The sequence below is a fragment of the Andrographis paniculata genome, unplaced genomic scaffold (genome assembly GCF_009805555.1).
Source record: "Andrographis paniculata isolate CXL003 unplaced genomic scaffold, ASM980555v1 Contig80END, whole genome shotgun sequence".
Taxonomy (NCBI): domain Eukaryota; kingdom Viridiplantae; phylum Streptophyta; class Magnoliopsida; order Lamiales; family Acanthaceae; genus Andrographis; species Andrographis paniculata.
The window spans coordinates 1,170,977-1,231,924 of NW_026137618.1; the positions used below are offsets into that span (position 1 = coordinate 1,170,977).

The 60,948-nt window shown below is 34.7% G+C and overlaps 2 protein-coding genes and 1 long non-coding RNA gene across 3 annotated transcripts; 2 read left to right on the plus strand and 1 right to left on the minus strand.

Annotated features, from left to right (window-relative positions):
• Window positions 1-3,434: 3,434 nt before the first annotated feature.
• LOC127240901 (uncharacterized protein At5g39865-like) lies at window positions 3,435-4,226 on the minus strand. The gene has a single exon (XM_051259751.1). It carries the CDS (start codon window positions 4,224-4,226, stop codon window positions 3,435-3,437), a length of 792 nt encoding a protein of 263 aa, XP_051115708.1.
• A 40,770-nt stretch (window positions 4,227-44,996) lies between these two features.
• Window positions 44,997-45,832, plus strand: LOC127241123 (uncharacterized). The gene is made up of 4 exons (XR_007836460.1): window positions 44,997-45,101; window positions 45,172-45,283; window positions 45,373-45,494; window positions 45,626-45,832. It is a non-coding gene; the product is annotated as an uncharacterized LOC127241123 (long non-coding RNA).
• Window positions 45,833-58,733: 12,901 nt separating this feature from the next.
• On the plus strand, window positions 58,734-59,120 carry LOC127240902 (uncharacterized). The gene has a single exon (XM_051259753.1). The coding sequence runs from the start codon at window positions 58,734-58,736 to the stop codon at window positions 59,118-59,120; it is 387 nt and encodes a 128-aa protein (XP_051115710.1).
• The last annotated feature ends 1,828 nt before the right edge of the window (window positions 59,121-60,948 follow it).

Consider the following 60,948-nt stretch of genomic DNA (forward strand, 5'->3'; position numbering starts at 1 on the left):
TGCTTCCCTTTTACACAAGCCTCACATAATTGAATTTTACCTATCACATCCCCACCAAATAAACCCTGCTTGCGCAACACAGACAACCCTAACTCACTTATGTGACCTAATTGACGGTGCCACAAATTTGTCCTGTCATCATGTTTATCCAAGGACTGGGATACCGCCTCTGTTCCCATCACTAAACTACCCTGTAGAAAATAAACTCCATGCTGCAGTTTTCCCTTCATCATTACCAGAGCACCTTTCAAGACTTTCACCCACTCACCTTCACCATGATATTTTAAACCATTCTTGGCTAAGGTGTCAAGAGAAATCAAATTCTTTCTGAGTTCAAGAATATACCAACAGTCAAATTTTCTAACAGTACCGTCATGCAATTTTATCTGCACTATCCCGCTCCCCTTTATGGCTAGAATCCCATCATCACCTAACTTCACCGTTCCATTCCACTCCTTAAAAGAAGTGAGTAGATCATGAGAGAACGTCATATGGTGAGAAGCACCGGTATCCATAATCCAGGAATCAGCAGTACTAGCACTATACGCTATCAGAACTTCACCAAAGTCCCCATCATCATCAGAACTGTCTTGTACCACAGCATCACTGCTGCCACTGTTACTAGAATCAACTTTTGCAGTTCCCTTCTTCTGTGGACAATCCCTTTTAACGTGCCACTGCAAGTAATAGGGCTCTGGAAAACTCCGCCCAAGTGGCGGTTGGGTGGCGAAAGTGTTGCCATCGAGACCAGTGCAGAGTTGTACCCTCCATGGTGATGCGCGCTAATGCTATATTGAGTTTTGTTCGCACCTGGTGGAGTTCAAACTGTTGCTCAGCGCGAGCAACCCAACCAATAGGCTCCGTCCCGTCAAACGGTGGTAGTTTGACTTCTGAGAGGAGCGGGGTAGCGACGCTACCATGGGGGGAAGTCAACCCCCCTAACGGTTGAGAATCGGGCGCGAGTGGATGCTGCGCCATGGCGGCGACTCCGAGGGTGCCAGGAATTGAGTCGGTGGCTGACGCATTGACGCAGTTGCATCAGCGGCGGCACTGACGCCACCGAGCGCTACGAGCAACTCCTGCCGCAGCGAAACCATCTGATTCGTGTTTTGTTCTCCCAAAGTCTTGAACTTGGCAGAAAGATCCTGGCGGATCTGGTTTACCTCCTCCTGTATTTCTCCAACGGTTGTTTCCAATAGCTCGAATCGTTGTTGATTGGAGATGGGCATGATTCCGTCAGCAAAGGATCCGGCAGGTCGGACCAATTGTTATGACTTAGGGTTATCGAAGAGAAAACTTATTCAAATCAATGGAAATAGAGTACCACAGAGGAAAATCAATTCGCTCTAAAACCAAAACCAAAATAATGACGGGCAACCTAACATGACCTAGATGTGCGGACTTATGGGCCAAGCCCAAGACTCATAATCAACAATTAAACAGTAAATAATATAATAAGGGAAATAATAAGAAATAAAATAATAATTATTCTAAGTGACTGCGGTGCTTCTCCCTCTTCTAATATAGACCTTGACTTTACCTAACTTCATAACATAATCATCAATCATATAGTTATAAAGGAAAGAGAAAAGAATGTCATCAAGTGTTGCTCATAGGGAACATCAATCGACTGCGGTTGCTCCTAGTGGTCTAGGACTGGAGCAGAATATATACACTACAAGAAATACAAGCAGTTGCCTCAGACATTTGTAAATATTTATATATAAATAGGTTACGAACTCATGATACGAAGATCATGCAAGGTTTTATCTCCGGAAAAAGTGGTGAGTGTTGGCCACCTCCTTTATTGTAAAATATCTTCTTTCTATCTTGCGATGTCATAAATTTTTATAACTAAGATGACAATCATTGGTATACATGCCTTTAAACTATTGGTTTAGTAGCGAATTAAACCTTTTCAAGTCTGGTCTACTTGAACATTTAGGTTCATTAAAATAGATATGTTATTAGAAATTCCTTGCACTTATTATGCTTTGTACTTGTTATTAATTTTTCTACTAATCTGCTTTAATCCATGATAGGAAATAAACAATAATAATACTTTTCAAAGAATTTTTCATGTGTATCATCGTATTGTTAAGAGAATCGGTACACTCCAAGATATTGAAACTGGGGCCTAAAAGATAAATCAAAATATTGTCCATTTAATATTTTCACGTCATGCAAACATTACAACTTTCTTGGTAGCTTATAGTTATTGGGTTGTGTCATGTTCAGCCTATATTAAGACTTCCAGTATTTTTTTGAAGCATTTGATCGTATTTAAACATGTATACCTCATTGTTCTGTAGGATAACCATTAATCAAATAGTTACAAAGGAAAGAGAAAAGTATCATCATCAAGTGTTGCTCATAGGGAACCTCAATCGGCTGTAGTTGCTCCTAGTGGTCGAGGACTAAAGCAGAATATATAGGAGAATAGCTCTGGTCATTAAGTGAATGAATGAGGATCATACACAGCCTTTTGTTTTACATTAACTGATAGAGAGTTTTATTTTGGAGAATGAAAATAATTACTGTTCCATGGAAGATGCAAGCATCAATTGCCGACACAATTTGTTGCCAATTGGAAGCTCTAGGGAAGCAAAAGGCAAGAACCAAAGGAGTACCAACTTCAGCTTCAAGAAGTCAGGCCGACAACCAAAATTCGAGGTGTGGAAGAAACACTAGTCGGATTGAACGCAATGGAACAGATGCAGAGGAAGAAGCTGTCAATGAAGACTACTCTGCAGATGAACTCCGCCCCCATGCTCAGTCCTGTGATTCTAATAAAATTATTGAATCTCTTTAGAGCAGAGAATGCTTTCGGTTTTTCGATTGCAATCGATGTTGTATATCCTAATATATGCTAAATGGCTGTTTTATATAACCGCATTATGTGGTTAGAAGAAAGGATTGGCTGCGTGACTCTATTATGATACTTTTCCTGGTTTGTTGTTTTACATTCTTAATTAAATGTTCCTATTTGTATGGATTGTTTATTGTTTGCTTGGATGGCATGCCGTGAATGACACAGCAGTGTTCAAGGCTTACAATATGACGCTTTAGATGACACAATGTCGGTGTTGAGAATTAATGTGCTGAATAATTATGAAATAACTTCTCATATTTTAATTTTTGAATTTGAAATTTTAAATTCAAATTCAAAATTTAATAACATGGTTATGGGTATTCGCAATTTCTGTCCCTGTATTTAACCGTCTTTTCAATTTGTGCCCCTATAACATTAATTTTGTAAAAAATATCCCTCTTTTTTGCTAATCTGCGCAAAATCTAGTCTAAACGGTAATTAGAAGAATATTAAGGGTAATTGAAGAACGCCGTTGACGGAGTAGGCACGTGCCACCCACGTGACCGTGCATTAGACCGAACTGGTTCTCATTAGATCCGGTTCTCCACCGAACCGGTTCGGTTCAACCCCAGTTCGGTTCGAACCCGGTTCGGTTCGAACCGCTCCATATCTTCTCCACACTGATCTCAGTCCAGTCGGTCTTCATCACCTCCTCCGCGCCATCGACGTACCTCCCTTTAACGAACAGCCTCGGAGGCACCACCGATTCGCCGCCGTTCTTTCCCTTCATCAGCTCCCTCAGTTCCTCCCTGAACCCTCTGTCCATGGAGATGTCCCTCTCGCACACCGGAATCCCCAATCCCTGAATCGCAGATCGGACGGCGTTGCAGTCCTCGAAGGTCTTCCGGACTCCTCGAAGACTGGCGGTGTACAGCACCACTTTGTTCTCCCCGTTCGGCGGGCAGATCGGCTCGAATCCCTCCAGGAACCGGTTCAGATCCTTGGCGAAAGACGACGGCGGCGGCTGCCTGTTTCCGACGTCGGGGCTCAGATTCTCGTCGTTGCAGCCGGCGACGGGAGGATTATTTGAAATCTTGGAAGGGGCAAATCTGAAGCTAGGAATATGGTCGGAATCGAGTCCGGACATGAGGTCCCAAGAATTGATGGTCTCGAAGCATGGCTGGTGCCGGAGCGACCGGGGCTCGGAAAGTGGGCTGGGGAAGAGGGAGCCGAGAGTGGTCCGCGGCGGCGGGAGGACTGTCTTCGCCGGCACTTCAGTTTCCGGCGCGTTGAGGGTCAACAGGCCGTAAGTGGTGGAGGTGAGGGACACAATGTGGTGGCTGAAAGCGGCGGAGGCGCCGATTTGGGAGAAGTCATCATCCTGGTTAAGCAGAGCGGAGGAAACGCAGCCCATCGGCGATTGGACTGAGAAATGGGGGAATGAGATCGGTGTGGAGAAGATATAGAGCGGTTCAAACCGAACCGGGATTGAAACGAACCGGTTCGGTGGAGAACCGGGTCTAATGAGAACTGGTTCGGTCTAATGCACGGTCACGTGGGTGGCACGTGCCTACTCCATCGACGGCGTTCTTCAATTACCCTTAATATTCTTCTAATTACCGTTTAGACTAGATTTTGCGCAGATTAGCAAAAAAGAGGGACAGTTTTTACGAAATTAATGTTATAGGGACACAAATTGAAAAGACGGTTAACTATAGGGACGGAAATTGCAAATACCCCACATGGTTATGAAGCTTTAATATGTGCCGGTTATGAGCTTATGTAATATATATATATATAGTCCTCAGACATTCATTTTAATTATCCATTTTCTTAGCATCATTTTGTTCAATAATAAAATTCATTCCATTATAATAAAATATGAAACGATACTGGATGGTATAAAAAAATATAAAAATTATATATATTACATTCTAGAGGGATCTATCTGGTATTGTAAAAAGCCTGTGCAAGTACGGTTTCTCATTCTCTCCCCTTCTTCCCTTTCCTACGGCTGCCTGCATTGCTTTCGAAGTTGATTTATATTTTGCGTTTCCCATCTTTGGTTGATTAATGATGTGACCATCATGACGGAATCGGACCCAATCATAATTCCTCATGGATCAATCACTAGGAGCCGAGCCCATAAATTTCAATTGGCAATTACAAAGTGTACCAAACTTCAAATGGATGCCACTGTTGAACTCTACGCCGAGGATCAAAATAAACCATGGATTCTTCTGGAATTGGACCACAAGTCTCAAGGACCATAAGGCCAGGAGCACCTTACAAGAAATTGGACCTCCCCTAAATTACTATCCATGATTATTGAAGGGATCACGTGAATCAATCTCCCCTAAATGAAGGAATTCCAAGGATCAAGTGATTACCAATAATCATGGGATTGCCATGAATTATGGGTCATAAATACTAAATAAGGTTGATTATAATAAATATTCCCTATATGATTTTATTTCCTTTAAGAGTCTACTTTCTTGTTTTAATTTCTATGGTTCCCCTATAAAAGGTCCATGATTATCATTGTAAGGATTATTCATTCAATAAAGATATTTTATAAATTGGTTTTATTTGAAGAGCGATTCTTGTGCAATTTTTTGAAGTGTAATCTTGAGTGATTCGGTTACATATTCATATCCCTAAATCAAATTGTTTCGAGTGATTTGAATCAAGTCGTGGCCTCTCGAATAGTAATGGAATTATTCTTGCCTTAGCTTGTATTGTCAGCTTGTTCACTGTTTGAGGATTCATGCCAAAATGTACTCTTAGCACTTGAGCAATATCTTCTGGGTCCACTCTGGGTGGATTATGATAAAAAACCGGAATGAGATTGTGCATCTGGCCTCCCATCCTTTCGTCCCTCTCGAACATTGCTTGATCAATTCTCCTGGCACCCAACGGGATTGTGTTTGCGTATGTCAGGGTTGTTTTCCCTCTAATGGCAGCACTTGGGATGGTACTGTCTACGTAAGATGGCCCAACAAAGTTTGTCTATAATCTGGATGGTGACGCTGCTGGTGGTGTTTGAGTGGGTTGAAGGGTTACCTTTGCCAACGTTTGATCCAACATATTCTACATTAAGTTATGTTGCTCGCGCAACATTGCCTGCATGGTCTGTGTCTGTTGGTTGTTCAACTGCTGAACATATGTCACCCAATCATTGGGTGCTTGGGAAAATTCCCCTGTGTTAACCACGGACGGTGATGTTGTTTCCCCCGCTGTGGTGGAAAAGACTTGAGGTTGTGAACCTGCCATATGGATCATTCCGATGATTCGGCCGGACCTTAGTCGTATGAAATTTATGTCTGACGTAGGATCAGCAATCTTGCTTGACTCCCACTGTGGTCGTCAAATTGTTGATGCTATTTTCAACAATTTAAAGTAAAATCCGAAACTAATTCGAATTTGACTACAATAATATCTAAAATTTTAGATCCCTAGATACCGTACAAAATGTAAGAAAAAATAAAAGCAACAGATACTGAAAGATAAAAAGGATGATCCCAAAGCGAATTTTACTGAAATTGATGTTGATTGAAGACACTTTTTGCCGAATGCGAGGTGCCTGTTATATGCCTTCCAAGTCGGTTATCGGATCGTGTGTGACAAATTATCAGTCGGTTGCAACTCCCCTGAGGAACCGCCCCTTGGTTGCAACCGCCTGAAAAACCACTTCACGGTTGCAACTGCCTGAAGAACCGCTTTTCGGTTGCATCTGATGCTACCAACCCACCTTCCGACCAAACAGACTACCGACTGACCAGCCGACCAGACAGGCTACCAATTGACCAGCCGACCAGACAAGCTACAGACTGACCAGCTGACCGGACAGGCTACCGACTGGTTGATTGATTCCCTTAATGGATGTGTGGAAACCCAACCGCCTTCTTGGGTTTGTTTGTGGCCCAAACATTGGAGTCCATCTGCAGGCCCAACAAAATCCTAAAATATTTTAATATCTAACCGTGTATATCGTCATTTATGCAATCTCTTTTCCTTGCAAGATTGACAAAGATGGGAATCATCACTCACCACTTTTCTAGGAACTGAAGATGCAGTTCAAGAACATGATTTCTCCAACAAGCAAGACGAGCTGAGAAATCAAAAGGAAATGATGACGCGCATATAAAACTTGCTCTTGTTGATGAGATCCAATGAATGGATCATTTTGATCTTAATTCAAGCTAAACTGTCATAAAAATGTCTTCATCATAGAATAAACAAAATTACATCTTAAGGAGTGAATTATTTATGTTTTGGTTTAAATTCCAAAATCTTTTGAATATAGGCTTTCAATATGAGTGAAGTCCCGCTCCACAACAAGAAATTATTGTTAGAATACAAATCTTATTTCTTATTTTGGCATATAATACAAAGATCACAGTTCATTGTCAGGTAATGCATTCAAACACCAAAGAGGAAAATGCTATGCCATTTCCATTTGTTCGGTTGACTGTGAAGGACAAAATCCTTCAATGTTCTCAAGTTGTTCTTTAGCATCCATGAAGCTCAAAATATGATTTTTGAAGACAGAGATTCTTGATTGTTTCTCTGCTGATTTCATGTCTGCTAAATGACAATCACTTTCTTGTATATTGTGGTATAGAGAAAGCTATTGAAAAGGTTACCTTTGTTGGAAAATTTTGAATCGGTAGGGCAAAAAGAGTTATAACTTGGATATTCGTATTGGCTTGTATTTAGACACATTTTCAAAAACTGTATTTCGACCCTATTGTCAAATATCTTAAAATAAACTTTCAAGAAATAATTTGTACATTCTTTTTTTATTTTGACACTGAAATCAAAAGTAAAAATTCTAAGATTTTATTGTATAAGAAAAATATTTATAAAATATAACAAATAATTTTGATTCTCTATCTGGAATATAGAATTTGATTTGATTCTAGATTTTCGATTTGATTTGATCCTAGGCCTCCACCATATTTATATATTTGATGCAATCTCTCAATGGATGTACACTGATTTTTCTAAGAATTGAATGCAATTTTTTAAATTTAAATTGAAGTTATATTTATTAAATTTAATTAATTTTTCTAACATTGTGGAGTAATTAATGTGTAGGAAATCCATGTTTGTTCATGAACAGACATAATTAATTCCACCTTTTTTATAATGGATTATCTGGTGGATTGGAATTCTCCAAGTTTTTATAAAAAATTGGATTAACAAATCTTGGGTGTTTTTTTGTCACGGAGGCAGATCCATGTTGCTGGGTGCACCCATCAGCACCATGCTGATTAGATCAAAATTTGATGGTCTAGATTCAAGGGAGTAGAATTGTCATTTTGATTTTGAACAAGTTACTTGGTTTGCTAAATCTTATTCATTATTCCTCTTCTTCAGTTCTTACCTTCGGCTAGGGTAAAAAACCTTCCCTCGTTTGCGTTCTTCAAACCGTCGTCTTCAAATCGGCTTCTTCAATTGCCCGTGGTCTTGTTCAACTCTCCATCGTCGTTCTTCATATCGACGAGGCCGAGTGCGTTTGTAGGGCGACATTCAATCTCATTTCTCTTCGTGTTAAGTTTCGCTAAGTTTTCTCCTTCCTATCCGCCTCCTTAAACATAATATATGTTAATCTTTTTCTCTCTTTCCATCCTATTTAAGTTAAATCGTTGTGGAGAAGCCCTATTTTGAGTTCACTATTTGTTTCCGTTGAAGCCCTAGTTCAATTCAACCGAAGTTCGCCGATGTTGTATATAGTGTACCAAGATGTTGATGTATATAATTTGAAATGTTGAATAATGAAAGATGAAATTCTGACTATATGCAGAGAAATGTGCTATAAATTTATCCAGTGACATGTAGTTCTTACTTGTTCTTACTGAATGCTGAAATATGTCAAACAAAATGTTAAGTGTTGTATTATAAAAAATTTTCCCATAAATAATAAGATGTTGAATTTTGTATTTATCATCAAATATTGCGTTGTGTAATATAATACAAGATACTCTTCTATACATAGGTAAATGCTGAAGTCAATCTAACGGTATGGTAATTTATTTTATTTAACTGTAATTTTGGTGTTATAATCAATGTCTCCACTCCTTGCTGAGGGACTAATTGGGGTTGGAATAATAAATAGTTGATTTTGCTTGTCTGCATCGATCTCACCCATTAATTTCGTTGGAAGGATCAAGTTTGTGTTTTTAACCGAATGTTGCATCAAACGAGGAAAGAGAATGCGCATCTAAGGAGTAAGAGAATGAATCTCGAGGCATTTATGTAATTGGAGTATTGAAAATTACTATTTAATCCCTAATTTAATATTAGTAATTTGATTAAAAATTCTAATTCAATGGTTAATACTCAATCAACGATCACTTTTTATATTCAACATATAATCCCACCCCATATTTGCTTTTACACTTACACTAGTTCACACATTGACTCACTTTAGTTTACTTGCTTCCATTTTATTGAAAGTGAGACCTTTAATTATATTGATGGATACAAGATTCTAGATTTTTTAATCTTCTTTCACATTTCTATAACTTTCATCTTAATAATAATAATAATAAATAATTTTTTTTAAAAAAAGAACCAAAATGACCATAAATCATTAGTTACTAAAACTCTGAAATGAACTATAATAAACATATGATATGATATTAATGATAATCATGTATATACGAACATACAAGCCATATTGGTTGTTCTTGAATTTTACGGGAGCCCAACTTAAACATTATAAAACTTGTAATTATTTATATTTATATGTCTATATATAAATATATAAAATAACTATATAGATAAATTATATTATTTTTAAACATATGAATATTAGTATCTACATATGATAGTATAAATTAATATTAATATTTTATACAATATATACTCCCTCCGTCCGAGATACCGTGTCTGTTACACTGTAGACACGGTATTTTAGGAGGAGTGTAATTAGTAGATAATTAAGAATGTATTAGTGAAAATAATTATCCTATAATATAAATAATTATAAATTAAGATTAAAATAACTAATTAGTTTAATTAAAATTAAAAAAAATAAAATTTAAAAATTTAAAATGAAATTAAAATGTGAAATCATTTTCCAAAAAAGGAAAGTGACATGGTATGTGGGACGGACAGAAACGGCAACGTGGACATGGTATTTGGGACGGAGGGAGTATTTTATTTTTATTTTTAAGTAATCTCTATAATACTTATACACATATCATATTAGTAATAATGTTTGTACTAAAAAACAATTGGTATAAGCATATATTTGAATTTTTTTTATTCAATCAATATATATAAGTTAACACTATCAATATAATTATGGTAGCTGCGTTTATTAAATGACGTGATCCCACTATATTATTTTAGGATTTTAATTGAATCTTGTATAAATATAATACTCCCTCCATCCCATAACCAAATATCCATTTACTTTTTACGTGTTGATATTTGGATATTAATTATTATATCAAAACGTATTACAAATCAAGAAAAAATTGCAAAAATATTTTTATTAGTGTCTTATAATACTAATATAATGTCATTTGTATAAAAAATTATACAAATATAAAAATATTTTTAACGTTAAGTACAATGACATAAAAGATAAATCGATACATTGTTATGGGATGGAGGGAGCATCAAAATTTATTTTTATTTTTATTTTTTGCAGAAATATTCCTCCAGTAATTGAGTTGCATGTGTGGCACCTCATGGCGTGCCGAAGCTTATGTGTTCATATCCATGTCTATACAGGTAATGTCACGTGACCGCTTAGGCCTAAAATGGTAAAAGAAGTCACATGAGAGATTAAAAAAACTATAGGGTGTGTTTTTTTGTGAGCCTTTAGTTTTGGGGTTTGATTTTGTATTTTAAAATTTTGAATTGAAATAGTTTTTTTTTTTATTTTTTATGTGATATAAATATGTATTGATGTGATATTTTGAATATAAAATTAGATTTTAGTGTAATAAAATACATAAAAATTGAGGATTTGATTTTAATGTTTTTTGGAGGGAAAAGAAAATTGAAATAGTAAAATCAGACGTAAAATCTTACAAGTAAACAACGCCTATGTATTGTGAAAGCACGGCCACATATGCGACCCCGTGAGCTCCTCTTGGTAAGTAAATATGAGTAACAAAGTGTCAATGAAAATGAATGGACAGATACTTGAATTGTGAAAGTTCACTTTTCGAATACAATAGTTTGACCTTTACTTACTTCGGGTTATATGAAATTTATATTGGAATAATGCAAAGACTCAAGATGTCTATTTGAGAATACGCTAAAACTCCAATAGCTCCGGCACGCTATGACGAGGATGGGCACGTATGCAACTCCGATACCGGAGGACTATTACTACCAAAACTTTTAAATTCTAGGATTATTTATATAAAAGTGTTCCCTCACGGTCCTTAAATATTAATAAATATGGGTTACATGAAGGACTACAAATAACTATTTCAATAATTAATTGATACACTGCACAAATATATATTTATATATAAAAAAAACCATGAAAAAAGTTAAAATAATACTCAATATATACATATAAAAGCTTCAATTTCATATTTTTGTATATTCAACAATTAATTCTAATAAAATTTATGGTGTAAATAATTTAGAAAGTACAAATCACATTGTGAAAATACACCTCAATCATTAAATTATATTACTCTTGAAAAGATTAAATAAAAACTTGTGTACCAGACATTTATATATTCAATAGGATATCTAGTTCACATAATTATTTTCGAAAATATATATTTCACACTCAAACTTAAATATTTATTATAATCAAATAAGAGCAATAGCAATGATAAAAATGAAAAAACAGCTTCGACTCTTTATAATATACACGTGTCAAGGCAAAATTGTCCAGTCATCCAAAAATCAAATAAATGCCACACATTGAGCTTATTTTCGAGATCTTCCATCCTCGGGAGGAGGAAAGAGAAAGGCAAGAAAGAGAAAGGAGAGAGGAAAGGAAAAAGAGAGATAAAAGAAAAAGTAACTGACCCTCTACTGTCCCAGGCTGGTTGGGAGAGGCAGGGAGAAAATGGGCTCAATTTCATGCCCATTGTGTGATTTGTTTTTTTTTTTTTTTTTTTTTTGAAAAATCAGCCTCTGTGCTGTTAAAAAGAATTCGAAATTTGTATCATTGCTGTGATAGTGAAGTCATAAAAAACGACAATTTTCAAGGGATTAATTATATTTGTTTGCAAATTGTTTGCGGTGACAAAAATGGGAAGCTGTATACTATTACCAACCTAAACTTTGGGAGAGACGTAAATCTCTCGCAAATTCCCTTGTAATCTTTGCTTGTGAAGATATATTTCGTGCATGTTTGCGACGGAATAATTCCCTTGTAAATTGCAAGTTTATTTAGCAATGAAACATGGATTTAAAATTTATTTGTATATATATTATAAATTTCTAAATAGTGCTGATAAATATCAACTATACATGATTTTGGATTAGTTCTTTTAGTTTTTTTTTAATTATATTTAATATATATATATATGTATTTAAATTTTTGAGTGAATTAGTTACATATTATATCTTATGTGTTGTATGAAAATAATTGTATATTTCATTTATCTTTGAGATTTTTATTAATGAAATATTTATTAAATCTATACCGATATATACACATATACTCATTACAATAAAATTTTAATTTATTAAATATGTATCTAAATCCATGCATATTTTCTCTATAACAATTTTTTTTAACAGATTTATAAATAACATCCTTACTTGCAATATTCATATGTTAAAAATTTACAAATATTATACAAACACTAAAGCCCTTTAACATATTTACTTACTACAAAAATCAGCAGCAATATTGGTCATGGTGTCAACATTCTTGCAGCTTTTTTTAGTATGCAAATTAAAATAATGCATAGTGAGTGTGGTAATCTCAATTAATTTAACTTTAAATGAGAATTTATGCAAATGTGCACATGAGTACGCCGAATTTGAGTAAAACGGAATCATGAAAAATAAATTTTCAGCTACGGCAACAGAATACAAAAATAAAATAAAAGTTTTTATATATAAAATCCTTGATCTCTCTGATATAAAAAAAAAAAAAAATGAAATAAAAGTTATGGGAGGTTCTTAGATCGAAATTGTTATTACACGACACAACGGACAATGGTGGATGAAAATATCTGCGATCGCTGAGTGATGTGAACAAGTGACTGGTGTATGAATGTACACGAAATTATTCGTGAGTTATTTGTGGATTGTAATAGTTCTGCCCCTATAGATGTAAATAGTTAATATAAGAGTTACTCAATTTTATTCTAATATTTCATTTTGGAGATTTTTTTATTTTGTCTAAGAAGCTTGTTAGAGATAATTATGCTAATTAATTCTGCATCTTCTATACTTAGCTCCTTAATTGTCTCCCTCCCGTAGATTACTCTTGTCTTTACTTACCTTCCCTAGTTTATTTGATAGATTACTCTTATCATTCTCTATAATCCTATGATGTAATTCTCTTCGATTGGCAATAAATCATATTATTCCAACCTTCACAAAGTTGTTCTCATCGTTACTTATGATTGATAAATTAAGCAACTATTAAACTTCCTATCTTGTGCAATATTTTGGAAGTTGAATTTACTTGTAGGACTGCTTTCGCTGACACTTATATGATCCATCTATTGGAGCATTCAATTCCGTAATATCTAACTAAATTCTTCAACTTAACTTATACAACCCCTTAAACGCAATAGGAGATTCATATCACGGCATATATGTCTTGTGTGAATATGGTATTATGGAACGCCACGAGATGAAAATAATGACATTCATTAACATGTAACTAATCCACAAAATTTACATCTACAAAATAGGAAACTAAATTATGGGGAGCTGGGCACAAGACTTTTGTTACAAGTGGTGTTAGCCACCATATGGTCTTCGCATGAGCTCTTATAGATTGAGCTCTAAGTCACAGTAGTAGAAAAATGGAAAATGAACCTAGAAATCGTATTAAATATCAAAAAGCACAAATATTTCACCCCTGATTATTGGCACAAACAAAGTCTATAGAAGAGTTACAGTTGAAATAATTGTGTTAATTAACATACTATCTTAACATTTAGCTATTTTATAAACAAAGTCCCATTGCCTTAATCCTATTTGTCAGCACCATTGTATTATCTAACTAACCCATCAGTTAACAATTCCAACAAATAATCATTTAACTTGGTCATTTCATTTCTCATTCCCATATTCAAATTTCCGAATTACAAATTTAAGTTACACATGTAAATTTTCCAACAACTTATTACATCAACAAGCGATTAGTGAAAATTTATCATCATGAATACATGCATTACAATCATTTACCCCTTTGTATAAAAAAGCGTTGGCATGCATATTGTTATGAGAAGTCCACAAGTTTCATCGAACTTTGTTCACATCAGACTCTTTTGCCTGCTACTTTCACCTTTTTTTTTTTTTTTTTTTTTTTCATAATAAGCTCGCATAATTCAATATTAGGGTAATTTCTTCTTCGATTCCACCTCCCCAATTTTGGATACTAAACTTCTTAAATGACTCAAGAAAGTTGATAGATCCTCAGTGTTATGGGAGATGCTCCAATCACATAAGCCGGGAGCTTTCAAATTTGGAGCATAAATATTGGTTGCCTGAAAGGATGTTTGCACAGAGGACACTATAGATTTATAATCAAATATAAATTTTGGTACTCAAAATGTGTCTTGCACCTAATGCAATATGTCCAAAATGTATTTTGTCTTGCCTGGTTGGCACTCGACATTGGTTGCAATTGTCCTTGTTGAAGACATATTCTCATTCTCCGGTGCTGTTTCTCTTCATTGTATCTTCATCTCCCAATGGATCCATAATAATCGGGAACCTAATTTTTTTTCGGTCACTAGCAATGGGTATGTTGATGATCTCCATGAACGGACTCAAGCCATCAAGTCCAAGAAATAGACTTTAAGCCTTCAAAGCCAATCTGTTGGTTCCTTGAATGTTTTCTTTTAAGTAATTAAAATTTTAAATTATTAATGGATAAACTGTTTTATTTATTTATTTATTATTATTATTATTATCTAACCCTTTATCATTTTATTTGACTATGTTTGAAAATAGTGTTATAAGTAAAATATTTTCGCTAACATGGTCCTCCGGTGCCGGACTAGCCACGCTGCCCGTCGTTGCTGACGTGGCGCTGAAACAACCATGTCATCGCCACGTAGATGCCACATCTGCAACATGTGAATTTTTTTTGATTTTATTTTACAAAATATTATGGTAAATTATTTTTTTAGTATGGTATATAACCTATTTTATCATTTTTAGGACTTTAAATGGACTTTGTCTTGAAAATAGTTTACAAGTAAAAATTTTTCGCTAAAATGGTGATTCAACGTGGCACCTACATGGTGATGACATATCAGTTGCGTCAGCGCCACGTTACTAACAGCGGGCCAGCATGGCGAGTCCGACACCGGAGGACAATTTTTAGCGAAAAAAATTTACTTACGGGACTATTTTCAGAACAAGTCCACTTAGGGTGTGTTTGTTTGGGGGATTGGATTTTGAGTTGGGATTTGAATAGTAAAAATTTTGAATTTGAATAGTTGTATGATGTGATGTAAATAGGTGTTGATGTGATGTTTTGAATGTAAAATTTATTTTTAGTATAATATAAAAAATGAAAAATAGGTGTTTGATTTGATGTTTTTGGGGGGAAAAAATGGGATGAATAGTAAGATTTTGTAAAAGTCTTACAACCGAACACACCCTTAAAGTGCTAAAATGATCAAAATGGTAAGATACGAGACTAAAAAATAATTTACCAAATATTAATATAAGGAATTCTGAAAATTAAGAAAAGGTTGGCATTATATTGGATGTACCATTGTTGAAAGTATTTATTGATACATTAAAGTTCTTGTTTATTTTAAAATATAAGAAAGTTTATAATACTCCCTCCGTCCATACACAAAGTAAATATTTACTCTTGACGCGATATTTAAGAAATAATAGTATTTTAATTATAGTGGGTAGTTAAAAATAGTGTAATGATATTTTTGTCCTTGCTTCTTGGTGTAAAGTAATGATGTGATGTAAAGTAACGATATTTGTGGAAAAAGTGGGGAATTTAATGAAATATTTACTTTGTAATTGAACGTCCCAAAATATAAATATGTATACTTTCTAGTTGAACAGAGAGTATAATTTTTTGTTATACTTCAGACACAATTATCTTAAAAAATTTGTGTGTTTTGCACATTCATTTAGTACTAACTTTATATTATTTATTTTAGAATCATATTCTATAATAAATTCTAACATAGCCTCTTTTTTTTTTTTTTTTTTTTTTTTTTTTTTTTTCTTATGACTTCATCTTAGTTGCATTCCAGTTTTGACTCTAATATTAAACATCAATTGGATAGTTAACACAAGCACATATGAGAAAAAAGAAAGGAAACTTAATAAGTTAAGGCTGATATACACTTCATTACTGATGTATGATAAACAAAATGCCAAGATTAATTTACAGTTTTTATGAGAAAAAACCACAAAGTTTTTTCATGAATCTATGAAAATCCTAATGAATTAGGTTGAGAATTTTGCCATTGGAAATCGAACACAATGAGTCCCTTGATAAACTAAGTTGGTCCACTCCTTAATCCGGCCCACCGGATCGGCAGAATCCAAACCCAAACCTTTTTTATCCAGGCCCAATTCCATAATTAGTTTATTAGGTGGTTAGGGTGTTAAAACCGTGTGGTGGTTAATTTTGGGTTTTAACAGATAGAAAAGAGGTTTGGGAAGTTTTCTGAGTGTGAACCAAAATGAGAGAGAGAGAAAGATGGGGAGTCTCAAGGTTCAGGGAGCAAACGCTAACAACCCCAACTACGCGAGCACAAATAGAAGAGAGAGAGAGTGGTAGAGAGGAAGAAGAGAAATAAGCACAGATAGAGAAAGCAAGCATGTGTGAGAAGTGAGGTGAATGAATGCAATAAACGGCGCAACCAGACAACATGCCATTATATATGTACAATGAAATAAGGGCGGCCATCATCGATAGAGGGCCGAAATTTTAAAATATTATCTATTATTATTATTAAATTTTAACTGGTAATTTATATTTTTTTCTTTGTAATTATCTAAATAAATTTTAAAATTTTAATTATATATATATTTTTTCTCCCTTCTTTTTAACCGGTCTCATCTCTTCTTTCCAAATTTAATGGATGTATACAATTATTTACATCACACCCTATAGCACTGCGTCCACCCACTCAGACCAAATTCGCTCACCTTCTCTCTTCTATCTCTTTCGCTCACACTGAGTCCTTGTCACTTTTCGGACGGTTATCTTTCATATTTTTTTCTTAAATTTACTACGCATTAAAAATTTTTGTCCAATCGATGCCAATCAGTGATATTATTTTAAAATATATTTTAATCATATATTTAGGGCTTATAATTTATTTTTACTCAGTGCTCCAAAAAGAAAAAAAAGTCTGAAACGGCGCTGGTGAAATATAAATGGATGACTCAAATTAATACCGTACATCCGACCGTGCAGATTTTGTCTTTAATGATCACGACCGGACCAGAGTAAGTGAGTTAAAGAAATTATGGGTTGAATGCACAAATTTGATTTTCAATTAAGCATCGTAATACCATTTAAAGAAATTATAGGTTGAAATTACGGCTGTTTGCACAGAGGAAACTACAGATTTATATTCAAATATACATATTTGGTACTCAAAATGTGTCTTGTCTTGCAGCTAATGCACCATGTCCAAAATGTATTCTGTCTTGCCTGGTTGACACTCGACATTGGTTGCAGCTGTCCTTGTTGAAGACTTATTCCCCCCAATATGCCATAATAATCGGGAACCTCATTTATTTTGCGGTCACTAGCAATGTGTATTTTGATGATCTCCATGAACTGACTCAGACCATCAAGCCCAGGAAATAGACTTTGAGCCTTAATGCCAACCTCTTGGCTCCCTGAAAGTCTCCGTCCACAAATTTCTTTTTAGCCATATCTTTGGCTCTCATAGCTTCATCTTTGTTGCATTTCATTTTTTGGCTCTAATATGAAACATCAAACTCATAGTTAACACGAGCACATATGAGAAAAATGAAAAGAAACTTAATAAATTAAGGCCCATATATACTGCATAACTGATGTATGATAAACAAAATGCTACGATTAACTTGTAATTTTTAGCCCGGCCCACCGGATCGGCCCAATCCAAACCCAAACCTAAAACCCAAACCATTTTTTATCCTAGTCCAATTCCATAATTAGTCTATAAGTTTCGAAAGCCATATTGGCATGCAATCGTTATTTCGTTCGAATTAGTTGTTTTGCTTAGAAAAAATACATGATAACCCATTAAAGTAAAAAAACAAACGTTATAAATATGTTTAAAAGAAAATATTCACATTTTCATAACAGTCTCATAATAATAATTTTTATTATATAGCTATTGACATTTGACAAAAAGATTACCTTCCAAGTGTCACGGACCGCCTGGTTGTTCCTCGAACACCTTCCGTGCGGCCTAGCAACTTCCCGACACTTAGAGGTTGCTAGTACAGCCTTTCTTCGGACACTTCTAAGAACACTCAAGAACACGATCAAGAACACTCGATAATCGTAGAGAGAGGAAGTAGTAAGGAAAATTAGATGTTATTGCTCTCAACTTGATGATTTACAAATGAGTATAATCACCTATTTATACAAGTCTATATCTCTCAACTACCATCTACCAACCCCCACTTACCCTCTTCCACCAACCATCTTCCACCAACCCCCACCAACCATCTTCTACCAACCCCCAACTACTCCATACAAGTTCTAGTTTTATTTACAAGGTTTCGGACTAGCCTCCGGGTTTTGGTTCCTTCGCTCGGTCATCTCCGGTCACGGACTCGGGTCGTGACATTCTCCCCCACTTGATGAAGGCATTGTCCTCAATGCCTCGTACTCACGCACCAAGTCTTCAAATTGCCAAAGTTTCTCCGTCGGCTCCCAACTCGTCTCCACCTCGGGCAAGCCTCGCCACCTCACCAAGTACTCCGTCGAAGGCGGGCGGTTCTTGTGGTGCACTAGTCGATCCGCCAATATCTCCTCGGCTACTTTGTCATACGCCGTCCGCATCCCGGGTGGTGCTCTTTTTGATATATTCCGACTCGGGTCTTGATTATCCATGTGGTAAGGCTTGAGAATGCTAACATGGAATACCGGGTGAAGTTGGGACAAGCCCTCGGGTAGCTCCACCTTGTACGCCACTTCGCCTATTTTCTTCACGATCGGGAACGGGCCTTCGTATCGCCTCATCAACCCTTTGTGCACGCCTCGTATACGCCCATGTTGGCAAAGTTTTACCAACACTAAGTCTCCCTCTTTGAATTCTCGGAAAATCCGCTTCCGGTCCGCCCACTTTTCATCCGTCTCTGGGACTTCTCCAAGTATAGCCTCGCTGCTTCCGCCCGATCTTGCCAACCCCTAGCAAAGTGGAACGCCGGCGGACTCGGTCCTTTATATGTCCCCATCAAATATTTCGGAGTTGTTGGTTGGAAACCGAGTACAATCTCGAACGGGCTCTTCCCAGTACTCTCATTTTTTTGCAAATTAAAACAAAACTGCGCCACATCGAGTAATTTAGCCCAATCAAGTTGGTTTACCATCACATAATGTCGCAAGTACACCTCTAAAACTTGATTGACTCGCTTTGTTTGGCCGTCTGTTTGTGGGTGCATGGTCGTGGACATTTTCAATTCCGACCCCAACAGACGGAACAACTCCGTCCAAAATCGTCCAGTAAATCTCGAGTCCCGATCGCTTACAATGCTCGTTGGTAACCCCCAATATTTAACGACGTGCTCCATAAAGAGTTTTATTGTCGCCTCCGCTGTACACTCCTTTGGTGCCAGGATGAACTCGGCATATTTCGAGAGACGATCAACCACTACAAAAATGCTCGTGCATCCATTGGACTTTGGCAAGCCGATGATGTAGTCCATGGACACACTCTCCCACATTCGTCCCGGAATTGGCAAGGGTTGAAGCAACCCCGCCGGTGGATGATTTTCGACTTTGTCTTGTTGGCACACAAGACATGTTCGGACATACTCTTCTACATTTCCCTTCATTCCGGGCCAATAGTACCGCTCCCGTAGCAAGGCCAAGGTTCGTTGTATGCCCGGATGTCCCGCATACTTGGTGTCATGACACTCTCGTAGAATGTCTCGCCTTAAGCTCTCTGTATCTGATACCCCTTTGTCACAACTAACCCGTCCTCCAATGAATATTTTGTTGTCTTCCCCTCCTCAACCAACTCGAATATGGCATGTGCAAATTCGTCATGCACGAGTCCTTCATGTATCCGATCCACAATGTCACCTTCCATCGAGTGTATGGCTGCCACCTTCCGACTCAACGCATCTGCCACCACGTTAGCCTTCCCGGGTCGGTACTCGATCTCAAATTTGAACTCTGCAAGAAAATCGAGTCACCTTGCTTGTTTGCCCGTTAGTTTCTTTTGAGATTGGAAGTAGCTTACCGCCCGATTGTCCGTCACAATCAAAAAGGGAACACCCGCCTTGAGATAGTGTTCCCAAACTCGTAAGCAATGCACGACCGCGAGCATCTCTTTCTCATGCGTTGGCCATCGCCTTTCCACGTACGACAATTTGTGGCTTTCGTATGCCACCGGGTGTCCTCCTTGCATTAACACCCCTCCCACGGCAAGGTCCGAGGCATCTGTCATTACCTCGAATGGTTTGGTAAAGTCCGGGAGTGCAAGTACCGGCTCTCTCGTCATTGCCTCCTTCAATGAATCAAATGCCATTTGGCATTCTAGCGTCCATTCCCACTTTTGCTCCTTCCGCAACATATTTGTCAAGGGCACCGCTATCCCCGAATAGCCCTTCACAAATCGCCTATAATAATTTGTTAATCCGAGGAAAGATCATACCTCCGTAGGTGACTTGGGTGCTTCCCACTCAACGACTGCCTTGATCTTTCCCGGCTCCATCCGAATCCTCCCATTTCCCACGATGTGCCCCAAGAATCCGACCTCGTTCATCCCAAATTCGCATTTATCCCTCCGAACATAAAGTTGATTCTCCCGTAAGGCTTGGAACACGCTCCGCAAATGTTTGACATGATCCGTCATATCTCGACTATAAACAACGATGTCGTCCAAGTACACCACCACAAAGTCATCCAGGAAGTCTCGTAGTACTTCTTGCATCAACGTACAAAATGTTGCCGGGGCATTCGTCAGTCCAAAAGGCATTACTTCAAACTCGTATGATCCGAACCTTGTTGTGATTGCCGTCTTTGACTCGTCGCCTTCCCAAATACGGACTTGATAATAACCCTTTCGAAGGTCAAGTTTTGATAGCACATTGGCCGGTTGCAACCGATCGAACAAGTCGGCAACGAGTGGCACCGGGTACTTGTTTTTCACCGTTAATTTGTTCAACGCCCGGTAATCATTGTACATACGGAGACTCCCATCTTTCTTCCGTTGGAAGAGTACTGGCGCACCGAAGGGGCTTTTCGACGGGACTATGAACCTCGCTTCAAATAGTTCTCCCAATTATTTCCTCAATTCCGTCAATTCGTCGGGTGACATTCTATATGGTGGTCGGGAAACTGGTTTTGCATCTTCTACCAAGTCGATGGCATGGTCGACCGCCCTTCGTGGAGGTAATCCCTTCTGTAACTCTTTCGACATTGTATCCTCAAATTCCTTGAGGACACCCTCCAACTCCTTAGGGGGAATCATGGTCTCCTTAACCTCGTTACCCGGGAGGTCCTCATCGCTAAGGATAGCCGCAAACGTCGGATCTCCTTTCTTTAATCCCCTTTCGAGTTGCTTTGGCGTCAACTCCTTCTCTCAGAACACCGTTATGTCACATGGCACACTTCCCTCCATGATGGTGTATTTGTCCTCGTGCGGTATCATTGCTAACTTGGTTTAAATTTAACGCAACTTGTGCGTAGAACAATGTGGGTTGTTTTAGCCTTATTTAGGATTGAAGCTACTTTTTTCAATCCAAAATTTAAAATTAAAGGAACATGAATAGAGAAAAATAACTGAAAATAATTCATGAAAATAATTCATTTGACACCATGTTAGATAATCAAAATCCTTAATTTATTTATCCCATACAAGGCTCTCCAGCACGCCCTCTCACATGCAAGGGGATATATGCAAGACTTGCATGTGAATATATGTTTGATGGGGACAAAAGGACTTGAACTTGAGACCTAGGGTTCTAATATCATATAAATTTATTTTTATGGAAAAAGAGTTGAATGATTATTTTTAATGAATTTATTACATTTTTATAATGAAATACTCAATAGATTCAAATCATAACACTGCAAAATAATATATACAACTAAATCTAATATAAAACTAAATAACTATAATATCTCACTATTTTTCTTTTGAAATAGATACTAACTACTAACTTAGCTCTCCCGATTTTCTAGATTCTACCTATAACTACTACTCTTTATATTTTTTATTTTTATTCTATTTTGAGTCATGGTTTTTGTCTACGATTCAAGTCATGTATGTGTATCTATCTATGATTTGTTTGTCATGTTTCTTCATAACCATAATTCTAACTGCATTTAAAGTCCCATCGTTTCCGCCTCCGTTTTTCCAACTCCGTTGAGGGTTCCGTTGTTTCTGACTCTTGTGAGAGTCTCGTGCTTTCCGACTTCGGTGAGAGTCTTGTCATTTCCGACTCCGTTGAGAGCCTCGTTGTTTCTGACTCTAATTCAATTTAGAGTGCTGCTTCTAATTCTGAGACGGTGGACAGTTCAGTACAAATTTTTTTTTGAAATTTAGGTACCATGAAAATTGTAACAAAAAGTACTGAATTCGTGGAAAAAGGGTTTTTGCAACGAAATGAGTTTTGTCGTCTATACGGCGTTGGTAAAAGGTCTTTGACGACAAATTTAATTTTTGTAGCGAAAGAGAATTTTTTTTGTAATAAAAGTTGAGAAAAGAGATATAATTACAAAAATATAATTTTATACCTAAAGCTCGTTTGCTACAAAAATAAAATCCATTACAAAAAAATTTTAGCAATAAAATATGTATGAGATTTATAGCCAAATGATTTTAGCTATGAAAGATGATTTTCTAGCTAAAATTCTTTTGCTATGAAAATAGAATTTTGTAGAAAAAAATTTTAGAGATGAAATTAATTTTGTACTACATAATTTATTTTTAGCGATGAACTCATTCTTTTTTGACGAATGATACGTTTTAACAACAAAAATATTTCATAGTTAAAAATATTGTAGGTAATTAGACATATTCTTGTAGTAGTTGTGGCTACATTATCTCCAATCTTTGTTTGTAAACTTGAGTTGTTTCTGCGACAACACTTGAGTTTGAAGGGGATGCTAGAAATATTTTAGTTATTTAGTTTTATATTAGATTTAGTTGTTCATGCCTGTTTATTGGCAATCTTCATTATGAATAGTGATGCAATTTGAATTTTTACAATTTATTTATCACTATCAAGAATTTTTAAATTAAATTAAATTTTATTGTAAGCTATCTAAAATAATTTTAGGGAGATCAAATCTCTCCAAAATTCGACAAAGTTAAACCGAAGACCAAATCCTTTAAATCGTTCAAGGAAGCCGAATTGAAGAGTATATCTCCCAAAGTAATTTTGGAGAATGAAATGACTTGTCTAGAGAATAAGATCCCTTCTGATTCAATTCAAATTAAATATAATTTGTACAACTATTTGTATTTATAAAAATAAAACATATTTTTTGTCTACATTAGCATGTATTATCCCTCTATCTTCCTTTATTGTCTGTTACTTCAAATTATATGTTATTATTATGAAATATTATATGTAAACTAATATTGAAATAAATTAAAAATAACAAATTATAACAAATCTCCAACTAATCACATCTATTCGCCAAATTTATGCTCTCTTTCATCAAGTGAGTTTGCAAAGTGTAAGTGTTAAAGTGCTAGTAATTGGCGAGGCATTCTCAGGAAAAATTATTGTATCACTAATATATATCACTTAAGTCCAATCAACCATTAGTCTCATTTATCATTAATAACATAATGATAAACCTATCATAGAGTTATTATTCGGGCCCAATTCATATTCTAAATAACTTACAATAATAAAAACTCTCTAGAAATTTTGCATCCTTGTTCATGTGTTTTTTTTTTTTTTTTTAATCATGTAGAGTCTATATATGTATATATATATATATATATAAAAGTTGACAAAAATATTTATTAGAGTAATTGCATTCTTTTCTATTTTTTTGTAAATTATGTAGAGTCTATATATATATGTATATATATATATTTAAAAGGTGACATAAATATTTATTAAAGTAATTGCATTAAAATATGTTTCCACGATAATTTTCGCAGCAACATGTTTACATTATATAAAAGACATATTTTTTTCTATAGGAATTCAAAGGCAATATCCGTAGTAACTCGGGGACCGGTGAGGCACTCCTTTTCGACTATGTTTTCGCTTTGATACTCTAAACATGGAAGATTGTCCTGTAGTGGATTCTCGAAACATCCGGACATTGTCTGTTCCCGTAAGATTATGGAACTGAGGAAAAAAAAAAAAAACTTAACCATGAGCTTTAATCCAATAATTAATTATTTGAACAATTACTAAAAATTAATGTAGTTAAAAAATATAAGTAAAAATGCACAAATGTTAGTAATCATTCAATAAAATAAATATTACCGAATGTATTATCAAGTGTGTAGTGTACATGTATCGATGGAACAAACATCCATTGTATTCACAATTGAATTGATAAGTTTGTATTTAAAAGAAAAAAAAATAAAAATTGTTCTTTTAATTATGGCAATGAAATTCTATAATAATTTATGAAATTGTTTCATCATTTTTCTATATTTCTATTTTAAATTTATTAAATCTTAAAACACGACTTATTATCCCGCTTAACATTATGTAAAATTGAATATAACTAAATAGATAAATAATTTTTTTACGATCATAAATATTATTTTGAATGCATGCGAAAATATAAAACAAATGTAATCAAGAATAATATTACCTTGCAAGCAATACTGCAAAACCAAATATCTTCATCGCATTTGGAGAGTTTTCTCCTACACTGTCTACAAGCTTTGTCTATTTCAACAAATGCACCGGAACCCGCGTGTGGAAGGGGATTGAGTGCTAAAACTAAGCTTTTATTACATTTATAAACCTACAATATATAGTAATTAGCACAGATAATAATGAGTAAATTATAATGTCTGAAGCAATGAATTTACATACATTACATAATTTATTTCTAAAATAATTGAAATTTAAAGAATAATTTTGCTGGGGCAGGCCAAACCGGCTAGAATTAGCTTAGAACCATCATTTGATCCAGACCTACTTGTGCCTAGTCTTATATAAAATTAAAACTGTTCCAAATTAGACAAATATATTTATAGGCTAAGTTAGCTTGTCCCATGGACCAAATTATGTTCGATATCTTGGGTTATATAATTTTGTATAAAGAAATTATAGTAAAGTAATGGGCCGCATTGGTTTCAGCCAAAAATAATCTCTGGCCATCATAGTAAGATGGCTTTTAAGAAATGAGTCCGGATAAAATCAATAGTAAAACTTAGGATCGAGCCCAAATGCAAATTTATTATATTGTGTCCTGTTTGAGTGAGATAGACCGACTTGATCTACAAGACAACTTGATGTTCATTCAATATAAAACAAAAAAATTTTAATTTTATTTTTAGATTTAAATTGTATTAATTAGTATATATTCATACTAATTTATATACATCCAATATACGTCTATCATAAAATAACTTATGTTTGTTAAGTTTCAATGTAACTAAAATTATATTCTTTTGTAAGGTCTTTTTACCTTGGTTTTCAACGCTGTTTTTTCTGAAAAATATTGCATCCAACCATTAATTTGAATCCCCCATAAAAAATTTCAAAAAATTAAAATTAAACAATTCAATACACAAAAGAAATCTTATATACCTGAATTTTCGAACAATCAATCTGCCTTGTTTCATCCACACGAAGGACAGCTTTATAGACATGCTTACGAATTGGCAGGACATCGTGTCCAGAGTGAAAACCCGATCCAATACAAAGTCGGCAGGCTAAAGCATCGCATTCTATGCAATATCGGTTCAATTCATTACTGTTTCCTTTGTGTATTGCACATTTCTCGAACAATAACAATGTTTTCTCCATAAGCCTTGAAAGCCACCTTGGCATGCCATTGCTGTGTTGTTGGACTATGTTGTTATCCTTCACAAAAAATCATTCAAATAAAATAAAATAAAATTTATATATATTTTAAAAAGTTTAAACGAAAAATACTAAGATTTACATAACAATGTTACAATCAAGATTTCTATTGTACGAATATATATAAACCTTTTGATCATTAAAGTAGGGATCGACTAAACATTTACACCATTGATAAGCGACAAAATAGTATAAGAACTAATTATAATGTACCGACAAAATGTAATATACCTTAAAACTATCAATTTGTTATTCCGTTGTCTTTGGAAGCTTTCTTATAATTTACTCAAAACCAAATATTGATAAATCTTGAACAAAATTATACACATCATCATCGTAACAGGAGAATTAGTATGAATTTAAATAATCAATTTTATTCAATTAGATGGAAACGTGCAAATTTGAGTACATAGTAAAGTTAAAACAATACATACCTCTTGAATTGAAGAAGCCATTTGAAGATATTAAAATTAAGACACAAAATTTCTGAGAGTATTTTAGGGTGAAAATTCCTTTCAAAGTTGTAGTTTGAGTTTTCAATAGGGTTTTTCCGATGTTTATATTTATTTTGTATTCAAATGAAAGTCACCTAAAATCAATATGACAAGTGTCAAAATTAAATGGTATTGTATATTAAAATGTCAGGTGCATTGGGAGTTGCTGCTGTTAATTTGTATTTATTTTCAACTTTATCCAGATTTTGTTACTTTTTAAAATTATGTGTTTTTGTTCAAAACTTATTCGATATTAACAAGAAATTTTTTTCAATTTTTTTATTCAGTGATTTTGAAAATATTATGTGGATTTTCTTTTTAAATTTAACAAGCATAGATAAGATACTATCAAGTTAGTAGAACAATATGGGCTATTTAGCATTGGACCAACTTTTTTCAATCCATATTTTAAAATAAAGGAACACGAATGGATAAGAAATAAGTGAAAAAAATATATAATAATAACATTCTGTTTAATGTAACAAAATGAGGGGTAATAAAATACTTATAGGTACTAGGGAGCCTGCAAATCTTAATTAAATTTACGAGTTTTCATCATTCGACCAAGAACACCATAATGATAACTATGATCAAAAGGAGGAAAGGTTCAATTACAAGAAAGATTGGTTCACGTTTGTAGGGAGAGCAGTAGAAAGCAAAACAAGTTACATTGTCGACTACTGATCTGATTTTGCCATTGTGACATAGACCTCTTTCTCTACTTTTACATTCCCCACGAATTTAATTTCATCAGCAATTTTAATTTAAATTTTCAATTTTCTAGAGGTGCATTGTTGTAAGCCATCTCAGATATATTTGTGATTCTTCTTTCATCCATTATCTTAACTACATCTAGTGTTTTCCTATACCTTATTATTACATTTCCATGGTTTGCGGATGAAAGACATGAAAGTGAGTCTTACAACTGCCCTATTATCTGCAGTGCTGTCATGACCCTTTTTATTATTTACAACATCTGGCGGGAACCATGTGACCCTGAAAGCTTTGGAATAGCTGTGTTAATGGTTTCTTCTCCTCTATTAATTCAGTACGTCTAATGTCTACCGAAATTTTAGATTCCACTGGTAAATATTTTGTTGCTGTGCTTTCGATATGATGATTGGCAACATTAATTTTTAATTTAAAAGTGCTTCTATTTTTATCCCCAAAGTGCTTCTAAGAAAAATACTTTTGGAGCTTAAAAATTTTCTTCTCGTTTTGGTAATAAGTGAATGCAAACCATTTAAAGGGAATTGTCATACTTACCCTCTACACATCCCCTCAAGATTAATATATATATACATATATATATCAATACATACCTATATATATATATATAAACTTCTTTCAATCAGATGTAATCATCTTCATCGGTCCTGGGAGGTGGAGGTAGAACAAATTTATCTACCAAAGTTTGTTTAAAAGGAGGTATTTGATCGTATTGGATGATGTGTTGGATGTTGAGGCCTGGAATGTGATAAGAACCTTCCTTCCCGACAATGGCAATGGAAGTTGGGTTTGGCTGATAACAAGGTTAGTTGGCATTGCAGCTGATTTTGGCTCGGACATCCCTATGCAATGCAATTGTTAGAAGAAGACAAGAGTTGGGACATGCTCCGTGCTATGGTATTCTTGGAAGAAGTTTGCCCTATTAAATTGGAAGAACTAGGAAAGAACATTGCCATGCGTTGCGGAGGTCTTCCATTGGCAATAGTTGTAATTGGTGGAGTCTTAAAGTGGACGGAAGAGATATTGGAGAGCTGGGAGAAAGTTGCTGAAAATTTAAATGCAATTGTAGCCACTGAGAATGAGGATCATTGCTTTAGGATACTGCGTATTGGTTAAAATTGTTTCCAAGAGGATGAGATTATTCGAGTCCCTAAACTTATCAAGTTATGGATAGTCAAGAGATTTCTAAAACCAGATAGATTTTAGATTGCACGCAGGGCAATTAACAGACAGCGGACAGCAGATAGCAGATAGATTTTATATTGCACGCAGGCAACGGATAGATGACAGATAGCATGATCTCAAAATCACAAGACCTCCTGTACAATCCAGGTTGAATGTACCTGGAAAAACGCAGGTTGTTAGGCTATATTTACAGTATGATAAAAAAAAGCTCTGATACCATGTTAGAAATTTTGGGGGAAAAAATAATGAAATCATCAAAATGAAGGCCTATATATAGGCAAATACAAAACAGACTCGATAGACTCAAATCTAAGTAATCTAATCTATGGTAAGACCAAATGTAAATATAAATCTATTAAATTTAAAACTGAATATCTAAAATATCTCAACACCAATAAATGGTAAGCTTTTGGAAGATAATGTTGCACATGAGTGCGTGGACAACAACCTCATTTATAGAAATCTTATATCAGTTCGAAAGAGAGGTGTTTCACGAAAAGAATAATATTGTGTTATTCATGATCTATTGGATTAATTGTGGGGAATTTACAGCTCGAATTTCAGTTTGGGCTTTCTAGAATCATATCTATTTTCAGAGAGCTAAGGGTCGGTATCAATTTCACTTCTGGCAGGAAGTCAAAGATGTTATGCTTAACAAAGTTAATACATTGTATCAAAAACTATGAAGCATCCGTTGAAGCATGCATTGTGGTCTTTCACCTTTGATCTTTAAATTGACAATCTCTCTACTTGAATCATTCAAGAAAAAACGTTGAGTTATTTATCTTGAAAATTATTCACATCTATTTGCAATTCTGTCTTTTTAACATTGGAAGAATAGAAATTCTCGTAGAATCCCCAATTTTCAAGTTGAAAAATGAGGTTATTGTGAACAAAGACAGGCATCTAAGCTGACGGGAAATTGATTACTATTAGGCAACATGTCTTCCTCAATAAACATATACTCCCTCCGTAAACAGTTTAACAAATAATAGTATTTTAATTATATAGTTGAAAGTAGTGTAATAGCATTTTTGTCCTTATTTATTTTTTTGTATAAAAGTAATAATGTGATATAAAGTAAGAGTATTTGTGAAAAAAAGTGAGGTATTTATGAAATGTTTACTTTATAATTGAACGTCCCAAAATAAAAATACGTATACTTTCTAGTTGGACGAAAAGACTACTATCTTTTAACATTAACATTGGAAGAACAAGAATCCCCTAAAATCCCCAACGACGAAAGACAGCTCGATACATAACTTTTGAAATCAAGAAATAGAATCTTAATCTCTCTTTCAATTCAAATATATCTCACTATCACTCTCACTCTATCTTACTCTCACTCTATTTCGGTGGGGAGAAAATAGGGTGAAAGAAAATATTTATATTAATAATGAAACGGGTGCGGGGGAGGGGGAGACGGAGACAAAGACAGAAACTATCAAACAATAGTTAGTTATTTATTTAATTGTGTATAACGAGGAACGGTTAGGGTGCTGGTTAAGGCAAACTATCAAACATTGCATATAATTTAAACGAAAAAATCACTAAAAATATTTTTCCATGAATTCTAAAGTTTAAACTCTGTTTTGACTAATTAATCATTTTCGATCCATTTGAATAGTTGTATTATTTTACACCCAACATTTATGGTTTTAATGTAACGTACCTATTATTGTATTTTCCAATAAATCAATAATTTTCACCACTATTAAAAATATTCATAAATATAACATTTCTATGGCATATCTTCTAGCCTACTCCAAAAATTATTAATTACTGTTTGATAATATATATATATATATCTATGTTTGAATTTATTTATTTTTTTGAAAAGGAAACTTTGTATCATTCTTTTTATTCCCTTATATATATATATATTACGTTTATTCTACGGCACATATATTGAAGAACAATAATGATTAAACTTTTTAAAATGAATACAAGGCACTCAGTGACAAATAAATTTTTTATCAAACTATTATTTTGAAAGAACAATATTACAAATGAATTCCTTTACAAATATCAAATAGCTATTTATACTAGTCTCCCTTCGTATTGCACAATATTAAAAGAGTGCACATATTATATAAGTACATTGTTTATTTCCACTCGAGCGGCGTCTCTTTGGTTGAACGGAGGGAAAGGGAGGGGAGGTGAGAGAATATTAAAATTATAATAGTGTGTTGTGGTTCATATGGAATATAAAGTAGTAGAGGCTAGGGGAAAAAATAGTATTTTTTGCGTTTGATTAGGTAGAAAAGAGAAGAAAAATAGAAAAAATTTATTATTTTATCCTTATATTATATAAAAAATAAAATTATTTAATAAAACTTGATTAATTTATTTATAAAATCTGATACATAATTTAATTGTCCAATATAATAATAAAAAAACTAGATTATCAAGCATATGATAAACCAAATACCATATACATTGGTTATTTACTAAACTTACTAATATAGATAAACAATAGTTTTATATATAAATAGTACTAATATAACAAAAATTATATAAACTAAATATATTATAAAAATATTTCAAAATATACTTAATTTATGTAATTCAGTCTAAATCATTCTAAAAATTAGATAGTTACTTTTATTATATAAATAAATAATAAGTTGCAGTATTCTATACCAAAAAAAATACTTCATTAATATTACCCAATTGTATCCACGTTCATGTGCGCATTCCATCCACGACCATTGCTCTTATTTCCAGTAGTGAACCAACACTGTCGGCGTCTCTTTTCGACGTCCTTTTCATTTGGCTTCTGTCTCTCATATTATTTTATAACTTTTTTCTTTTACAATTTTTTGTTAAGAGTTCTAAGTTCAATTTCTTAGTCATTTTGTGTTTTTTGCTATTTTCATTTTTTTTTTCTTTAGATACTGACAAATGATATTTGAGGATTTTAATTGCTTTATTAGTGATTTGGTTTAAAATATTTATAATTTGAATTTTAAGATATAATTGTTCTTTAAATATTGATTATAGAAATATTTATAGTTTTAATATATTTTTTATATTTCTAAAAAAACGTGTGCATTGGTTTCTAAACAATTTGTTTGTTTGCGCGTGTTATTGTGAATTTTCGGCTAATCCACCGTATTGTTAATCCGTTTTGACTACTATAATCCATCCACTTTGTAACGGAATTCCGTCTCTAATGTCATAGTAACGAAAAAAATACATTTAGAGACAAAAATTGTATTGTTACATAAATAATTTTTTCTTTGTAGTGATCCCTAAAACTATTTATATATATTATTTATTTTTGAGATTATTTATAAGATAAAATATATAAATGAATAAAAATTTTATCTTGGGCTTACAATCCCATGCCATCTTGTTTTTTTGTGCCAAGCTGGATGTTCCAATTTTTAGAAGGAGACTATAAAATTTGAAGATGATCATGTATTTTTGAAATTTAAAATAAAGTTTAACAAACATTGCAGACTAGTTTACATTTAATGAACACATAAACACCATTAATCATGAAATTGTATTTTATATATTACAACCGATCATCTTTCATGTGACCTACTAGACATGAACAATCTAGTTTGATCGAATTAATTTGTTCAACCTTCAAATTCTGATGAGAACGAAATAAAGCCTCTAGGATGCTAACATAATGCTCGCAGGGCCAATACAGATGGCCGCACCCAAAAGACTCTAAAGCATTCAATATGGTGCATAGTCGTCATTGAAATGAACTGTCTTGACCATCTACATATACCAATGACCGAATCAAGCAACATTAATTATTATATTATAGATAACTAATTTAATTGTGTGTGATTATGTAAGTACCAGGAGCGGCTCTCAGCAGAAGCAGGATGAGCGATTGCCCAGGGCCCCTTGTTAATTATTGTTAAATTTTAATTGGTAGTTTGTATTTTTTTTTCTTTATAATTATCCAAATAAATTTAAAAATTCTAATTATATATTTTTTTCTCTTTCTTTTTAAGGGTCTCGTCTCATCTTTCCAAATTCAATTGTGGTCTGCAATTCTCTACATCACATCCTATCGCACTGTGTCAACCCGCTCAGACCAAACTCGCTCACCTTTTTTTTTCTCAAATCTACCACGACACGGACTGTCACGTTAAAATTTCTTGTCCAATTGCAAATTAGTGATATTATTTTAAAAATATATTTTAATCACGTATTTATAGGGGCTATAATTTATTTTTGCTCAGGGTCTCAAAAAAGTCCGAGACGGCCCTGCTAAGTACGTTGTTGAGCGCCACCCGAGAAGCTTCTCTGAATGCTCGTATTGATGCTGCTTTTGCTTCAAGCTTTGCCTTTTCTGTACGTTGTTGAGCGCCACCCGAGAAGCTTCTCTGAATGCTTGTATTGATGCTGCTTTTGCTTCAAGCTTTGCCTTTTCTGCATCAATCTAATTAACCACCAAAAAGTAAAAAAAAAAAAAAAAAAAAAATTATAGTTAGAAAACAAATGGATTAAGGAATGTATACAATATTTTAAGAAAAGAAATGACCAAATGAATATTTATAGATACAGAGTAACTTCAAGTTCTCTTGATTGATGATTGGAATTTCCACTCTTGAAAAGTATTGGATTAAAAAAAGACAATAAATTAATTTTATTATATAAAAATAAAATGATAAAACTACATTATATTATGATTGATAAATTCTTAATTACCATGTAGTGCTTAGCTCCATAAATGGTATCAACGAACCGTGCTTTGAGCACTGCGATGCGCAGAGCTTTTGTAGGCGACAATGGAGGAAAAGTGGTAGTGTCCAAGCAACACCCTTCACCTCATGCCATAAATATACATACTTCATTCACTAAAAAATCGAAGATACGCACATATATATAATTTATTTATTTATTTTATATACCTTGAACAACTGTGGAAACAGTGGTTGTCGAATGTTGAGGAGGAGGAAGAGGGCCACAGCAGTTTCGGATTTTACCATCTTCATTCTAAAATAATAAATACATATTGAGATCAACAACTTTGTATGTGTTTATATCGAATCTAATATAATATGGTTTTTTCGAATACTCACCTTAATCTTATGTTTAAGAATATTACTAGTCTTATTATTATTGTTGTAATCTTTATCATTATTGTATCTCTGTTCTGGTCCTACTTTCGTAGAGTTGTTGTTGCCACCTGAAATGCCGAAAGAAGTGAAGACATGATTGTGCACCACGTACAAAAATAATCATAGAAAAAAAAAAAATCATTCTGCACTTGAAACAACTGTACATATCATGTTAACGTATGCACGTACCTATGCCTTTCCGAATAGTCATCGTCTTTGTGGTAGTTTTTGTTTTTGTTTTCGTCTTTTTTGTTGCATTCAGCCGGTCGACTACTGACTGTCTAGGCGCCATGAATGAAGTATCTGTCCAAAGCAATCATAATAAGGCATTCAACATGGTTGTATGGTCATCAAAATCAACCGTCTTTACGATCTACACAATAACAAATGCTGTAAATAGAGTTTGCTGAATTGATTATTATTAGGCAATCATTTAATCGCAACATAATGCAAACATACAAAACGCTCAGTATTTTGTAATTGCACACAGTTGGGAACAAATTCTCAATCTATTCTAAAAGTACACACTTGAGCGAATTTGGGGCCAACACATTTCAATCCCAAAATAAATTTGCGATAAATGCTATCGGTTTTTTACACGCCGAATTTGCCACTCCTCAATGATTAGACACTGCAAACAAGAAGCTTGACATGATGATTGACGAGCTTCGATGATCAAAAAGTCGACGGTGAAGATAAGATTCAATTACAAAAGTATCTATCAAGTAAGAGTATATATCAATTACACTTTTGTGGGAGACATTTTTTATCCCAAAATATTATTTGGGATAAAATAATATTTTATTTTGGATAATCTATTAAGATATTAATAAACTTGGATAAAATAGAATTTTAGGCAAATCTAGATTTGGTAAGTAGTAGTATAAATACAGGTAAGGACACCCTTATCTCTTCCCACACAAATTTTAATCTTTATGCAATTTATTTCTCTTTCCTTCAATTTATTTTCTTTCCTACTTTTATTTTTCTTTTAGCTTTTTTTAAATTCTTGTCACATTCCTTTAATTTTCTTACTTTTTTCCCCTTTTATCTTGGTCTATTTTTCTTTCTTTTTTTTTTACTATTGCAAACACGGTTCCAGATCCTTTTTTGGCAGGACTCACCCGATTAGCCGCCGAAAAATATTTTGAGCGACAACAGTTAGGTCGTCCAAAATTACGTTTAATGAACACACAAATACTTTAAAGATGCTATCAGCAAATCATGCTTTCAGCGTTGCAGCCCGAAAACCTTTTGTGGGTGATAAGGGACGGAAATTGCAAGAATCCAAACAGCATCCTGCACCTCACATCACCGGTATACTTTCCTTAATAATTAATGTTAACTTATATATATATATATCATTCGTATATGATTATATATTACCTTTAAGAACCATGCAAGGAGTAGTAGTTGAACGCTGTGGAGGAGGGCTACTGCAGTTTGTTGTCATTATACCTTCTTCACTCTAACACAATAAATTTATATGGATATCAATAACTATATATATATATATATATATGTATGTTAAAAACTATAAAATATGATTTGGTCACTATGACTCTTCTGATGAATTCTTTGTTTACACAGCTAGAAATCCACACACTTGCAGAAAATAGAGTCAGTTAATATTCAACTTACAAAAATTACAACTTTGGCTATGAACTAACTAAAGAGGATCATCGAATTGAATCATGCATCTGGAATTATCAACAATCTCAAAACAACCATAGCCAGACCACAAAACAATAGATGAGATTAAAAAAAATAAAAAACTTTTTCCAACCGAACATAAGTATGTCTTTCAACATTGATCTTCAAATTGACACTCTCTCTTTACCAATAATTAAAAATTAAAAATAAAAACCATTCATCAGAGTCAGAAGAACAAAGATCCCCTAAAATCCACAAGGCTGCATATTGATTAAAATTACTCAACATGTCTCCGCTGCTAGCAGGAAAGCAATTAGCTTTGCCTCGACTGCTCCGAACTCTGCAAGTTAAGTGAATTAAATTAGAATTTACGAGATGCAAATAATCTGATTTTTCCTACACTATCAACAATTCGATTCCAATTTCTCTTGTTATTAAATAGCAAAATTGTATTCAATCATTACAATTTCCATAGATGCATGGAAAAAACTTTGCTATTTTTTCTTGTAATCAATCATTAAAATTTCCATGAATAGTTCTGCAGTATATATCAACTTTAATTTGTGTTTCAGTGTTAGATAGTAAAGCCAAAAATGGAATGCAACAAAGATGAAGCCACGAGAGCCAAAAGATATGGCTGAACAGGTTGGCTTTGAAGGCTCAATATACTCATTGCTAGTGACTGTTGTTGGATTTTTGGGTCCAATATATATCTACACACCAAAACACTAACACACCTATTTTCGGAGCCCAAGTAAATCTTTGGCTCTGTCCCATGACCCAAGCCCGCAACCGTTGGCTTTGGCCAATGATACAAGCCCGTGACACGCTCTCATGACCCATGCCACGTCTCTCTTTCCTTGACCCGCGATAGCCGCTCCGACCTGGTTCTAGGATCCGCGTCTTTTTTATTAGACACAGCATGACCGTCCGATCTAGGTTTTGCATCGGAGCGGTCCATTCTGTTTTGACCTATGTATATATAATGTGAGAAAGAGAGGGGCGCCGCTCTCATTCCATATCTCTCAAACTTTCCATCGCTAACCTCTCTCTCCATCTCTCTCACCCGAGTCGCTTTCCGGCGACTTTGTCCGGCGTTTCCTCGCCGGTGCCTCCCTCCCATTTGTGGAGTTTCTTGGTAGGCTACTGCTTTTGTTCCTATTTAGCTTGTTTTGATCTGTGAGGGTTCTTTCTCTTCTGTGTCGTGCGTTGCAGGCTGGTTTATTTGTGTTCGTCGCGATTTCGGTATATTTTTCTGTTTCGAGTAGTTTTGGGGTTGAGCCTACAAACCAAGTCATATTTCAAGTTTTTATCAAGATTTGTTGGTATTTTGATCAATAATATCGTTGAACCTTTTATTTTTACCATAACAACCACAAAATAATTAAATGAGGATCCCCATTATTATGGCATGTTGGGGGTCCATCCAGTGGCAGATGAGGATACATTGAAGACACATACGGGAGAATGACCCTCTCCATTCACCCACATAAGAAAGAATTAGTAGGGACAGACGGAGCCTTTCAAATACGGTCACAGGCCTGGAGTGCACTATCCGATAAATCTGAAGATAAACAGACTGCCTCAGAATCAAAGTAGGGGCAGACGGAGCCCTTCAACTCATTGCCGCCAATGTCGAGTGGCAACCAGGCAAGACACATTTTGAGTACCAAAATGTGTATTTAAATAAAAATCTGGAGTGTCCTCGGTGCGGAAAGCCTTTCCGGGCAATGGAGATTTATGCTGCAAATTGTAAAGCTCCCGGTTCACACTATTGGAGCATCTTCCATAACACTGAGGATCTATCAACATCCTTGAGTTGTTTAAGAAGTGTAGGACAACGTGATGAATAAATAGGATCATCGCAATAGGATTTCTTTATTAATTAGCTAAAGGTTAAGTTAGTTTAAATTGTGGGAATCATCACAGTTGTATAACTACTGCGACCATAGCTCTTATATAGACTTTGTTTGCGCCAGTAAATAGGGGTAAAATATGTGGGTATTTTGGATATATAATACGATTTCCAATTTCAGTTTCCATTTTTCTACTAGGGTGACTTCTTCTTGTTCTTTATTTATCCCACATGCACACAACACAGACACCCACCCGGGATCGAACCCGAACCTTGCCATCAAGCGATGGATGCCTTACGGTATGATGATATACAACGGCTTCATTAAGGTAACTTACAGCTCATGTGAGGACTCTTGTGGCTGGCACCACTTGTGACAAAAGTCTTGCCCACCTCCCCATCTAAGCAATTACATTAGCTGAATCCATACCTATTCCAAACGAAAATAATAATAATAATAATTATTCAACTTAATTCAACCAATTCAAAATAAATTATAATCCTTCAATTTCAAATAAACTATATTTTGTGTTTGTTTACTTATTCAATATCAATTATTACCATTAGAAAAATTTATTGTAATTAATCTCCATTTGTAAAAAAATTATAAAAAATGCAAAAAATGTAATAATGCTGCCTTCTTAGATGATTCTTTTATTCTTTCCTAAATTCTCTTCACAAAAGTCTCACATTTCATCTTTATCTGGATTTTCCTCTTGAATATATACTCGCTCTTTTATTTTCTCCCCAAAAAATTTTATTTTCCACTTTTACAAAATATCTCTACTCATTACTCCCCCACTTTCTTTATCGCTGGATTAGTTCTATCTTCCAATTTATAGCCCTTTAACTTAGCAATTTTTCTACTTAATTCCACTTCTCAATGGATGGGGGGTGTGGTTATGCCTATAATTCTTCCTTTTAATAACTAATTTTTAGATGAAGTTTGACTTCATATTATCTCGAGTTTGGTGGGTGCCTCATGTAGTTGGGACGGACTATGCTGCTTGGATTGGATCCGTTTTCTATTGATTGCCTTGGACCGAATTCATATGGGGTATTTTTGCAAAGTTTATTCTGCGGCCAAGGGTGCGTTTGGCAACTAGCTGATAGCTGATTCAATTAGTTGTTAGCTATTAGCTGATTCAATTAGCTGATTAGTCAGATTTAATTAGTTGGTTTAAGCGGTTTGTATTAAAGTATTCGGTAAAACAATTGTTTGACATTAGGTATTTATACATAAAATGACTATTAAGCACATTGATATATTATTTTTTAAAATATTTAATTTTGTTCATTTTGATTTGAAATTTATGAGAATTTTTGTTAGTAATTATTGAAAATTATAAAAATATTATAAACTATTTATTTTTGTTTTTATTGTTTAAATTTGAGAAAATTATTTTTACTAAAAAAATAATAATTTTTTATTAAAATTATATAAAATAATAAATTTTTAGTATATATATTTTTATTATGTTAATTATTTTTTTAATATATAATTAGTTAATAACTTTTGTTTTTTTCTATTTGATTTAGTTTTAAAAATTTATATATTTTACAAATAAAATAATTTATATGTAATAATTAATAATAGTAATTATATTAAATTTACAAAAATAAAAATATAATTTAATAAATTAAATATATTTAAAATAATTAATAAATACTGCTATAAAAATATATTTATATCTATAAAATAAATAATTATGTTTTAAGGGTAAATAAGGAATAACCGAAATTAAAATGAAAAAGCCCTTGGTAGATGAGTTTTTCAGAGCTTTTTGGGTCCAAAAAGCTCTTTAAAAAACCTAATTTACTAGCTTTTTGGCTGGTTAAAGCTGTTCAAAAAGATAAAAGCTCTTTAAAAAACCCAATTTACTAGCTTTTTGGCTGGTCAAAGTTGTTCAATAAGATAAAAGTTCTCCAAAAATGATGTTTCCCAAACACCCTCCAAATATTTTTGAAAGTGTTTTATTATTATTATTATTATTTTAAGATATCCTTCAAGTAGATCCGAATGGAGTATCTCGTAATTATATCTTGTTCTGTTTGGTGTGCTGTTATTTTGTTAGTGCAAAATAACAAATGCTGTAAATAGAGTTTGTTGAATTGATTATTATTAGGCAATCGTTTAATATTAGGCAACAAATGCTATGCATGTAATGAATTAATATTGTAGTATACCATCTGTATTTTTAACTTGGCAGAGTCATCTGCATGCATCAGAATTGTGTCGACATTGCTTTAGATGGAGGGGCATTTTAGGGATCGAATTTCAGTTTGGCGAATTAGGACTTTTTAATGTTTTTCTACAATAATATTTATGGACATCTTATTTTCACATCTATAGGCAACATGTCTCCGCTGCTACCCGGAAAGCCATGAGCTGCTCCTCGACAGATTTTAATCTTTTTTCCCACACAAATTTTAATTTTTATGCAATTTATTTATCTTTCCTTCAATTTAGTTTCTTCCTACTTTTATTTTTCTTTTAGCTTTCCTTAATTTATTGTCACATTCCTTTCATTTTTTTACTTTCTTTTCCTTTTATTTTTGTCCATTTTGCTCTGTTTCTTTATTTTTTACTATTGCGAACACGTCTGGATCCTTCTTTAAGGAAGCCAGAGGATTCACCCAATTTTCGGCAGGCTCACTCCGGTAAGCCGCCGAAAAACATTTTAAGCTAGGTCGTCCAAAATTATGTTTAATGAACACACAAATACTTTATAGATGGTATCAGTAAATCGTGTTTTCAGCGTTGCAGCCCGAAAACCTTTTGTGGGCGATAACGGAGGGAAATTGCAAAAACCCAAACAGCACCCTGCACCTTACATCGCCGGTATACTTTCTTTAATAATTAATGTTACCTTATATGTATATATCATTCGTATATGATTATATATTACCTTTAAGAACCGTGCAAGTAGTAGTTGAACGCTGTGGAGGTGGATGTTGCAACAATAATTTGTAACTTTCAAACTAATTAATATGAACTTTAAGTTCTAGTAATTGCCAATAATAATAACACCCTGAAGTAATGTCATGTAGATCAAGAGTCCCATGGAGTTGTCTGGAAAGTCTCTTGGTTATACATATGGATGTAGTCCTTACTTCATTAATGATAAAATAAAGAACTTACATTCAAAGCTTAGTGAGCAGCACGTAATTTTTTCTTCTGCAAATCCTTCTACTATATATCATACCCAACATAGGAGGGCTACTGCAGTTTGTTGTGATTATAACTCCTTCATTCTAACACAATAAATTTATATGGATATCAATAACTATATATATATATGCGTGTGTGTTAAAAAGTATAAAATATGATTTGGTCACTACGCCACCGTAAATTTAGCAATGGAATGAGGCTTATTATTATTGTTAGTATTATTATTATCATCACTATTATGTCTCCATGTCGATCCACTTTTTGCAGATCTGCAGTTTGCTATCTGAAATTTATTTAAGGATTGAACTAAATTTGATACAAGGTATTTATGTACACATGATAGTTGTTTATATCTATCAAAACCAGGATGTAATGTTAATGTATGTACATACCTTTGCCTTTCAAGAGAGGCGCCTTTGTTTTCGTCTCTATGGATGCATTCAGCTGCTCGATTAGTGTCTTTCTAGGCGCCAAAAGTGAAGTGTCTATCCGCAATCATGACCATCATCAAACCAATCAGAATTACTAATTTATTGAATGGATTTGAAATATTTGCATGAATGATGGATTAAGTTACCACTCTTCTGATGAATTCTTTGTTTACACAGCTAGAAATCCACACACGTGCAGAAAAGAGTCAGTTAATATTCCTCTTACAAAAATTACAACTTTGGCTATGAACTAACTAAAGACGATCATCGAATTGAATCATGCATCTAGAATTCTGGAAATGTTCTCAAGGTTTCAAAGTTGTTGATCCTAGAAAATATGGTTTGCTCACTACTCACCATAAGTTTAGTAGGAATATAACACGGTTTGTTATAATTATCATTATTGCGCTTCTGTGAAGATTCTACTTTCGCAGAGTTGTTGTTGCCACCCGTAATATCAAAAGAAGTCAAGACATGATTCTGCACTGTATACTAAAAAATTCGTAAAGAAATAAAATCATTCTGCACTCGAAACACAGATATATATGTCATGTTAACATACGTACATATCTTTGCCTCTCTGGAGAGTCGTCGTCTTCATCGTCGTTTTTCTTTTTGTTTTCGTCTTTGTTGTTGCATTCAGCCGGTTGATTAGTGACTCTCTAGGCGCCCATAAATGAAGTGTGTGTCTAAAGTCACCATCATCAAAGCAATCATAGCAAGGCATTCGAGATGGTTGTATGGTCATCAAAATAACAAATGCTGTAAACAGAGTTTAATATTAGGCAACAAATGGTGTTCCTGCAGGGGGACATTCTCCTCCAGCAGCGGTGGTGGTTGGCTGTTCCTGTCATCTTTTCTGATAGCTCTCAGATCGACAATGGCTTCCTCCCAGAAGCTCCGGCTAGCATCTTGTGGCTCTGATCTCCTCCAGAACACGTCGCCGCCTCGCCTCCCTTTTTCTCCGGCGGAAATGTCTTTGCTCGGAATTTTAGTGTACCGCCCAACATAGCCGAATTGACAAAACTCTTCATGGAAATCATTTGAAAAAACATTGCAGTTTTGGTACTGAAAAACCAATGGGAGGAGGTGCCACTTATGCTGAAAAGGAGAAAACATAGTGAAGAACAGTCCCAACGAGTAATCGCCCAAGGGCAAGAAGGAGAAATATTCTTCAAATGAGATTTTAAGTTCTTCTCCGTCAATCTGATCATTCTCAGCCGATGTTTACTTTTGTTATCAGTTTACTTTTCTAGTTTAGGAGTGAAAGAAACAACTTGGTATAAATGTGTGATATTAGACTTTATTTTGATTTCATATTACTTCTCCGTTCCCAAGTATTAATGTGATTTCTAATTTTAATATTTAATAATCTTTGATTTGATTGGGTATTGTTGTCAGGTATTTCAATTAGATTAAGATTAATTGCTAAATTAAATTAGACGTTCGTAATTACATTTTAATTTTGTTCAAGTAGCAACTAGTGGCGGACACCATTAGGAAATCACATAATCAATTCTAAACAAATCCGCATAGATAATTGTTAAATTGAATTAGGCTCTTCTAGTTTGCAAGAAGGTTTGGCTGGTAAATTCTTTGTTGCATCACTAGCGTTCTAGTTTAATTAAGAAAACAATTGACGGGGTACTTAGACTCTCGAAAAATTAAGAAAGAGTTGGTTATTAAGCGCGTGTCGGTAACTATAACTAATTGACAACGTTCTAGCCATGCAATAAATATTCCTACTTTCTAATCAGACGAATCATAGTATAGTAAGCAGGGTCGATCCACAGGGATTGGTTGATTTATTTTTTTTATTCACTATGATCAAATTAAGAGGGCGGTTTTCGGAGTTTAAATCTAATCCTAAACAAAATAAAAACAAATCAAGAAAATTTAAAAAATCAAGAAAAATAAAATAAATCAAGAACTTCAATACAAAATATTTTTGTAGTTAAAACTATCATTTAACAACAAAACTTTATTTTGTCGTTAAAAATAAATTATGTACTGCAAAATTAATTGTCGCAAAAATTTTTATGTTAGAAAATCTTGTTTTAATAGAAGAAGGGTTTTACCTAGAAAATCACTCATAGCTAAAACCATTTGGCTTAAAAAATATGCTTGTTTTTATAGCTAAAACTCTTTTATTATGAATTTTATTTTTATAGAAAAAGAGGTTTTATCTACGAAATCATATTTTCGTAGCCATATGTATTTTCTTAACTTCCATTATGAAAAACTTATCTTTTATTGCAAAAGTCAAATTTGTCACTAAAGGTCATACCAACACATGCGATATAGGCGACGAAACTCATTTCATCACAAAAACCTTTACGTCATGAATTCATTAGCTAAATTTGATTTCTTTTGTAGTGACCATCCGAATAGTGATTCAATATCATTTTCCCATTCTCACTCTAACAACCATAATCTTCATATTCTCACTCTTCGTCTATATCTCCTGACCCTATCGACGCGTGCTCTTTTGCGTTAGGTATATCGAATTGTGCATGTAATAGATTTATTTTTAGCGGTGTTTCTTTTTCAACTATTTCTTATGCTTAAATCATGGATCTCGTTTAGGAAAGGGAGTAGCGTGTGTGAGTTTACTTGTGATTTTATGGTTTTGTTCGGTTGAGGTTCTAGTGTATTTGATTGAGTTGTTTCTTTTGGGTGGCTGAGCCTCTATTTCATGTTGTAAACTTACGGTGAAATATTGTAATGAATATTTTCGTATTTGGTTTGATTTTAATCGATCTAGTCTTTCCTTGAATTTTTCCTACTAGTATTGGCTTGAAAAATGGTTAATCAATCTTTTGAAAACACTAAGGGTGTGTTTGTTTGTGAGTTTGGATTTTTGAATAGTAAAAAGTTGAATTTGAATAGTTTTTTGATGTGATATAAATAGAAATTGATATGATGTTTTGAATTTAAAATAAATTTGTAGAATAATATAAAAAAATAAAAGAATTGTTTGATACGATACTTTTTAAGAAAAAAAAAAATCGTAATAGTAAATACTTTACGGTGAAACACACAACCTAAGTATTGTTCTGCATAATAGTGTTCATGTCTTATGAAAGAAATTCTACAATTAATTTTCTATTGTAATTGTGCATAATTCATCACCCTAATACATCATAACATAATTGAAATTGTTGAGTAGAGAAAGAATTGACACACTCAATAATCTCAACATGTTCTTTCTATATATATATATTATATAAATAATATTAAAAAAATAGTGATTAAATAAAAAAAATACGAAAATAAACTTGTCAAAAACTATGTATATAGAGGAATATATTTATAGATATATAGGAAATATAAATAGTAAATTACAAGAAATTAACTAAAAAAAATTAGTAAGCGTCAACCAAGAAGAATCTAGAACAAAGTTGTTCTAGAAACATCTGTGTGGTGCTATAAAAACAAGTGTATTGAGTAAGTGAAAAATATACAAAAATGATGAGTGTCAGATAGGGTTTATTAGAAAATATATTTCAATTTTTTTTTTTAAGATTTAAATCATCTGTCGTTGTTCTTTCATTCCTACCCATCAATTGTATACAAGTTCCGATTTGGCAGCAGATCCAATTCTAATTTTCTTTGAGACTCGATTAGGACTACAACTATGGATGGTAACGAGAGTATTCTTCATTCATCTGGGCGGAGGCTTTGGGGATGAATCGACATCTACATCTGCTGCCCACGATTGCTGCTTCCAGGGTTCGTATATGTATATATATATATGACTGACTGACTAATCATCTCTCTCTTTCTACTTTCTTAATTATGTAATTGTTGTTAATATATCAGATAAAGTCGATCTGATACAAAAGAAAGGAGAGGTACTCTCAAGTGAGAGGGAAGAAAAGGAAAACAAGAATTCGAATGGCTTAGGCAAGGAGGAAGCAAATCTCCAGTATTTATAAGAGCATACGTGAGATACATAATGGTTAACACTAGAAATAGCGTCTCGAGAAGTAGTGTCTCTCAGCGTAGCACCCTCTTGGACAATGAGGTGATTAACCTATCTTTTGTTGTAGATTTTAGTTTTTTATATTATGTAAATAAAGGCCTCAAAATGATTTCCTAACCTAAGAGTTTTCTTACTTTCAGATACTAGAATCCAGAAAGTTTGTTGAACAAGATTCAGAAATTCAATGGAGTCTAATGCCTCTTGGGTGCGTGGTAAGAAACGTCTACCGGCTTGGCATTTCGGTGATCATGTCGAGGTGCAAGGTGTTGCGAGGTTCATGTATATCCAATACTATGATGTTATCAATGCCGGAGAGCCTCAGAAAGTCGAGGTAGCACAGACACTAAGCTTTTCATCATATAGAGTTTTAACTGGGATCTGATATGGTTCCATTCATGTAGATTTTGCAGCAATGTGTTCCAAGGGAAAGAGAAGCATTATCAGTCATTACAGAATTACCATCAGTTATAATTCAAAAGAAAATCATATGGATTTTAATAAAGTCCCAGAAGAGTAAGTTTTATTTTCGAGAATTACATGAGTTTATATACAATCATCAATTTATCTCTCACTTTCCCATCGATATATATATATATCTACAGGGATGTCAAGGAAGAGAATAGAGGAAGTGCGAAAAGAAAGAAAAAGGGAAGGAGGTAAATAGCGTGAGCCTAAAATTATCATAAAAGGGAAGCGGGAAGTAGGAATTAGCTTTCGATGAGAGGTACAAGATCTTAATATACTCAGGTCTTAAAGTGAATGAATGGGGATCATACACAGCCTTTTGTTTCTTCTTAAGTGATAAATCGAGTCTTTTATTTTGGGAGAATGAAAATGATATCTGTTTCATGGCAGATCCAAGCTTCAATTTCCGAGACTTTTGGTCGCCAATCGGAAGCTCTATGGAAGAAAATGGCAACAACCAATGGAGCATTGACTTCAGCTGCAGGAAGTCAGGCCAACAACCAAAATCTGAGGCGTGGAAGAAACACTCGAAGCGCTGAACGCAGCGGATCGGTGCAGAGGAAGAATCTGCCAATCGGCTGATGGACACCACCACCGCTCTCATATTGTTGAATCAATCTCTTTAGAGCAGCGAATGTTTTTGCTTTTCTTGAATCTGCTAGATTGATGTTCTATATCCTAATATATGTTGAGTGGCTTTTTTATAATTTGGTGTTTTATATAGTTCGGATAACGGTTTTTTTTTCCAAAACCTCATTATGTGATTCCATTAAAAATGATTGGTTGCATTAGATAGTTTCCCTGTTTTGTCTTTTTTTGATCTGACTCATTGTTTCGTTTGACGGCATGCCGTGAATGACGCAGCAGTGTTGTTAACAGCATTTATCCAGAAATATGTATATAATGCTTTCATACAAAGCAGCATAACCGTTGGAAATAAGTCGATGCAGTATAGTCTTTGCTTGTAGCCTGATGAATTACATTTGTGTTCACTTTAGTTAGCCTGTATTGAAATTTAATAGAAGGCTTATTATATCAAAGCACCTTACTTGAAATGATGATGATGACATTAATTCAGAGATTTTTCTTTAGCATTATTATTTTAATTTTGTATTAGTAATGAATGCCTTATCTCTGTGTTACAAATTTTTGGGACAAGGTTGTCATATTTCCTTCGATCAGGTATGTGTTATCATGCTATACTAAAATTAATAGAAATATGGTCTACAACAAATGCAGTCTTTAACCTATATAGCTCCTTAGACTAAATAAAAAGCATGGAAGCTGTTTTGGATAGGCACACGAGCAAATGCATTTTTTCTAAAAATTTGAACGACACATGAAACTAAACTAATAGTGGCGATGATGTGTTTTGATTGTAATGGTGTTGATACTTAGTATTAGTCATGATTGTGCTCTTTTATATAGCACAACACCTTGTTAATAGCTCCTGTGCGGCCTATCAGTATTATTGATTAATCTTATGATCTCATTAAAAATATGTACGCTTCACTTTTTTCTGAACAGATAAGAGATAGGAAAGCGGTCTTCTTATGCCCCAGAAAAAAATGTATCGACATGATATGATGGAGTCTACCGGATAGAAAAACAATCAAGACATGGTTCCTTTATCCCCTTAAAATGTTGGAGAAAACAGGGAAACCTTTTTCCATTCTACTGCATGCTTTTCTTCTTAGTAGCAATTTCCCATCTTGTAAACCTGTATTGTTACTTGAGGGGCTCATAGTCTACAAATATTTGTTGTGAGATATTGCGACAATGAACCACCCTGGACAAGGTTATGGGTCTTGCCAGTGTGGTGCTACTATGTTATATCATATATGTAACATTTCTATTGATTCAACCATGTACTGGTTCTGGCAGTGATCGGCCAACATCTTTGCCAGCCACGCAGAACTAAATAAAGCAATTGATATGTTTGAAAGGAAGGATAGTCGATCATGGGATTTGTTAGGAAATAAACTTGTTTTGGTATAATTTAATTTAGTGCAGTAATTTTATGTAATATATGTTCCTTGTTTAGAAAATAAATTAGAGGATAGACTTTCCCTTATTTCCCGTATTCGAGGTAGATGGATGAGTCAATAATTGAGAGGATTTTATGTAAATCAATGACGGGGATTTTCAGCCCAGCGATGCGATTGAGAGAATAACGATTATCCAGCCCTATTTTTTACTCTGTTTTGCTTACAACCGTAAAATTGATTTTTCAACAAAGTGGTATAAGAGCATAGACGATCCAAGCCACAAAGATGATGAATGGAATGCTTCCCTTCCGGTTCCCAAAACTTACAAAGGACAATTATGATAATTGGTGCATAAGGATGAAGGCACTATTGGGTTCCCAAGATATGTGTGGGAGATCGTCTATAATGGGTACGAACAGCCTGCCAAAGATGAGACATTGTCTGCAAAAAAGAAGGAAGCACTGTAGAAATCGAAGAAGAAAGATCAACAAACACTTCCATAATTCATATGTGCTTGGATGAATCGATGTTTGAGAAGATCTCGTCTGCGGGAAGTGAAAAAGAGGCCTGGGAAATATTGAGTAATTCGTTCAAGGGGAAGGAGAAAGTAATCAAGGTACGGAGACTTGTGATGAAGAAGGGAGTTCGTTGAAAAATATTTCAATAGAGTTCGGGTTGTGGTAAACTAACTTAAGAGATACAATGAGAAAATTGACGATATTCAAGTGATTGAAAAAATACTTCGGTCGTTAACCCCGAAGTTCGATTATGTGGTCACTGCGATTGAAGAATCGAAAAACCTGGAAGAACTTTCAGCCGATTAGTTGTGGGTTCGTTGCAAGCCCACGAAGAGAGGATGAGTACTCGAGTTGAGCCACCAACCAAAATGTTGCAGACCACTTTAAACTTGATTAAAAGAGAGGATTCGCAAGAGTCTGTTGGAAACCAAAGGGGCTGTAGCAGATTTTTGGAGGACGAGGTCATGGATGGTCACGTGGAAATTTTGGTAGAGGAAGAGGAGGACAAAATACTCCACATGGGGAAAGAGCTGGTTCAAAATCAGCGACATAATTTTCGTGGAAGAGCAGGTCGATTTTAGGGTGGTCGAGGAACAAAATCTCATGTCCAATGTTTTAACTGTCAAAAGTTTGGTCATTTTGCTACTGAATGTAGACAAAATCCATGGAGAGAAGAGAAGGTCAATTATGCCGAAGCTATAATAGAGAAATTGAAGGAAGCTACTCTGTTATTGACTTGTGATGGAGAGGAGAAAAAGGAATATCACTCCTGGTTTCTTGATTCGGGTGCAAGCGACCATACGGCGGGAAATAAAGATTTGTTCTACAATCTTGATGAATCGATGAGAGGAAATATTTCTTTTGGAGATAAGTTAAAGTTCCAGTCATGGGAAATGTGATATCCTTATTAAGTTGAAAAATGACAATCATGATTTCAACTCCGATGTTTATTATGTCCCTGCATTGAAAACAAATATTTTTGAGTGACGATGAGTGAGCAGGGACTGATTATGACAAATAAGTAAGGAATGTTGATTGCAAAAGTCCCAATGTCAGACAAATAAGATATTCGTGTTGAAGATCAATTATGATAATCCCAAATGCTTGAAGCGTTTCTGGATGATGTATCATGGCTATGGCATCTCTGATTAGGACCCCTGAATTTTGACGGACTGAAGTTGCTATCCAAGAAAAGACTGGTTTATGGTTTGCCATCTATACAACATTCTAATCAAATTTGTGATGGTTGTATGTATGACAAACAATCCCGAAAGAGCTTTCCCAAGGAGGCCTTTATGAAAACCTCTCGGAAGCTTGAATTGGTGCATGCTGACATATGTGGTCCAATCAAGCCAAGTTCATCTGGAGGTAACAAGTATTTCTTGTGTTTATCGATGATTTTACAAGAAAGACTTGGGTTTATGTTTTGAAGGAGAAATCAGAAGCATTTTCGGCATTTAAAAAATTCAAAGCCCTCGTAGAGAATGAAAGTGGTTTTCAACTTAAGGCTATAAGTGTTAAAACAGAATTTTGCCCAATAATAAATTTCTTATTCCTGGAACCCGACTTAAAATAGAGTACAAAGCAAAAAGAAAAATAAAATTATAATTAAATATCTACCACTAATTGCAACCTAAATTATGGGATTACAATAATTCAAAATTTTAAATTTTATTATTTGGATAACGCCCTTTCACTACAAGAAATTTCGTTACTAAATTCATTTTTTCTGTTACTAATGATATTAGAGACGGAATTAGAGATGGAATTACGTTAGCTACGTGAACTTTAGGAACGGAATTCCGTTACAAATATACTAATTTTTTTGTAGTGTTTATTTCTCCCATAATATTTATCAACCAAAATTAACTCGTATCAATTCCCTCCTTAATTTCGTCAATTAGAATTAATATCTATCAATCTCCCCCCTAATTCTGAGTTGCACCTTCCATGTTTTCAACATGCATAAGCTCCCTCATTTCAATGAACTTCACTCTTGGTAACGGTTTTGTCAAGATGTCCACCTTTTGTTGATCACCACTCACATGCTCAACATTGATAATATCATTCTCGACACATTCACGCATGAAGTGAAACTTTGTGTCGATATTTTTGCTTCTACCGTGGAAAACAGGGTTCTTCATGAGGGATATCGTTGATTTGTTATCCACGAGCAACTTTACATTTCGACCTTCCCATCCAGTTAAGTCTTTGAGTAGATTTCTCAACCATATCGCTTGACATGCCGCCAAAGTTGCTGCCATAAACTCAGATTCACACGAGGATAGCGCCATTGTACGTTGTTTTTCAAAGGACCATGTAATTGGCTTTCCTGCGAAATAAAAAAGTCCCTGTTGTCCCCTTTCTACCATCCAGATTCATGCCAAAACTGCTATCCCTATATCCAATTAGCTTTCCATCTCCTCCCCTTCGATAGAATAGGCCATAATTCATTGTATTTGCGTCACTGCTTGTAAGTGACTTGCTTTTGGGGACTGCATGTATCTGCTAACCACTCCAACTGAATACGCAAGGTCGGGTCTAGTGTGAAGCAAGTAACGCAAACTTCCAATGAGCCGTCGGTAGTATGTGGCATCGACGGGAACACCACCATCATCTTTCATCAAATTGATCTTCGGTTCCATTGGCCACTTCGAAGAATTACAGTCACTCATTCCAGCTAAATGAAGTACCTTCTTTTCATAACCTCCTTTGCTAATTTTGATTCCCCGACTTATCTTGATGGACTTCTATTCCAAGATAGTAAGACAATTTTCCCAAATTTGCTCATTTCAAACAATTTGCACATCCTGTGTTTGAAAGATTTAATCAGCTCTTCACTTGTCCCAGTAACTAAGTCATCAACATAGACCCCAACAATCATCATAGCCTCTCCTTTTTTAAATTTGTAGACTGCATGTTCTTGTGGACGCAGAACAAATCCCAAATCCTTAAGTGATTTCTCGAAGCGAATATTCCATGACCTCGGTGCTTGCCTCTAACCATAGAGTGCCTTCTTTAATCCATAAACCTTGTGTTCATTACCTGCAATGATAAAACCCTCTGAGGAGACATAAACCTCTTCCTGCAAGTCGCCATTTAAAAATGCCAATTTTACGTCAAGATGGTGAAGTTACCATCTTTCCTTAGCTGCTAATGCTAACAACATTCAAATTTTTTCCACCCGTGCCATGGGTGCAAAGACTTCTTTGAAATCCACCCCCTCTCGCTGCACATATGTAATACCCCGATTTTGGAATGTATAAAATAATATTATTATAGCAAATAAATATTTTTATAATATTTTAAGATCAAGAAATTAATATTCTGGAATAAATCTTATTCCTATTTTATATATTGATTATGATTAAAAAGACGGTTAAACGGATAAATATCAATAAAGATAAATATAAAATATAATATATATATAATAATAAGTGATGATAATAATGATACGGATGGACGATGATAATAATCTTAATAATAACTTTTACTAATAATAATAATAATATAATATAATATAATATATAATAATAATAATAATAATATAATTATATATATAAATCAATCTTACCTGCGAAGGAAGGAAGCAGAAGAAAAGCAGGGAAAGAAGAAGAAAAGAAGAAAGAAAAAAAAACGGAAAGAAAAAGAAAAGAAGAAAGAAAAAGAAAGGAAGAAACAAAAAGATTTAGCCGTCCGATTTCGATTCCGACTTCGGTATTGTGTTCCTTGTTATACGTAGAATTTAATTATGGATTTTAATATGAATTTAGATATTGAAGATACTAAATTAAAAATTCTTCAAAAAATTCATAATCGGCTATTTGGCTATTTAATCGATTAAGTTCTTTAGCTAATAGCCTATTCGTAGTTCTAGCATTATATTATGAGAATTTCGTATCGATCCGAGTCGAATTGAAAACGGCAGTGAATTTCACCTGCCTGTTTATTCATATCTTTAAGTATTTCTATTTAATAATCGGGCGATATAAATAGTAGGAGGTATAAGAGTTTTATAGCTAGAATATCGTATTCTACTAAATATAAAAGTTTGAAACCCAACGAGCTAATTATAGAAATTAGCTTTTGAATAAGCAGGTAGTTCGTATGAATAAGCATATAGCTCAGCTGATTTGAGTAAATAATGGGGCAGGTGTACGTTGGAGGAGATTCGGGTGAGATTACAAATGCTAAGAAGTGTTGACAAGAGGTAAACAGTAAGAAATCAAATCCAATTTTAAGAAATTAGGTATGCATGTTGCATGCGATTTTGATTAATATGTTAATGTGATATTATGTGAATCATTTTGTCAGTGCATGTATATATTTATATATATATGTGTGCGTATGCATGTGGGAGACTTCACGATTCATGATATTTGATATACGCATTTGATCGCGTACGTGAATTTATGAAAATGAGGATAGGTGAGCGGTCTCACCAGCCTTTCGGTAAATTCACTTATTTGACATGATGCACACATATTGCACGGTTTATCAGATATGTTTTATGGATCTATCGTTTAGTCACCGTGTGCGGTAGTGCTAGGCGAGGGCATCATCTGGGTTAGGATATTTGACCCCGATGTACCGTAACACTTTGGCGATAGTGGACGATAGTAGTCGGACAACTAGGTGACTTAGTCGCATGGTCATTCACGGATTAGACCCATTGTAGTTGAGACGTATTTGGTCTAATCATTCATGTTTGGTGTTATTCCAGTCATTGAAGTAGCTACTAATGAGGTCTACCGTTAGTTTAGGATCATATGCCAAACTCCAAACGTGATCTCGTTAGGGCGCGCGAGGAGGAGTAGAGTTTCCGGGTTTCCCTTGGGTGATTACAGGTTGCACGGATTCTACTACATTACACGGGATAGGGCTAGTCAGTAGGGGTCCTATCTTCGCTATCATAGACTATGGGGCGTCTTGTGGTTAATGGCGACAACGTTCGGCTATCCATGTATTGATTGTGAGAGTCATATGGTGGGTAGATGGGAGTGACCGGATGACCGTTATATTACTACGGGTTTACTGAGCTTGAGGTCCTTCCTTGAGCTGAGGATTTTCCGGCTATTTATTGATGATGGTCTAGTAAGCTTGTTATTGAGGGGCCGAGGGGACGTCTCGGGATATAGAAAGACGTGCTGAGTGAGTGAACTTACGTCTATTGTATTATATGTAAATTTTTAACCGGAAAAACCTCTTGTTAAGGGGTGTGTTTTGTAAATATTTATAAATAAGATTTGTTATATAATAATGTGTTTTTATGGTTAATTTTAGCCTTAACACTGTATTGTGGGACCCGAAGTAGGAGATGACCCATGATGCAGTGTGGCGGTAGCATTTCCAGTATGAGCCAACTGGGGGTGTTACAAGTTGGTATCAGAGCCTAGGTTTGGTAGATTTTGGCTCTTTGGATTAGAAAGATTTTGAAAATAATGATGATATTGAATTGGTTTGGCGAGGTTTGGGTTTTGTGGGTGCATTCATGTTAATGTGGTTTATGCTTTAATGTTATATTTGGTTTAGTTGTGTTGCTGAGTTGATATTGAATCAGGGAAGTCGGGGGGCAGTATGTCGAATTCTCGAGGTGATGGTTTACGTAGATCTATTCGAGTCCCAGAGCTAGATCCTTCGTCTGATGAGTCACAATATCTTGTGCCAAAGCATGTACTAATAGAGGCACCTAGTCAGGATTTCTTCCGGCAATTTATGGCTGCAATGATGCCTCAACAGAGGAGTTTTATTGATGCTGTGATGCGGGATAACCCACCAACATATTCTGGTTCCGTAGAGCCTGGAGTTCTTGAGTTCTGGGTTGAGAAGATGGAAAAGATATTTCGTGTTGTTCAGGTTCCACCAGATCAACGAGCCAATATCGGGGCTTATTTCTTGGATGGTCGAGCAAATCAGTGGTGGTTAGGTGAGGAAGCTGTGGCAGTGGACCAAGTGGATATGACTTGAGATGAGTTCAAAGCAAAATTAAAAGCTAGGTTTATACCGTCTCATGTTCGAAAGCAAAGAAGCAAGGGGAGCAGCAATTGCAAAATATTCCTCTGATTCGAGATTTTCCTGATGTATTTCTTGATGATATTCCTGGTATGCCACCAGCTCGTGATGTAACACCCCCAGTTGGCTCATACTGGAAATGTTACCGCCACACTGCATCATGAGGTCGTCACCTCCTACTTCGGGCCCCACAATACAGTGTTAAGGCTAAAATTACCATAAAAGCGCATTATTTATATAAGATAATCTGATTTATAAATATTTACAAAACACACCCCTTAACAAGAGGTTTTTTTTCCGGTTAAAAATTTACATATAATACAATAGACGTAAGTTCACTCACTCAGCCCATCTTTCTATATCTCGAGACGTCCCCTGTCTCGGATGTGCCATGCATACCTGAAACAAATAGTTTCGTAGAAGCAGTCCAGAATTAATTCCATTTTAAGAATTAACGTGAAATATGTCATTTCACACCTTTTTAAAATAAATTCTAATTCCCGTTAATCATAAAATACGTGTCATGTCATGCCAATAGTGAAATGATGCAATACAGATATCAAACTCGACAACAATGCACACTCACATATGTGTATATCCGCCAAAGCGAGCAGCCGGAATAACCTCGGCTCCATAATCATAGGCTCACTACATCTGTCTAAGTGAGCAGCTGGAATACCCTCGGCCCCGTAATAACAAGCTCACTAGACCATCATCAATAAATAGCCGGAAAATCCTCGACTCAAGGAAGGATTTGATAAACCCATAATAATGTAACGGTCATCCGGTCACTTCCATATACCCACCATACCACTCCCACAATCAATACATGGATAGCCGAAAGTTGTCGCCATTAACCACAAGACACCCCATAGTCTGTGATAACGAAGATAGGACCTCCGCTGACTAGCCCTATCCCGTGTAATGTAGTAGAATCCGCGCAACCTGGAATCACCCAAAGGGAAACCCGGAAACTCTACTCCTCCTCGCGTGCCCTAACGAGATCACGTTTGGAGTTTGGCATATGATCCTAAACTACCGGTAGACCTCACTAGTAGCTACTCCAATGAGTGGAACAACACCAAACACGAATGATTAGACCAAAATACGTCTCAACTACCATGGGTCTAATCCCTGAATGACCGTGCGACTAAGTCACCCAGTTGTCCGACTACTATCGTCCACTATCGCCAAAGTGTTACGGTACATCGGGGTCGAATATCCTAACCCCAGATAATGCCCTCGCCTAGCACTACCGCATACGGCGACTAGACGATAGATCCATAAATCATATCCGATAAACTGTGCAATATGTGTGCAACATGCCAAATAAGTGAAGTTACCGAAAATGGCTGGTGAGACAGCTCACCTATCATCCTTTTCATAAATTCACCAATGCGATCAAATACGTATATCAAATATCATAAACCGTGAAGTCTCCCACATGCATACACACACATATATATAAATATATACATGCACTGACAAAATGATTCACATAATATCACACTAACATATTAATCAGAATCGCACGCAATATGCATACCTAATTTCTCAATATTAGATTTAATTCCCTACTGCTTACCTCTTGCCGACACTCCCTAGCTTTCGCAATTTCACCCAATCTCTTCCAACATACACCTGTTCCATTATTTACTCAATTCAGCTGAGCTATATGCTTATTTATAGGAGCTACCTGCTTATTCAAAAGCTAATTTCTATAGTTAGCTCATTGGGTTTCTAACTTTTATATTTAGTAGACTACGATATTCTAGCTATAAAACTCTTATACCTCATAATATTTATATCGCCCGATTATTAAATAAAATTACTTAAAGATATGAATAAACATGCAGGTGCAGTACACTGCCGTTTTCGATTCGACACGGATCGATACGAAATTCTCATAATATAATGCTAGGACTACGAATAGGCTATTAGCTAAAGAAATTCGTCGATTAAATAGACAAATAGCCAGTTATGAATTTTTTTAAGAATTTCTAATTTAATATCTTCAATATCTAAATTCATATTAAAATCCATAATTAAATTTTATGTATAACAAGAAATACAATACCGAAATCGGAATCGAAATCGAACGGCTAAATTTTTTTCTTTCTTATTTTCTTTTTCTCATTTCTTCTTCTTCGTGTTTCTTCCTCTGCCTTCCTTCGCTTCGCATGTAAGTTTGCTTGTTTTTCTTTACTTAATATTTATATTTATATTATATTATTCTATTATTATTATATATTATATTATATTATATTATACTATTATTAATGTTATTATTATTATTATTATAAACATCTTTATCCTCTTTATTTATTTATTATATTATATTATTAAATTATATATTATATTTTTATATTTATTCTTATCGATATTTATCCATTTAACAGTCTTTTCAATCATAATCAACATATAAAATATGAATAAGATTTATCCCAAAATATTAATTTTTTAATTCCAAAATATTATAAAAATATTTATTTGCTATAATAATATTATTTTATACACTCCAAAATCGGGGTATTACACGTGAGGTGGATTTTACTATTGATATTGTGTCAGACGCCGAGCCAGTATCAAGAGCCCCATATCACATGGCACCGTTAGAACTCGCTGAACTTAAATTGGAACTACAGGAATTACTGGATAAAGGTTACATTCGTCCTAGTACGTCGCCTTGGGGTGCTCCAATTTTATTTGTGAAAAAGAAAGATGGAAGCTTGAGGTTATGTATTGACTACCGAGGGCTGAATAAAGTAACGGTAAAGAACAAATATCCTCTTCCGAGAATTGATGATCTATTTGATCAACTGAGAGGTGCAAGTATATTCTCCAAGATTGACTTGAGGTTTGGATATTATCAACTAAGGGTTGCAGAGTATGATATTCCTAAGACAGCTTTAAGTACTAGATACGGCCATTATGAGTTTACGGTTATGTTCTTTGGCTTGACCAACGCCCCGGCTGCGTTTATGGATTTGATGAATCGAATTTTTCAACCATACCTTGATCAGTTTGTGGTGATATTTATCGATGATATCTTGGTATATTCTCCAGATAAAAAGACACATGCAAAACATTTGCGCGTGACCCTAAATACACTGCGTGCGAGGAAGTTATATGTCAAGTTATCCAAATGTGAGTTTTGGTTGAAAAAGGTTGCTTTCTTGAGGCATGTAGTTTCTGGTAAGGGTATCTCAGTAGATCCTTCTAAAGTTGCGGTAATCTCGGATTGGCCAAGACCTACCAATCAATCAGAAGTAAGAAGCTTTTTGGGTTTGGCAGGATATTACCGAAGATTAGTTCTTGATTTTTCGAAGATTGCGAAACCATTAACTAATTTTCTAAAGAAGAACGCAATGATTAATTGGGATCGTGAGTGTGAGTCCTCTTTCTTAGAATTGAAACATCGATTAATTTCAGCACCAGTCTTGGCTTTGCCAGTAGAGGGTGAGGATTTTGAAGTTTATAGTGATGCTTTAAAAAGGGGATTGGGACGCGTCTTTATGCAGAATCAAAGAGTTATTGCTTATGCGTAACGACAACTAAAACCTAACGAAGAGAATTATCCTACACATGACTTAGAGATGGCAGTAGTTGTGTTTGCTTTGAAGATTTGGAGGCACTATCTTTATGGTGCCCATTTTAGAATGTTTATTGACCATCAAAGTCTGAAATATATCTTCACCCAAAGAGAATTAAATTTAAGACAAAGAAGATGGTTAGAATTGATGAAGGATTATGATCTCGAAATTCTATATCATGAAGGCAAAGAAAATGTTGTAGCTGATGCCTTGAGTCGAAAACCAAGGCATAAGTAAGGTTCTATGTCAGTTGCCGATGAACAGTGTCAAGATTTAGCACGGATGGAAATTGAATTACTTGGACGGGGCATGACGCGGGGATATTTGCAAATGATGCAAGTTGAGCCTGAAATTTATGATCATATTAGAGCGGCTCAAATGGAAGATAATAAGATGGTCGAGCTAGCTATAAAAGTTCAGTGCGGTCAGACTCAAAACTTTAATATTGTTTCAGATGGGAGTCTTCGATTCCATGGGAGGTGGTGTATCCTGAAGGACCGAAGCGATTTGAAGGAGAAAATTATGAGTGAGGCTCATAATACACCATATTCAGTACATCCATGAGGGATTAAAATCTATCAAGACTTACGTCAACATTTTTGGTGGAAGGGCATGAAGAAGGATGTGTCCAAAGTTGTTGCACAATGCTTAAACTTCCAAAAGGTGAAAGCAGAACATCATAGACCGATGGGGTTGCTACAACCTTTAGAAGTTCCACTCTGGAAATGGGATTCTATTGAAATGGATTTTGTGACAGGACTTCCAAGGGTGAAGTCGGGAACATCTGCAATTTGGGCGATTATAGATAGATTGACCAAGTCAGCAGTGTTTATCCTAGTACGTATGACTTCGAGTATGTAGAAGTTGGCCAAATTATATGTTCATCATGTGGTGAAACGACACGGTATTCCTGAGGTAATCATATCAGATCGTGTGATCCATGTTTTGAATCTCGATTTTGGCAAAAATTGCAAGAAGCCTTTGGTACTCAGTTACATGTGAGTACTGCATTCCATCCAATGACTGATGGTCAATCAGAGCGAACTATCCGTATTCTGGAAGATATGCTAAGAGCTTGTGCAATAGAATTTCAAGGAAATTGGGAGGACCACTTGGATTTAGTGGAATTCTCATATAATAATAGTTATCAAACGAGTATTGGAATGGCTCCTTTTGAAGCTCTTTATGGACGAAAATGCAGGACTCCTTTAAGTTCGGATGACATGAGTGATCGACTGATATTAGGTCCAGAAATGATCGAAGAATCAAAAAATAAGATTCGAGTTATCAGGGAGAAGATGAAAATAGCTCAAGATCGTCAAAAACGTTATGCCGAGAAAGCCTGACATGAACGTCAATTTCAAACGTCTTGGTAAAAGTATCTCCAATGAAAGGTATTAGAAGATTTGGAATTAACGGAAAATTGAGTCCGCGCTATGTTGGACACTATGAAATCCTCGATCGAGTTAGAAATTGGGCTTATCGGTTAGCACTTCCTAATTGCATGGAACGAATTCATAATGTGTTCCATGTATCACAGCTTCGTAGGTATGTCGCAGATCCTTCTCATATTTTATCTCCCGATGAGTTAGAGCTAAATGAGGATCTTTCGTATGAGGAAGTGCCTCTTTGGATCATGGACACAAAGATTCGAACTATGAGGAACCGAGATATTCGTATGGTGAAGGTAATATGGTCCCGGCATGGAGTAGAAGAGGCCACGTGGGAAATAGAACAAGAGATGTTCAAAGCATACCCACATTTGTTTAATTAAGTAGTGTTGTTATGTGTTTGAGTTTAGATTTCGGGGACGAAATCTTTTAAGGGGGATTGAATTGTAATACCCCGATTTTGGAATGTATAAAATAATATTATTATAGCAAATAAATATTTTTATAATATTTTGGGATCAAGAAATTAATATTCTGGAATAAATTTTATTCGTATTTTGTATATTGATTATGATTGAAAAGACTGTTAAACAGATAAATATTGATAAGAATAAATATAAAATATAATATATATAATAATATAATAATAATAAGTGATGATAATAATGATATGGATGGACGATGATAATAATATTAATAATAACTTTTACTTATAATAATAATAATATAATATAATATATAATAATAATAATAATATAATTATATATATAAATCAATCTTACCTGCGAAGGAAGGAAGCGGAAGAAACGCAGGGAAAGAAGAAGAAAAGAAGAAAGAAAAAGAAAGGAAGAAACAAAAAGATTTAGCCATTCGATTTCGATTCTGACTTTAGTATTGTATTCCTTGTTAGACGTAGAATTTAAGTATGGATTTTAATATGAATTTAGATATTGAAGATATTAAATTTAAAATTTTTCAAAAAATTCATAACCGGCTATTTGACTATTTAATCGACTAAGTTCTTTAGCTAATAGCCTATTCGTAGTCCTAACATTATATTTTGAGAATTTCGTATCGATCCGAGTCGAATTGAAACCGGCAGTGTATTGCACCTGCCTGTTTATTCATATTTCTAAGTATTTTTATTTAACAATCAGCCGATATAAATAGTAGGAGGTATAAGAGTTTTATACCTAGAATATCGTATTCTACTAAATATAAAAGTTTGAAACCCAACGAACTAATTATAGAAATTAGCTTTTGAATAAGCAGGTAACTCCTATGAATAAGCATATAGCTTAGCTGATTTGAGTAAATAATGGGGCAGGTGTACGTTGGAGGGAGATTCGGGTGAGATTGCAAAAGCTAAGGAATGTTGATAAGAGGTAAGCAATAAGGAATTAAATCTAATTTTAAGAAATTAGGTATGCATGTTGCATGCAATTTTGATTAATATGTTAATGTGATATTATGTGAATCATTTTGTCATTGCATGTATATATTTATATATATGTGTGCGTATGCATGTGGGAGACTTCACGGTTCATGATATTTGATATACGTATTTGATTGCGTACGTGAATTTATGAAAATGAGGATAGGTGAGCTGTCTCACCAGCCCTTTTCCGTAAATTCACTTATTTGACATGATGCACACATATTGCACGGTTTATCAGCTATGTTTTATGCTATCGTTTAGTCGCCGTGTGCGGTAGTGCTAGGAAAGGGCATCATCTGGGGTTAGGATATTCGACCCCGATGTACCGTAACACTTTGGCGATAGTGGACGATAGTAGTCGGACAACTGGGTGACTTAGTCGCACGGTCATTCAGGGATCAAACCCATTGTAGTTAAGACGTATTTGGTCTAATCATTCGTGTTCGGTGTTGTTCCACCTTATTGGAGTAGCTACTAGTGAGGTCTACCGGTAGTTTAGGATCATATGCCAAACTCCAAACGTGATCTCGTTAGGGCACACGAGGAGGAGTAGAGTTTCCGGGTTTCCCTTTGGGTGATTCCAGGTTGCACGGATTCTACTACATTACACGGGATAGGGCTAGTTAGTGGGGGTCCTATCTTCGCTATCACAGACTATGGGGCGTCTTGTGGTTAATGGCGACAACGTTCGGCTATCCATGTATTGATTGTGGGAGTCATATGACGGGTTTATGGGAGTGACCGGATGTCCATTATATTATTATGGGTTTATC

Coding starts and splice junctions, on each gene's coding strand:
- LOC127240901 (XM_051259751.1), bottom strand. CDS start 4,226: ATGGGCTGCGTTTCCTCCGCTCTGCTTAACCAGGATGATGACTTCTCC.
- LOC127240902 (XM_051259753.1), top strand. CDS start 58,734: ATGAAAGGTATTAGAAGATTTGGAATTAACGGAAAATTGAGTCCGCGC.